The sequence below is a fragment of the Pipistrellus kuhlii genome, unplaced genomic scaffold (assembly GCF_014108245.1).
Source record: "Pipistrellus kuhlii isolate mPipKuh1 unplaced genomic scaffold, mPipKuh1.p scaffold_m20_p_9, whole genome shotgun sequence".
Taxonomy (NCBI): Eukaryota; Metazoa; Chordata; class Mammalia; order Chiroptera; family Vespertilionidae; genus Pipistrellus; species Pipistrellus kuhlii.
In genome coordinates, this window is record NW_023425595.1 from 61,686,326 (window position 1) to 61,758,414 (window position 72,089).

Genomic DNA, 72,089 nt, shown 5'->3' on the forward strand with positions numbered 1-72,089 from the left:
GTGTCCACATGGGGGCAGCTATCTTCGACCACATGGGAGTGGCCATGGAAACATGGAACAGACTGACGAATCTCAGGGGGGAAAGGGGAGAAAGGAGAAAGAGGGGAGAGGTTAACCAAAGTTGTTATATGCATACTAGAGGCCTGGTGCATTGATTTAGCCTGGTCTATGAGGTTCGGGCAAAAACCGGCTCTTGGACATTCCCCAAGCAAAAGGGTGCAGGCCAGGCCAAGGGACCCTGCACCAGGACTCTAGTAATACATAAAATTAAAACAAAATTACTTAAAAAGATATTGTAGCCGAAACCAGTTTGTCTCAGTGGACAGAGCGTAAGGTCCCGGTTTTGATTCCAGTCAAGGGCATGTACCTTGGTTGCGGGCACATCCCTGTTGTGGGGTGTGCAGGAGGCAGCTGATAAATGTTTCTAACTCTCCTTCCTCTCTGTAAAAAATCAATAAAATATATATTTAAAAATAAATAAATAAATAAATGATATTGTAATCCTGATAACATCCTACCTAGTCAAGAATGATAAATATAGTGCAGGATATGGGTCCATAATTAAAAGCAAGGGAAAGGGCTTGTGCTTGCTACTCAATACAAGGGCAAGAAAACAAAGGGTAGCTTTTCCTTTTAAGCCCTGGTTCTTGCTAAGCAACAAAGAAGGGAGGTAACCCTGGGCCACAGTTGAGCAGACAGAAGAGGAGTTGTCTTGGATGGGATAGGCAATGGAGCTGCCATCTTTGAAAAATACAACCTCCCCACACCTCTCAGGTAGATACCAATGCCCCCATACAGATGGCGAGAATGAGCCTGACAGGTGTGAAGTGCCTTATCCCACAGCCACGTGGTGAATAAGGGACAGGGAAGGGATTTGGGGGAAAGGAGCCTGGAGGATGGGAGGAAGGTTATTCTTTCCAAAAATCAGGACTTTTTTAAAACATCACGGGATGCGGGACAAATTGTTAAAAATTGGGACTGGGGACATCTGGTCACCTTAGAGGTGAGAAGATCACACACACACACACACACACACACACACACATACTTGTCAACTTAAAACACTTTGAGGTTCCAAGTTCTCCTAGAATAAACACAAAACCTAGCAAGAATCACCAGATCTTTTGTGTCTGGCCCTGCTTTTCTCTCCAGCCCATTTGTTACATGCGCACACGTGCGCGCGCGCACACACACACGCACACACACACACACTTATGGGGGCGCACCAGCAGTCTGGCCTTACCACTTACCCTGTGGCACACGCATCAGTATGTGTCATTAATGGACTTTTATGTTCGCAACCAGCCCTTCACCAGGACCAGAGAAACAGAACTTCCTGTCCACCAACTGCCCTGAATGCCTGGGGAGGGGACTTGAGGAAGGCGCTGACATTCATTAACTGGGCAGCTGCGGTGTGCCAGATCCCTTCTAAGCCCACTGTGGAAATAAGTGGATTTAGTTCATTTTGTTCTGTCAAATAAGGTGGTAGAAAGGGCGATTAACTCCCTCTTCCAAATTAGCACCAGAGAAAGTATTGGATGAGTGAGAGGCCTGGGCTCCAGGGTGTAATCACAGAAGCTAGACCCCACAGAGACTTGGGAGGGTGTTGAGTGTATGCAGCACTGGAGGAGGTGGGCACTGAAGAAAGACGAGCTTTTCATGCCTGCTCTTTCCTCTCCTGGCACAGCCCTGCACACTGGTCCCCAGGCCCTCTGGGCAGAAATCAGCCCTGGCCCCACGGTCAGGGAACAGGATGGGAGGTACTCAGGGATGCAGGGGCAGGCCAGTGCACCCGGAACCCCCTCATGCTCCTCATACCCCCAGACTGGGGGCTTCAGCTGGGAGTCCCTTCTCCTGCCACCCCTGGCGCTTCTCTCCAGGAGCTGAGGAGATAGTGGTCCAGGCAGGTGGGCAGTGACCAGAGCTCTCCACACTGAAGCTCAACAGCCTCCAGGGCTCCCATCTCAGCTTGTGAAATACTTATTGTTAGATCAAGGCAGGGGGGAAGCCCAGAGCCCATGCAAGCATCTGCAAGGTGGATGGTGACAAAGAGAGCTGGCTAGCTGGTGCCTTCCTAGGGCCTTCCTAGACCCCTGACCTGAGGCAGGAATTCCATACCTCTCATACCCTCCACCCTCCCCTCCCTAAACAGCTCTATAAAAGAAGTACCTATGCCACTTTTTGACACGAACTTCCCTGGCCCACCCTCGGACCAGCGAGCTTTGCCCGGGAGCACAGATTAAAACCTCCCCCCTTTTTAATCGCCTGGACTCTGTGTCTTGCTTCTGCGTCGCAAACCGCTCAACTCGAACCTCACACTTATTCCCAGAAAGGTGTGGGCACGGTGGTTTCCTCCTGGGGCTGCAAGAGAAAATCAGTCCAGGTCTCTCCCAGCTTCTTGTGGCAGCCAGCTAGCCTTGGTTCCTTGACTTGGAGACCCATTCCCCCCCCCCCCCCCCCATTGCTGAATCCCAGTCACATGGCCAGTGAAACAGTCCAAATTCCCTCTCACAAAAACACCTGTCATTGCAGGTAGGGCCCACTCCACCCAAACCGCCTCTGAACTTGATTACATCTGCAGAGGCCCTATTCCCAAACAAGGTCACAGTCACTATTTCCCATGGGCCTGGGAATCTCAACCTCAGAGTGACACCTCCATCTTGTCCCAGTTCAGATTCCTTCCTGACTTAATCAGAGACTGAGTGCTCCGCCTCCTCTGCCCTTTGTACCTTTCTCAGAGGTGGATTATGTTCTTTTCCTTAAAGAGTCCTTACCTTCCACCAACTGTATAAATCTTGGACCTATAACATATGGGTCCATCTCCCATCTACCTCCAAAATAGCAACAATTATATTTTCCTGGGATTCTTAACTCACATATTTTGGATTTCCAGCCTAGCACAGTATAGTATAATAGTTGCTCAATCCTATATAATAAAAGGCTAACATGCAAATTGTCCCCTCATGTGGGAGTTTGACTGCTCGTTATGATGTGCGCTGCCCACTAGGGGGCAGTGCGAAACATGGTAGGCGTTGATGACTCAGCACTGGCAATAAGTGGCAGTTGAGGCACTGCCAGCCCCATGGTCCCCAATGAAAGCAGGACCACAGCGGCATGGTGGAGCAGGTGAGCGGGCAGCACCAGGCCAAGGTGGGGTGCCAGGCTAGAGCTGCGGGTCTGCGAGGCTGGGGGCAAGAGCTGGGACCCGATCTCTGCAGGACACCCTGAGGGACCCCACCCATACATGAATTCTGTGCACTGGGCCTCTAGGAAATATATAATACACGTTTTCAGGAATTTTGTCTGCAGGTCCTTCTTTCTCACTAGGAATTTATTATTATCAGTATTTATAATTTAAGGTGAGGCTGACGTCTCCCAAACAGAAGTTAATTTGGTTTTCAGAAGAGGAACTTCCTAGGATGTCATGACTGTGCTTGGTGCCTCCTGCATCAATCCCAGTTTCATCTCCTTTGCTCATGTCACAGGAAGCTGCCCTTGCCTCACTAGGATGAACAGATCGCTCCACAGACACTTAAATTTGACAAGGCCCTTCCTTGACTGTGTCGCTCAGCGGTTGAGCATGACTTATGAACCAGGAGGTCACGGTTTGATTCCCAGTCAGGACACAGGCCTGGGTTTTGGGCTTGATCCCCAGTGTGGAGTGTGCAGGAGGCAGCTATCAATGATTCTCTCTCATCATTGATGTTTCTATCTCTCTCCCTCTCTGAAATCAATAAAAAAAATTATATGTGTGTGTGTGATTATGTATGTATGTATGTATGTATTGACAAGGTCCTTAATATCAGCATCTTTTTGGGGTTGAAGACAATTTAAAAAAAATTAAAGATAACATTTTAATTAAAGCAGTGAATGTTTTTTGCAGTAAAACAGAAGAACGTGGAAAGAGAATAAATACCATAAGTCCACCACTTAGAATTAATAATTTGGAATACATCTTTTACCTCTATATATGTATCTATGTCTCTTTAATTTTATAAAAACTAATCATACTGTTCATATATTATTAACTTATTTTAGTATGTAACATATTTAAATAATGAAATAACTTTTAAAAGCTTTTTATAAAATTTATTGTATTATCTGATAAAATGTGATGAGTATCTTGTTCTAGTCCACACAGACCTAGGTAATATAACGGTAATGTGTTTGCAGATGTAATATATGTATATGTACAAAAATGTAATATACATGTTTGTATGTATATTAATGTATAATAATATAAACTACGCAACTAGACGGACTTTTATTTAAAGGAGATGACTCCACTTCTCCACACAACTCTAGAGGGCACCATTCATTGATGGTCAGTGAATATTTAACGAAAAAAGTTCAAAATGGGTTTGTCGGGTCTTCTAGCCAGGCAAATTTCACAGGTAAGCGTTTGAAATGAAGAAAAGTTTAGTTAAAAGTGGTTAGTATATAAAAACATTTTATTTATTTCTTCTAGTGAAAGACCATCGGGAAAACGCAAGTTTTGAAATGTACAGAAAAAACCCGCGTCTACTAAGTTTGTCACCTACGAGACGCCGTGGAAATTTCCATGCTAGGCGAGTTGCGGTGCCTACTGGGAGTTGTAGTGCTGCCGCCGTCTTCTTCGCAGCAGTCAGGGCCCCGCGAGACTTCATTTCCCAGTAGGCTGCGCGCCCTGGCTACTGGCGGGACTGGCGCTGCCGCGCTGGCTGCGGAAAGTGACTTTGTGAGCGTCTGTCCCTGTCGCGGGGATGGCTTCGTTCGTGACGGAAGTTCTGGCGCACTCGGGGAGCCTGGAGAAGGAGGATCTGGGCACTCGGATCAGCCACCTGACCCGGCGGGTGGAGGAGATCAAGGTGCAGGCGGGGAAGCCGTTGGCTGGCAGACTGAAAAGGGACGCGGGATCCCTGGGGGACGGGACGGAGGGGAGAGGGGCTAAGGGCGGACAGCGTGGGTGCGGCCGAGTCCGGTGTGGGGCTGGGTGGGGAGGAAGAGGGGCAAGAAGGCTGGAAGACTGTGGGTTGGAGGGGAGCCCAGGTAAGGGTTGGGGCCGAGGCGGCCTGGGTCGGCGGGGAGGGAGCGGCGATACCGGGGAGTCGGGACCCGGAGGGGGACGGAGGAGACCGGGGTCGGCGGCCGCGATGGGCCGGGAGGAGCGTGTGGGAGGGAGAGACGCGGAGACAGGACGCCTCTCCGGCTGGGAGCGCCCGTTTCCTGCACCCACTCTGTACGGGGTGTTGTCGAAGAGAACAGAACTGCACCATCCTCCGCGCCGAAACTTTCCTTGTGGACACCCATCCCCGTGTTTATCTCTTCTCCATCCCCGCGCCCTTGAGGCTGTGCCGAGTGTTGAAAACACGCGGGTGGCTCTTCTGCGGACCCTGCTGTTTGATCTTGCGATGGAGACGGACGAAAGGATGGAAGGCGCGAGCCGCACGCACTTGCCCTCGGGGCTGCCGGGGTGTCGGGGTGGCGCGGGCCACACCTCTGCTGCCCGCCTGGACGCACCTGGACGGAAGGCAGCAAGCGTGGCGTGGAGCCAGGAAGGCACACACAGGCTTTTAAAAAGGACCCAGATATGCTTTCCTAACGTTAACGATCCATGTCTCTGGCATCTCTTCTTTGCTAAGGGGTAGATTTCTTCAGCACCTTTATCTGCTGGACTGAGGACAGAGGAGGAAGCCACCCTCGCGGGGCTCCTGTCTGTGTGCCCGGGGCCCGACTCACCCATCCTCGCAGGGGTTTCTTTCCCCACTTGAACCTTCAGCCGGTTGAGAAGTGCTTTCTATATTCCAGACAGGCCCATTCACACCCCCCCCCCCCCCCCCCAGTTCGTTAATTTTGCTTATCAATATGTTGCCATTTCTCCTTCTTTTAGGTGTGTTTTGACCCATGTTTTAAGTTCCATCTCAGATGTACTTTTCCGTGGGAGAAGGATCCCCTCAGGGGACTGGAACGCTGTCCCTGTATTGCATTTCTCTGTTCTGATTGCTTTACTTACTTATTTATTTACTTATTATATATTTTATTGATATTTTACAGAGAGGAAGGGAGAGGGAGAGCGAGTCAGAAACAATCAGCTGCCTCCTGCACACACACACCCTCCCCCCACTCCCCTCACTGGGGATGTGCCCACAACCAAGGTACATGCCCTTGACTGGAATTGAACTTGGGACCCTTGAGTTCGCAGGCTGACAGCTCTATCCACCAAGCCAAACCGGTTAGGGCTGTTCTAGTTGCTTTAGTGTGTACTATATTTCCTACTAAACAGAACATATGTGTGGGCAAGCATAATTTATTCTGTATCTCCCAAAGCCTTGAGTAATTTAGTGCAGAAAGTATTCAAGATGTTCATTAAGTTATTTGAATGAAAAGAGACGATGGAACTCATCATCTTAGGGTTAAACTAGGCCTTACATTTTATAAGTGAGAAGCTAGAAATTCATAAATTGATTGAGATATAGATTATGGATTTAATTTTTCCATTTAATTTCTTTTCAGTTAGATGTATGCTTGAAATTGGTGGCTATCCTCTGCGCTGATAATTGTTCAACATGAGCACTTCCAGCCTTTCTTTCTCTTTTCTGGCATTTGTACATAATTCTTGGGCACTGTTGAGATTCGGTGGCCATTGTCTTTTTGCACCGCAATAATGTTACCGGTCCTTTAACAGTGGGAGAAATGTGTTTTTCAAAGAAACCCATTGATTTGGAAGGAAAGTGAATGGGTGTGTGAACTGGCAAGAAGTCTCCAACATGGAAGACATACATATTTATTTTTAACATATTGCTCATCATATTGGAATGTTTCTTACAGGGTGAAGTATGTAACATGATTAGCAAGAAGTACAGTGAATTCCTGCCTAGCATGCAAAGTGCACAGGACCTGATTACCCAAGTGGATAAGCTGTCTGATGATATTGACCTGCTGAAATCCAGAATAGAGAGTGAGGTAAGAAGAATTTGTTATATTGAGTAGGGAGATAGTTTAGCATCCTGATTCCTGAGACAATTCAGTTCTATACAACTTTTCAAGGCCTCACTTTCCTTGCTGGTAGATGGAAGTTGAATTGGATTATTTTATCTACATATTTATTTATTTATTAGTCTTTACCCAAGGATATTTTTTCTATTGACATTTAGAGAGAGAGTGGAAAGGGGAATGGGTGAGAGAAACACAGATGTGAAAGAGACACATTGGTTGCCTATTGCACTCACCTCGACGAGGGGCAAGGATTGAACCTGCAATCCAGGTATGTGCCCTTGATCAAGAATCGAACCTGTGGTGAGTGGCCCTATGCTCTAATCACTGAGTGACACTGGCCAGGGCCAAATACTTGAATCGCTGATGGCTATCAGTCTCTTATATCTGCAGCTGGCCTTAACACATTCACACTTCAGCACCGTCTTTGTCTCTTGGCTTCTCTGGCAGGTTGGCCTGGTTTGCCAGACAACACTCTGCTTCGTGTAGAAAGCTACTTTCCCTGGACACACAGAATACTTGCTCATCTGGTACTATGTCACTTTGGGACTAGTGCTTGCTAAAGTTCTTATCAAGAGTCTGGCAGGTTTTAAGAATGTTTACTATGTTCGCCAGAGTGATGTCATCACAATGAGAAGCAAGCTGGTCTGGAAACAGAAATATCTGCTTTGTAATTTTAAAATACATTTTCCCCTTACATTATCTCACCAATATTTTTCCTATTCAGTTTCCTCATAGGAAAAACAGGCAGTTGAAAGAAATAATCAGTTTGATGTCTTCAGCATCTATTTCTAAATTATCATTCAGGGCTCATTGGTATCCAAAATCAGGATGTTGAGGTATTCTAAAGGACCTTAAGAACAACACCAAATCTCTTCTCTTTGTGATAGTTACTAAAGAATGAACATGAACAGATGTGTTTTCAAATTCTCTATAAAACTTGCATCATAAGGGGGAAAAAACCATTAGTTTACCTGGAAAACTCTGTTTAATAGCTAGTATACCATTTGTTCTCATTGAATTTTTAAAAAAATATATTTTATTGATTTTTTTTACAGAGAGGAAGGGAGAGAGATAGAGTTAGAAACATCAATGAGAGAGAAGCATCAATCATCTGCCTCTGCACATCCTCTACTGGGGATGTGCCTGCAACCAAGGTACATGCTCTTGACGGGAATCGAACCTGGGACCCTTTAGTTCCCAGGCTATCGCTCTATCCAGTGAGCCAAACCGGCTAGGCCTCATTGAAGTTTTAATAAAAATAAATCTGTTTCTCTACAAATTTGGCACAGTTCAACTAATATTTCCCATATGTATTTGTTTGATTAATGAAGTCAATATTGCAATCTTGGGCTGTACGTTCAGAAATGAAGTGTCTGGAACAGGAGCTTAAAGGGCTTTGTACCTCTTGCTGGCCAGATTATGGCTGGTGAAATTTATTTAGTTCTGGTTGTATTATTTTGAAAGATGGCTGGTCTAAATGAGAAGGTCCAGGCCTGAACACCACACCATCTGAAGAACAGTGAAAGAAGCTGAGGTGTTTGGCTTTAGTAAGAAACTTTCAAGATTTGTTAGCCCTATTGTACAAGAGAAAGATTCAAATGTATGACTAGAGAAGAGGAATTAGATTGAATAGGTAGATATTATAAAGGGGTTTATCCAGTTATTTGGTATATTTGTTTAATATCTATAAGGTGCCAGGACACTGATAGTTGCAGTACTAAAGTTTTTTATTTTAAAATGTGAATCTTATGCCTGCTATAAATGAATAAAATAACATGGTACATACTAAATTGTAATAATGAAGTTAGAGAGAGGAGATGTAGCTCTGGATGGCTTTCTCCAGGATATAGTGTCCAAACCAAAATCTGAAGTGATAGATAATTAGACAGAAGAGTTAGGAAGAGTGTTGTAGTTTTATAGAGGGGCAGCATTGCAGAAGCATGGGAGTAATGGGGAGATGTCACTTTGGAGAGTTGCAAATATTCTATATAACTGTTTAGAGGGTTTGGTGGGAAGGGACGTAAGATGAGATTAGAAAGGTAAGCAAGGACCTTGTATAGCAGTGTAGGTTAGGGGTGGGGAACCTTTTTTCTGCCAAGGGCCATTTGGATATTTATAACATCATTCACAGGCCATATAAAATTATCAACTTAAAAATTAGCCTGCTATATTTGGTCAAACATTTAATTAACTTACTCGTAATGCCTTGGTAGGACTAGACCAAATGACTTTGCGGGTCTATACAGCCTGCAGACCAGACATTCTGTAGGCAGTATGGATGTTGTCTCAATGCTACTGTGGAAACAATGGAGGATTTTAAGCAAGGAGTGACATCAGATTTGAATTTTAGGAATCCCATTTTGCTTGCAGTTTGAAGAAAGGACACCAGGAAATTGAGAGATGGAAATGAGAAGGCAGTTAAAGTAATCAGGCAAGAAAACAGTATGATGTTTCCTCAAAAAATTAAAATCGCATCTCCCATTTGACTCAGTAATCCCACTCCTATGAATATATCCCAAGAAATCAGAAACACCAATCAAAAAGAATATATGCACCCCTATGTTCATAGCAGCACAATTTACAATAACCAAGATTTGAAAACAGCATAAGTGCCCATCAGCAGATGACTGGATTAAAAATCTATGGTGCATCTACAATGGAATACTACACTGCTGTAAAAAAGAAAGAACTATTACCATTTGCAATAGCTTGGATGGACCTGGAGAGCATTATGCTAAGCGAAATAAGCCAGCCAGAGAAAGATAAATATCACATGACCACACTCATTTGTGGAATATAATGAACAACATAATCTGATGAACAATAATAGATCTAGAGACATAGAAGCATTGAACAGACTGTTAAAACTTGCGGAAAAGCAGGGAGAATGGGAAGGGATGGTAAGTGATCAACCAAAGGACTTGTATGCATGCATATAAGCATAACCAATAGATACAGGCAGTAGGGGGGCAGCAAAGGCAAGTGCTGTGGAGTGGGAGCTGGCAGGGAAAGGTCAGTGGAGGAAAAGGAGACATATATAATACTTTCAACAATAAAGAATTTAAATTAAAAAAAAAAAAGCTGGGAAATGTGAAAAAAAATATCATGCAAGACAAGCTGGTGACCTCTGAAGTCAGTGGCAGTGGGGATGGAGAAAATGGACCAATCCTATTGACATTGAAGAGAATAGGATCTTTTGGACTTGTTGATGTAGGGAGTGAAAGATAGAGGAGTCAAGGATAATTGGGAAACTTGATCATTGATGCCATTTATTAAAATAGAGAACCTAGGGAAGGGATAGGTTTTTGTAAGGGAAATGAGTTTGAACAAAAGGTTTCTAAGGGGTATCCAAATGGAGTTGCACAGTTGAATTGTATTAAGATAAAGAGAGCCAAAAACTGGTTTGGCTCAGTGGATAGAGCTTCGGTCTTCAGACTCAAGGGTCCCAAGTTCGATTCAGGTCAAGGGCATGTACCTTGGTTGCAGGCATATCCCCAGTAGCGGGGTGTGCAGGAGGCAGCTAATTGATGTTTTTCTCTCATCGATGTTTCTAACTCGCTATCCCTCCCGCTTCCTCTCTGTAAAAAAATCATTAAAATATATATATATTTTTCAAAAAAAAAATATATATAAAGAAAGGAAGAAAGAGAGACTGAGAAATCAAGGTGAGTGAACTTGAAATGCAATGGCTCAAACAAGATACATATTTTTTATTTGTAGTAATCTAGGCTAGCAGTCTAATTCTACAACCTAGGGCCTAGTTACTCTAGTAGTCTGTGTCAGGAACTGTGGAAGAGATCTGAAGTTTAAACTTTTTTAAAAAATATATTTTATTGATTTTTACAGAGAGGAAGAGAGAGAGATAGAGATTTAGAAACATCGATGAGAGAGAATCATCAATCAGCTGCCTCTTGCACGCTCCCTACTGGGGATGTGCCTGCAACCAAGGTACATGCCCTTGACCGGAATCGAACCTGGGACCTTTCAGTCCACAGGCTGATGCTCTATCCACTGAGCCAAACCGGTTTCGGCAGATCTGAGGTTTTAACCATTTGCAAGTCAGTATTAGTCTGCCACTGTTTCATGGATGCTATTAGAATACATGGGTCTCCTTGAGTGTGAGATGAAGATTAGTTTATTATTCACAGCAGTAGCCACGGTGTGAGCATTTTTGCAGTGTCCCAAGCCCCAGTTCCTAAAGGGCAGTGTGCAGTGGATGTATTATAGAAGAGCACTCAGTTTAGGAAACCTGGGTAGTATGCATGCCTACTTTTTGCTTTGGAGGGAAACACCATCTCTTATTTTCTAAGTTGCTTAATATAGAAACATCCTTGAAAAAATAGCCTAGAACTAAAGACTAGTTATTGCTTCATTTCCAAGATAGTGTAGAAATGTGAGAGTTCCCTAAATAATTGTTTTCCAGCAGTGTGTAGAGAAGCAGAATTGGCAGCTTTTAGTGGCTTGTTGGAAACTGAGGCACTCAGGCCCATCCCTGACCTACTGAATTAGAATCTGCACTTTAATACAGTTCACCAAGTGTTATATATATATTTTATAGTTTGAGAGCATGACTCTATGACTTTGTGGTTGTTTGCAGGGTTGAAGTTGTTCTTTTCCCCATGTGCAGATTATAGCTGGAGGTTAAAGGCAAAGAGAATGCATAGAGAAGGCACACCTATTTTTTTAAGATTCAGACTTGGAAATGGTGCACGTCACTTCTGCTTATATTCCACTAGAGGCCCGGTGCACGAAATTTGTGCACGGGTAGGGTCCCTAGGCCTGGTCGGTGACCAGGGTGGATCTGTGGATCGGGGCCCTCACTGGCATCCTTGGCTGTCCTGGGACCTGTGGGCTGGGGGAAGCTCCTGCATTGAGCATCTGCCCCCTGGTGGTCAGTGCACATTATAGCTACCAGTCCTTCCACTGGTGGTTCCTCTGTTCAGTTGATTTGCATATTTGCTTTTATTATATAGTATTGGTAAGCTCTTAGACCCATGGTCATAGTCAATTGTGAGGGACACTAGAACATTTAATCTAGTTGGGTAGTGATGTATTGCTACTGTGGGAGAGTGGGAAAATGGATTATAATGAACAGCTTGCACATCACTCCATCCATGTCCATGTTTGGGTAAGGAAAATGATGTGGACTTGAGATAACAGCACTTGAAATGTGAAGTCATGGGAATGAATGAGGTTGCCCAGAGAGAGTGTATAGCATAGTGTTTCTCAACACAGACACTGTTGATACTTGGGGCTGGGTAATTCTTTGTTGTGGAAGTTATCCTGTTCATTGTAAGATGTTTAGCAATATCCCTGATCTCTACTCACTAGATGCCAGAACTCCTGTGACAAGTCAGAATGTCTCCAGTCATTGCTGGATAGAAATAAAGGGGAAAAAAAGTTTATATTTTGGGAACCACTGGTTCAGAGTAGGAAGGCTAGGGAGAAAGGAATATCAATATGTATGAGTGGTCAGAGGGGGAATGAAGCTCCCAAAAGGAAATGAGAAGAAATGGCTAAAGAAAAGGGAGAAAATCAGAGAATGGTGTCACAGAACTGAGGGAAGGAAAGTAGCTGTACTGATAAATGTGTAGTCTAAATTGATGACACATGCTTTGGATTTAGCAACAAGGAGTTGATTGGCACCAATTGTTTTGGAATAGTTTTAGGGGAATGGTGATCTAGTAGAAACTAGATTAATGTGTTATAGAGTGAATGAGAGGTGAGAAAGTAAGGACAATGAATATGGGTCACTCTTGCAAGGAACTTGTAAGTGATAGGATAGAAAGAAATAATGTAGCTGCTAAGCAATAGCATGATTGCTGCAGTGGAGGAAATTTTTTCTTAAAAATGGGAAAATTTAACATACATAAATCTGATAGGAGGAACCATGCTTTAGTAGGTATTTCATGAATGAAGGGTGAAATAGTGAGAGATAAAGATATAACAAGGAAAGAAAATAATTGATATTAAAAAGTTCCTGAAAAGGTGGGACAAAATGGGAGGTGGATTCTGACTCAACATAAGAAAATCTTTCTAAGAGCTGTCCTCCTGTAGAATGAATTGGCAATGGGGATACCATTCTAGTAATCTAGGTGAATGAGCTCTGATGGGATAACAGCTTAAACTAAGAATAGATGGTGACCCGAGGATATTTTGTTGGTGGGGATGGGCATTCCTGAATATAAGGATTTGGACTAAGTGGACCGCTTAAGGTCTCTTCCTATAACATCCCAATCTAATTAGCATTTAAATTTCAACATGGGTAATATTCACCTAATAAGGCTTATTGATTAGGTATGGATGCTTTATTTCTTAGATATAGTATAGCTTTAAATATACTTGTCTTTGATGTGTGAATTAGGTCCGCCGGGATCTTCACGTATCAACTGCTGAATTTACAGACTTGAAGCAACAGTTGGAAAAAGACTCAGTAGTCCTAAGTTTGCTTAAACAGCTACAAGAGGTCAGTAACTTCAAATTGAAGTTTAGTGTTTTGGTGGGGAGAAAGTAATTTTTTTTTCTTGGTCTTATTAAATGTCTGTCATTCTATGATATTTTCATAATTTAAAAATAAGCAGCCAGGCTTGAAATCATGGGTATATAAAATAAAATACCTAATAACTACTATCTTTTCAGTTTTCTACAGCTATTGAAGAATATAATAGTGCATTAGCAGAGAAGAAGTATGTCACTGCTGCTTTGCGTCTAGAAGAGGTATCAAATTCTTTCTCTAAAGCATGAACAGCCCTAGTAAGTTTGGCTCCGTGGGTAGTGCGTCTGTGGACTGAAGGGTCCCAGGTTTGATTCCAGTCGGGGACACATGCCTGGGTTGCAGGCTTGGTCTTCAGTAGGGGGGTGTGCAAGAGGCAGCGGATCAGTGAGTCATATTGATGTTTCTATCTCTTCCTCTCCCTTCCTTTCTGAAATCAGTAAAAATATATATTTTTAAAATAATAAAAATAAAGCATGAACAATTACTACTATTCTAGTTTTTAGCCAAGTTTGTTCTATTTATTCCTTATCATATAAATAGAGGCCCGGTGCATGGATTTGTGTACCAGTGGGGTCCCTTGGCCTGGCCTATGGTGATAGGGCTGAAACCAGCTCTCTGACATCCCTCGAGGGGTCCTAGATTGGGAGTGGGCACAGGCCAGGCCAAGGGACCCCACCGGTCCACAGTCACGGCCAGGGAGGGACCGCAGGAGGGCTCCAGAGCGTGTCCAGCCCATCTCTCCCAGTCCCAATAGCTGGACCCCAGCAGCAAGCTAACCTACCAGTTGGAGCGCCTGCTCCCTGGTGGTCAGTGTGCATCATAGTGACTGCTCGAATGGTTGGATACTTAGCATATTAGGCTTTTTATTATATAGGATATTCCAATTGCCCTAAATCCAGATGGAATGTTTAACAATGATTCCATTTCACTTCTAGGCACAGAAATGCTTGAAGTTATTAAAATCCAGAAAATGCTTTGATTTAAAAATGTTGAAATCTCTCAGCATGGAGCTCACCGTACAGAAACAGAACATACTCTATCACCTTGGCGAAGAGTGGCAGAAGCTGATTGTGTGGAAGTTCCCACCATCAAAAGGTGCTGCTGACCTCAGGTGGACTGCTTTGCTTAATCTGCCTGGACCAGTTTGGCCTCTGAATATATGCTAAATATCTTCTATTGGTAGATGAGAGATATCTACCTTGCAAGTCTATACTGAGTTCTCATATTAGTCCAAATGTTTGTTAGGGTGAATTCATTTGGGTCTCTAAAGCGTCTTCACTTTATTTTCTTTACATCTCTCTGTCTGTCCCTTTCAGTAGGAAGGAGCAGAGAAGAGAGAAGCTTATTGGGTGGGTGGGGTCCATGTGGTGAAGGTATGAAGACCACACAAAGCTTCCGTTGCATAGTAGGATGATCTTGTTTCCCACAAGCCCTAATCCTAACAGTCTGTCTTGGCTAGAGAGCTTAAAGAAGCTGTTCAGCTATTCTCTCTTGCTGAGGAAAGAAGACTGGGATCAATGAGACAGGGATTTGATTCAATTTTTCTCTGTCTTTGAGGGAAAATAGTGATAAAATCATGAGATGGGGTGCTTTGCCAGTTGAAGAAATAGTATAACTCTGGCCCTGGCATTTATTTGTATAACTTAGGGGTGTCGAACTCAATCAGAGAAGGGGCCAAAATCTAAAATCCAGCCTAAATCGCGGGCCGAATGGTTTACTGAACAGTCATAAACTGTCATTGTGATGGAAACGCAGCGGAGTGCAGTGATGACAGCGCGGTGCAGGCCACATTGCAAGGCCTGGCGGGATGGATTTGGCCCGCGGGCCTTGTGTTTGACACATGTGGAACTATTCTCAGCCCCTCTGCCCACCTCTGGATGCAAGACCCCTTCAATTTGTCTTATTTACACAAAAATGAAACCTTTCAGGGTATACTAGTATGTAAAGGACATGGCATTAAACCTGATATATTTTTTTCAACACTACTCTTAAAATTTAGTCTGTTTCAGGGGATACCTCACAGTCTCTTCTTGTTCCCTTTCCCATATTCACTTTGGCCTCCATACACACACACACACACACACACACACACACACACACACACGTATTTTAGGTATCTATTTAAAAGGAAAGAATCTGGAAATTTTTAGATTTCTAAGCAAACTGTAAAATTATGAAAAGATAGCAGGTTTTTTTTTTTTTTTTTTTTTTTTAACACTTGTTTGAAACACTTAGTAAGAAAGAACAAAAAAGAGGAGGTCTTACGTGAAAGTAGGGTCTCACTTTCATTCCTTGCTTTCATTTAGTCATTCAGTACATATTTAACAGCATATATTGTAGGCGCATCATCTGTTTTTGCACTTAGTTTGATTATTTGAACATACTAAAAATGCAACTTTCTGTTTTAAAATGATGCCAAGGACATATATGTAATAACATTTGGTTGCATTGGAAGCGTATTGTAGTACAACTACATATTTAGGACCTGTGTAGAGAATGGGCCCTGAGGAATAGAAGTAGGAATATCTTGCATTGCTGAGACAGCTGATATTTTTCCCTTTTTCTTAGATACCAGCAACTTGGAATCCTGCTTACAAACAGAACTTCACTTATGCACTGAACAATCTCAAAATGAAGAGAAACCTCCTATGCCACCAACCAGTACTGTCCTTTTGGCATTTTCTATTCTTGGAGAGCTATATATCAAGCTTAAATCATTTGGTAAGGGACACTACTTTGTTCCATTTACATGAACTCTCAGGTCCAGTATTAAAAGAATGACAGAAAATATAAAATACTAGAGGCGTGATACACAGAAATTTGTGCACTTGTGAGTGACGGGGGAGATCCCAAAGCCTAGCCTGTACCCTCTCGTAGTCCAGGACCTCTCGGGGGATGTCCATTTATGAGGGACAGGCCTAAGCTGGCAGTCAGACATCCCTCTGGCAGCCCGGGAGCCCTCTGGGGATGTCCAGCTTAGGCAAGGCGTCAGTTGGACATTCTTAGTGCTGCCACAGAGGCAGGAGAGGCTCCTGCCACCACTGCTGCACTTGCCAGCCATGAGCCCGGCTTCTGGCTGAGTGGCGTTTCCCCCTGTAGGAGCGCATTGACCACCAGTGGGCAGCTCCTGCATTCTCCTGCATTGAGTATCTGTCCCCTGGTGGTCAGTGCACATCATAGCAACCAGTTATTTTTGGTTTTTCCGCCATTAGGGTCAATTTGCATATTACACGTTTATTATATAGGATTCTCTGGATGACATTGATGATATATCGTAGGGTTTGGCCTCATGATTTATCAAATGGAATTGTCATAAGTATTAGCCTTTAAGGGCTTTATTACTTTTCTTTGTTTTATTTTTTAAACTAGCTTAAATAAAATAACTTAAATAAAAATGTGTAGATAATCTGGGAAACTTCAGTGGGAAAACCTTCAGTGCATAATGTATGGTGTGTAATGTCATATTTTTTTTACTGTTAAACTCAAATATTTTTTTTTAACATACTTTTATATAAAAGTTTATTCTAGTGATTTTTCATGAGTGTTCATATAATTTTTCAGGGCAGATGCTGCTGAAGTACATCCTTAGGCCTCTGATATCTTGCCCCTCCCTTTCTGCTGTGGTAGAGAGCCAGCCTAACCTCATCATCATTCGTTTTGAATCTGTGATGACTGACTTGGAGCATCCGTCACCATCTGAAGTTTTTGCAAAGGTCAGGCTGGTACTGGAAGTGCTGCAGAAACATCTTCTAGGTATGTATCTCCAAGGGTTTTTTTATATTTTGGAAAAGTCATTATGGTTTTTTAAAGTAAATACTATTTCAAAATAGATAAAATAACCACAATCTGAGTAGAAGATTAGAGATGAGGATATGCCATGGAATAAAAGTAGTTACCTTCTTATTTCTTGTTCTACTTTGTATTTCTTCTCTGCCCTATATTAACAGGTAAGGTTATCATTGTTACCCCAGATTCTATGATTGTAATGCTTAGTTGAATTCTAGGATGCCCTTGACTTCTAGTAACTTCATATTTTGGAACTCTTGCTTTTATTATAGGAGAAACAGAAATGAACCAAGTACTGGATTACATATTTTGGTGGGAAAGTCCTTTCATGTGACATAAACAAACTAGGGTTAATGTAGGAAATGAATGACATCCAACTGAAACTATTGTTTAGGTCTTTATATATTCACATATGAAATAACCAGTTTCTGTATTGCTTAAATCATTTTTTGGTTGTCATACTAATAAAAGTAAAGTTTCTTCTGGTGTTTTAATATTTTTTGTGTTGGTTTGTTTTTTGTTTAGTCAGTTTGACATACCTTTTTTTTCTTTTCTCAGTTGTCTTATTGAACGTTTAAATCAAGCATTCTTGCTGTGGAGAGACTAAAACAGAAATTCTACTATAGTTTATATGTCTTCTTGGCAGTCATATACTAGTACATAAGGAATAAATATGCAAGGAATTCTTTCTAATTTTGATAGTAGATAATAAAAAAATCTCAAGGCTTGTATAAATTAGCAAAATCCCAGGTAGTTTTCTTGTTCCTTCATTTAGGGAGGTAATAAATACACGTTTATTTTTATTAGATATAAGCAGTGTTTTAAACAAAATATCCAAGGATTGAAAGAAACCAGAATCTGAATATCTCCTCTATAACACTTCCATCAATTGACCATAAAACCAAACTGAGCACCTTTAATGAGAGGATCATTTTCTCTTGAGGCATTGCATTTTACTTTTGGGCAACTCTGAAGTTTTTTATTTTTCCAAAAATCTTATCTCCTTTCTATATTAAATACTATTATCCCAAACACCCATATTTCACATTAAATCTTTAGGGTAGTGGTTTAAAAAAATGTATTTGAAATACACTGCCTTGTAATGTCTGCTTTATTGATGCTGTTTCTATTAAATGGAGCTACATAGAACAAGTCTAATTCCTATTACACATGATGGACTTTAAAATTCTTTATAGGAGCTGTTATTCCCCTACATTTTATCACCGCTATAAACATCCTTAGGGTTTGTTTGGTTTTTTTTTGAATGACATAGTCTTAAGTTTCCTTTCATCTTTATTGATAATGTAAATATATTCCATTTCTTCTATAGTCCTCTTACTAAGGTATAGTGTTCAAAACAGAATGAGTATTTTAGGTGTAGTCTGAACCAATTCAGAATACTGTGGGAGCATTTATGCTCTCCTTCTCAGTTCCATGGTTCTTACAGTATAGCCAAAGACTGCTATTGCACAGTTAACTCATTGAGCTTAAAGTAAATGTAAGTCATATGTCATACTCAATGTAAATTGCTACTTTTTTTATCTATCACTTGCACTTGATTTTTTAAAAATGCACCTTAATCTTTGTTAAATTTTTCTTGATACAATTTTATAGTGTTTACTATTCCTTCTTTATCTGAGTGCATAATTGTTAGCCATGTTTTCTTATAGTTCGAGGCCCAGTGTGTGAAATTTGTGCACATGTGTTTTTGTGTTTGTTTGTTTTTGTTTGTTTGCGTGTGTGTGTGTGTGTGTGTGTGTGTGTGTGTGTGTATCCCTCAGCCCAGCCAGCACTCTCTCCAATCTGGGATCCCTCAAAGGATGTCCGACTGCCCATTCAGACCTGATCCCATTGGACATTCCTCTCACAATTCAGGACTGTAGGCTCTCAACCGTTCGTCTCCTGCCTGCCTGATTGCCCCTAACCCCTTCTGCCTGCCAGCCTGATCACCCCCTAACCACTCCCCTGCCAGTCTGATCGATACCTAACTGCTCTCCTGCTAGCCCAATTGCCCCTAATTGTCCTCCCCTGCATGCCTGGTCACCCCCAACTGCCCTCCCTGCAGGCCTGGTCACTCCTAACTGTCCTCTCCTGCAGGCCCGGTCACCCTCAACTGCCCTCCCTGCAGGCCTGGTCACTCCTAACTGTCCTCCCCTGCATGCCTTGTCACCCCCAACTGCCCTTCACTGCAGGCCTGGTCCCTCTTCAGCTGCTGTACCCTGCAGCCCTGATTGCCCCCAACTGCCCTTCTTGCAGGCCAGGTCGCTCCAAACTGCACTCCCATGCAGGCCTGATCACTCACAACTGCCCACCCCTGCCGGCTATCTTGTGGTGCCCATCTTGTGTCCAGATGGGTCAGCCATCTTTGATCACTTGGGGGCGGCCATCTTGTGTGTTGGAGTGATGGTCAATTTGCATATTATCTCTTTATTAGATAGTATCTAAGTCAGTAATGATACTGTTGCCTGAAATACGGCCAGAGCGGGTGGGTGTTCTGAGGAATTTCAGTAGAAACCACTTGACAGTTTGACCCTTTTTCATTAAATTAATTAGTATTTAACCTGTTGTTTTGCTTTTGTTTTTTATTGAATTCAGAGAGGAAGGGAGAGGGAGAGAGAGATAGAAACATCAGTGATGAGAGAACCATTGACTAACTGCCTCCTGCACACCACCTCCTGGGGATTGAGCCTGCAACCCAGGCATGTGCCTTTGATCAAAATCGAACTTAGGAGGCTGGCGCTCCATCTACTGAGCTAAATCAGCTAAGACTTATTTTTCTATTTGTAACTTTTCTTAGTACCTAGGATATTCAGAGCAGAAGACAACTTAGTATTGGCAGGTGCTTTTCAAATATCATTATGCATTTTAGGCTTTAGTTTCTCTTTTACCATTCATTCTTTCCTTTCTGGCTCAGAGACCATCAAATCGTATTTAGACTTCTTTTTTTTTTTTTTTTGAATCCTCTACTTTCTTTGGGGTTTTACTTATTCTGAAACTTCATAAAGCCTTTTGCCCTTTCTTTTATATTTGAATATATATATTTTTCTCTCATATTTTCTTTATTATTAAGCATGATTATACCAATAACAAAGAAGCTTTTAAAAGAGGAGAATGAAAATTCTTTTGGATAGAATTGGCAAATGGGTTAAAAGCCTTAAGATGTTTATATCCTTTAAAGTAGGATTTCAACTTCTAGGATTCGGCTCTAAAGAAATAATCAGTCCAACTTCTAGGATTCGGCTATAAAGAAATGTGTGTGTGTGTGTGTGTGTGTGTGTGTGCGTGCGTGCACCCACACGCACACGTGTACATGTACATGTATTGAATATATGTGTACATGCATGCATATTTTGAAATTAATATATATATATATTTTTGTATGAGTTTGAGGGAGGAAAAATATCAACCAAATTTAAAATGTGTCACAGACAAGAAAAGAAAACAGATAAGCTGTGGGTATGGAGAGGGTAAATTTGGGTTTTTTTTTTATAAACCTTAGTACTGTTAGTTTTGTGACAGCAAGCATAGTTTGCTCTTATCATGATTTTCTATAAACTATAAATTACTAAAATGTATGAAGAAGCAGAAACTCAGAGTATACAAGTAATTATAGAAGAAATTTGAAAGTTTGTTAAAGACTTGGCACTAAAAAGGTCACCATTAGGCACCAAAGATTTATGGCTAAATTTTGTGTGTTCTTCAAATTACAGATAATCCCTTTTTAAATTAAGCTCTTTGGTCAATAGAAAAAGAGGAGAAGTGCCCTAATAATTTTTTAAAAAAACCAGCCTAGCCTTGCTGACATGGCTCAGTGGTTGAGTGTTGACCTATGTACTAGGAGGACACTGTTAGTTTCCCGGTCTGGGCATATGCCCAGGTTGCAGGCTTGATCCCCAGTGTGGGGTGTGCAGGAGGCAGCCGATCAGTGATTCTCATCATTGATGTTTCTGCTCTCTCCCTCTCCCTTTCTCTCTGAAATCAATAAGTATATATTTTTAAAAAAAACTTCATAAATTTAATACCAAAATGTAATAAGGGTTGCTTACTCACAGATAAAAAAATATGGAATGATTTTACTTTTGATTTGTAAATGCAAACATTAAGAAAAATTAAATAGTGCCTTTAAAAAGGACACATTCTGACCAAGGGTTTATTTTAGGAGTACAAAAGATGGTTCAGCATAAGAAAGCTACCAAGCAGTTCATTATGTCAACATGTCATTGCATCATTAGATATGGAAAATATGCCAACATTTAGTGCAATTTTCCAATAAAAAAAACTAAGCAAAATAGGCATATCATCATATTTAATAGTTTGGTGAATGTTTATGATATGATCTTAAGGCTGGGGAAAGGTACAAAATGGTTTATATAGTGTGAGCCAAACTTTCTTCTCTGGTATGTTTGCATATATCCATTCAACAGATATTTATAGAGGAAGGCAATGTACTAGCTGCTTATATTACTTGGTAAAAGCATTTAGGTGCTGCAGTCTAGGTCAGCATTGTTTAATAGAAGTAAAATGCAAGCTACATATGTAATTTAAAATTTCTAGTGGCCACATAAAAAAGTTAAATGAAATGTAAACTTCCAATTTAATAATATATTTTATTTATCCCAATATATCCAAAATATTTAAATATATAATCAATATAAAAATTATTAATAAGTTATTTTACATTTTTATATGAACTTTTCCAAATCTGGTGAGTTTTTTATACTTTAAGTGCATTTCAATTTGGATGTAAATTTTCCCTAGAAATACTTGGTCTGTATTTAGATTCATAAAATTTACAGTTGAAAAAGTAAGTTCCATGTCTAAGTTGTTCCAAACATAGTGAAAATTTAGTTGAAAAGGTAGGTTCTCTGCCGAAACTGGTTTGGCTAAGTGAACAGAGCGTCGGCTGTGGACTGAAAGGTACCAGGTTCGATTGCGGTCAAGGGCATGCACGTGGGTTGTGGGCACATTCCTGGTCGGTTTCTCCCTCATCGATATTTCTAACTCTCTATACCTTTCTCTTCCTCTCTGTAAAAAAATCAATAAAATATATTTTTAAAAAGAAAAATAAAAAGTAGGTTCTATAGCAAAGTTGTTCCAGGTATACGAAAAAATTTTCAATAGCTGTGTTGACTACCAAAATAATCATTTTTCTATAATATTTTCACCCACATCAACAAATTTAATTCATCCCTTTTCTTTCCTTTTTTTTTTTTTTTTTTTTTTTTTAGTTTACCCCTTTTAAATGAATTGTTTTGACTTTAAAGCAAAAGCATATTAGTTTTAAAACTGTGGCTGAGTTAAGGAAATTCACTAACTCATGTACCAATTTACTATTCTTAACATAGAATTCAAAGTAGTTTTGCATAAAATTTTAAAAAGTTCTAAATTTATCAATATCAGAAAAGCATTCTTTAAGTTCTTTTGGTTTTAGTTTTTTTTTAAATGCTGGGGAGTGCATTTTAAAAATATATATATATTTTATTGATATTTACAGAGAGGAAGGGAAAGAGATAGAGAGCTAGAAACGTCAATGAGAGAAAAACATAGACCAGCTGCCTCTTGCACACCCCCTACCCAGGATGTGCCCGCAACCAACATACATGCCCTTGACCGGAATCGAACCTGGGACCTTTCAGTCTGCAGACCGATGCTCTACCACTGAGCCAAACGGGTTTCGGCTCTTTGGGTATTTTTGACAACCAGTTTACAATTAAAATCTTATGCATTTTGAATTTTGTTAGAAAAATGATAATATTATTATTGATATGTACTGTGAAAAGGTTTAATTTCAATATCAATTCTTTTTTTATTATTTTTTAAATCTTTATTGTTCAGATTATTACAAATGTGTTCCTCTTCCCCCCCCCCCCCCAATTGTTCCCCTCCACCAGGTTCCCACCCCACCCTCTGTGCTTTCCCCATTCCCCATTGTCCTCATCCATAGGTGCACTGTTTTTGTTCAGTCTCTTCCCGCACCCCCACTCCCCTTTTCCCCGAGAATTGTCAGTCCACTCCCTCTGATTCTATTATATTCACCAGTTAATATTGTTTATCAGATTTTTTAATTCCCTTGGTTTTTAGATTCACTTGTTGATAGTTACATATTTATTGTTCATAATTTTTATCTTTATCTTCTTCCTCTTCCTTAATAACCCCTTCAGCAATTCATATAATTCTGGTTTGACGGTGATGAACTCTTTTAGCTTTTTTTTTAATTTGTGAAGCTTTTTATCTGGCCTTTGATTCTGAGTGATAGCTTTGCTGGGTAGGGTATTTTTGGCTGTAGGTTCTTGCTATTCATCACCTTGAATATTTCTTGCCATTCCCGTCTGGCCTGCATGGTTTCTGTTGAGAAATCAGCTGACAATCGTATGGGTGCTCCTTTATAGGTGCTGCTTTTAATATTCTCTGTCTTTTGCTCTTGGAATTTTAATTATGATGTGTCTTGGTGTGGTCCTCCTTGAATTCCTTTTGTTTGGGGTTCTGTGGGCTTCCTGGACTTGTAAGTCTATGTCTTTCCCCAGGTGGGGGAAGTTTACTGTCACTATTTCTTCCAGTATTTTTTTGATATCTTGCTCTCTCTCTTCTGGGATGCCCATAATTCTGATGTTGGTTTGCTTGAAGTTGTCCCAGAGGTTTCTTACACTATCTTCAACTTTCTGGATTCTCTTATCTTCTTGCTTCTGTGGAGGAGTGTCCTCTGGCTCTTTATGTTCTAAATCTTTGTCTTAATTCTTGCGATCTTCAATTCTGTTTTTAGGACTTTGTGTAGTATTTTTTTATTTCAGACAATGTTTTCTTCATTTCTAGTTGATCCCTTATTATTTCTAGTTGCTCCCTTTTCATATCCTCATAGGTCTCATTTATTTTACTGGCCTTTTTAAAGATATTCTTGAATAACCTTATAACTGTAGTTTTGAACTCAATGTCCAGTCTTTTCTTTTCCTCCATCTCCTTCCATTCTGTCCTGCCACTTGTCTGCATTTTAGTTGTTTCCCTGATTTGATGGAATAGTTTTGTGTGCTAGGTGTTCTGGTAGAGCCCAATAGCACAGCCTTCCCAGTTACCTGCGGTGGACAGTCTTGGTGTAGCCCTTTGTGGGCTGTGTGCAGTCTTGTTGTTAAGCCTTGCTTATTGTTGGTATCACTGGGAAGCGTTGATCTCCAAGCCAATTGGCTGTGAGGATCAGCAGTGTCTCAGCTAGGGAGGGCTTCTGTACTCCGCTTGGATGGGGCAGAGTCTTGGGGTGGCACAGTCAATCTTTGGTTCCCTGTCAGTCTTGCCTTAGAAAAGTACTATTTGCGGTGAGTTTCGGAAGATTGGTTGCAGGCGTGGGCATCTCTTTGGTAAAGTCGCAGACAAACTTTGGATTCTGGCCAGTCCCTTCTTAGAGAAAGCCAGTGTCTGGGAGAGCTTCTGTGCTCAGCTTGGATGGGGTGGAGTCTCAAGTTGGTGCGGAGTCTCAGGTTGGTGCAGACAAGCTTTGTTTTCCCTTCAGCTCCTCCCCGAGTCCTGAAGGAATGGCCTCTGGCTTCACACACCTCCGAGAGATCTCTGCCCACTGCCTGACAGTCTGGCCTCTCCCTGACTGGGGCTGTCTATCAGAGCAATAGGGTGATTGTGTTTTCCTCTTGAACAAGAAAGCCAGCTGAGTGTTAGCTGTCCGCCCTCTCCACGCTCCGGGAGTCCACCTGCAGCAATCTTGGTCCGGCCCTCCCTCTCTGCTTGCTGGGATTAAGCCAGCGCCTTTTCGGGCGCACAGTTCTCCATACCTTCACAGTTCCTGAGGTTCAGCGTGCCTTCTCCTTCCCAGATGGCTAGCCTCCTCTCAGCTAGCCGTCTGGTGCTTCAGGGCAATGCCTCCCCTGTTTTCCAGTTTTAAATTCAAATTTGTTGTGGTAGGCTGCATTCGGGTGTCTACCCTATGCCGCCATCTTGGTTTCTTCTCAATATCAATTCTTATGAGGTCACAAAGTTCTTTCCATGGAACTTCATATTTAATTTGTTCATATGCAGTGTGATCTAAATGGAAAATATTGCCATTTTTTATCTCTGATGATTGAATATTTGGCCAGCATTTTGTCCCAAGAAAATCTTGAAGATAAGTATTAATAGAAAAGTCTATTCTAAATATAATTCCCTCAAAATGTGTTGGAAAAAAACCATCATACAAAGTATACTATAGAAAAGGTATTGAAGTATTATGTTTACTAGACTAGATATGCAATAATGTAATGTGTTTATTGGTATTTTACTTAGGATAAAAACTCATTTCCTTTGCAGAGATGAAAAAAAAGTATCTACTATTAAAAAATAGGGATTTCATTCTGAATTAGTTTCAACTTTATATGTAGAATTTCTGAGTACTTTTCATAGAGTCAGATCAGTACATTAGCAGTAGATGATTATCATGTAGATGGCTTAATACCTTATTGTTATAGAATACAGGCAGTAATACTGTGCAGATGGTTCATTTGAGCAGTGAAAGATAAAATGATTGTATGCCATGTTTTACCCCCATGCAATCGAGATATAGAATTATATGTGCCGTTTTCTTCCCCATCATCTTAAAACTAAAGAATTCTAGAGCACTAGGGAACTTGAGAATAATCCAGACTGTGAATGGTTTCTCATTTAAAACCTTTTCTTTTGAATTCAGATTTGCCTCTTGATACTGATCTAGAAAATGAAAAAACATCTAAGATCATACTGGCTGAGATGCTTGGTGACATGATCTGGGAGGACTTGTCTGAGTGCCTCATTAAAAACTGTTTGGTTTATTCTATCCCAACAAATAGCAGCAAGTTACAGCAATATGAGGAGGTAAGAGCAGAGATATCACAGGAAGTTTTAAGAGGTTAGGTTCTTACTGGTGTCAGGGTTTCTTTTTTGTTTGATCGGGTTTTTTTTTAGATCTTTAGTTCTTTACTGACAAAATCATTAATTAGGAATAGAAGAAAATTCCTCATAACTTCTTTTTCTCTTGGCTTTCTACCATTTGATTGGGAAGCACCTTCTTACTAAGTGTATTTTCTTTAGTAAGATACTTTTGAAAAACAATTATCCTTGTATTTATACTTGTATCAGTTATAGTAGTTATTATGTGACACCGCTTTCTCATTTCTTTTTAGTCTTTCCTTGAATACTAAAATAAGTATATTTATTTTAAAGGTCTTTGTACCTTAACCAAATAGAATCAGAAATTTCTATTGAAGATACTTTTCCTAATTAATTTAAGGCAGGGAAAAAAAATGTATAATAATTTTATTCCTAGTAATTGATGATTTGTTCTAAAACTTAAATGACCAGCTGGTCCTGTTCTTTTCATTGGACTTGAAATTTTAATATTGAAATGGAATATATGTATATATAATTATATATAATTATTGTTTTTTTCTTGTATTTGTCAGATCATACAATCCACTGAAGACTTTGAAAATGCCTTGAAGGAGATGAGGTTTTTAAAGGGAGATACTACTGATTTGCTAAAATATGCCCGTAACATCAATTCTCATTTTGCTAATAAGAAGTGTCAGGATGTGATTGTGGCGGCTAGAAACCTAATGACTTCTGAAATTCACAACACTGTGAAGGTATTTGGGTTATGGTATATTACACAGTGTTCAGGAAGCAGCCCCTTTTTGAGATGAATATGGTAGACTGGAAGAAGGCATGACAATTGCTGAGCTCATAGTGGGAGTTATTAATCTTCTGAATGTTCATTTTCTTACCTTTAAAGTGGTCCTAATACTCTTTCATAGGGTATTGTGAAATTCAAATAAAGTAATGTACATGAAAGCATTATATAAATTGAAAAAGTCTACATATTTATGTCCAGAGATTACATTCTATTGTGAAAATGTTAACTTCATCTTTTAGGCACTAGTTTTGAAGTTAAGATAATAAAAAGATGTGAACTATGTAAAGTATAAACAAATTATCTGCAAAGTTAATGGACTGATTAATTTGTATTGAGGATGAGTTACTCCTTTCATCTTAGATATTTCTGGGTGTTCACTTCTGTTTTATTTTCTCTTCATACCTTACAAATATAAAGTAATATTTGGTAAATGTGAGGTATTATTAGTTTAAAACAACACATTGACTAAGGTAATCTCTTAATAGAAAATTGCTCAGCTATTTTTCTTCTATAACTGCAGGAACTCTACTCTTTTTTCCTCTATCCCTTCTGCCATATTTCATCGACCTTGGGAGTAACCTGTTATTGTGTCCACTTTAGCTAGCCATTTGAGGGTACAGATAGTAGTAACATATTTTGAGGTAATTTTATATTGTTAAAGGAGTTGAAATCTATTTATTACCAGGAATTGTGCTGCGGGTTTTTCTAACATAAATATCACTTGGTTATGTCACTCTTTTGCATAAAACCAGTGGCTTCCCATCTTATGTGAAGAAAGACTCAGTAACCTTAGAGTAGCTATAAGGCCTTACATGATCTGTGTCCCCATTGCCTCTCTAATCCTAGGTGCTATTGTATTGGGCTTCCATCATTGCTGTTCCCTGAATTTGCTAGAACCACTGGTTGCAGAACCTCTCTTGTTCCCTCTGCTAGTAACATTTTTACCACAAGTCATGCTTCATGTCTTGCTCCCTTTTCTAACCATGCTTTAATATTGTGACCTCTGCCCTGGCCAGTGGGGCTCAGTTAAAAAGCGTTGTCCCATGCACCAAAGGGTCATGGGTTCAGTTCCTAGTTAGGGCACATACCCATTTTGCAGGTTCAGTCTCCAGTCTGGATGGGCATAGGAGGCAACCAATCAATGTTTCTTTCTCCCTCTCCCTTTCTCTCTAAAATCAATAAAAACATATCCTTCAGTAAGGGTTAAAAAAAATAATCCTCCTACTCAAAAAAAATAAGATCCGTTAAGGGGAGGGTTTTTTCCTTACTGTGTATGTCCAGCACCAAGAAAAGACCTGGTGCACACCACTATATACATAGAATTCAGTAAGGGTTTGGTAAATGAATTAATATATATCTCACTTGCCTCTGTCATAACTCTTTGATGTAAATAGGATTGTTATTGTTTTGCTCTGTGACTCTGAACTAAATATTTTAACCTTGTTGGACCTCATTTCTCTTTTCAGTAACATGACAAAATTGAACTAGATAATGTGTAAGCTCTTATTCAACTAATTCTTACTTTCTATAAAACTACATTTTTTTCTCCTGAGTGCTCAAATCCTAATATGTAGCTTCTTCTAGATAAGGGTTTCTTAACATGGCACTGTTGATATTTGGGGCCAGATAATTCTTTGCTGTCCAGGGTTGGCCTGTAGGAAGTTTAGTGGCATCTCTAATCTCTGTTCACAGATGCCACTAGCAACTTTCCTATAGTGATAACTAAAAATGTCTCCAGGCATTGCCAGATGTTCCCTGGAAGGCAACATTGTTCTTAGTTAAGAACATCTGCTGCAGATTCTAACCTGGTTCTTTTTCTTGGCATGAAGGCCCTGGAATTAGATACTTTAAACTGCCCAGCTTTGAAAAGCTCATCTTCCTTTTCTCATAAGTCATATTAATTTAATTTGCCTTTCATACTCTTCATCTAAATTTTCTCTAAAACAACTCCCTATGTGTACCCACTATTTTTGTAAAACATCTGAAGCTGTGTTTTGTTGTTGTTTTGTTTTTACATTTTAACCTGGCAGGCATCATATTAGATGTTATATTCTTCCATCTAGAGGTTCCCTCACCCTCTTCATGAAGTCACTGTTCTGAGTTGTGTATTCTGGGTCCACTAGTTTTCAGACAAACATTAGCATTTTTCTAATCGTCTCTATAATTTTATTTTTTCTTCTGCATTCTAATGTTAGCCATAATTTTATTAATAGGTCCCTGACATTTATTTTCTTATATGAACTTCATAAAAGCACTATGAAGTAGATACTATTATACCCTTTTACAGATTTGGAAGGCAAGTCTGGAGACGTACACATTTTTATCAGACTGAACTTTTCTGTCATACATTTTCTGTAGAGGGTCAGTATATGAAGAATAGAGCTGCTGCTCTTGCAGTGGGATTAAGGAACCTGTTGCTTCTACATGCTTAATCTCTCCTTTTTTTGACCTCTTCGGCAGTGGTTGGCAAACTATAGCTCTCGAGCCACATGCGGTTCTTTGGCCTCTTGAATGTGGCTCTTCCACAAAATACCATGTGCGGGCACACACATACAGTGAGATTGAAACTTCGTGGTTGATATTTGGCTCTGTTGACTGATGATTTGTCAACCACTGCCCTAGGACATCTTTAAGCAGCAAGGTTTGAAAATCATATTGCAGTACAATTTTTCTTTCTTGTACAATTGAAGTCCAGAGATGTTAAATTGACTTTGTCAAAAGTTAGGGTAAAAAATATCACTGATGTGTCCAGAATAACAGCCTAGTATTCTTCCCTTTAGTCTTGAACTAAGTCTGGGAATTTTCATTTGTATAAGTGTTAGAGAGGCTTCATTTGGTTTTGTATTTTCACCAAATTAGTGCACAGAAGAATTAGAAGAATTGTAGTAAATAGTAAAAAGAATTGCTTATTTCTGGTGACATGCTCTCAACTTAAGATTGAACAGTCATTAAAATACTGCCATGTAGAAGAAGGAAGAGAAGAGAGAGTGAGAAACAAAGGTGTGAGAGAGAAACATCAATCAATTGCCTCCTGCACATGCCCAACTGGGCATCAAACCTGAAACCTAGGTATATGCCCTGATCAGGAATTGAACCCTCAACCTTTTGGTGCATAGGACAACATTCAGTCAACTGAACCACCTAGCCAGGGCTATACTCAAATTTTTCCATTACCCTACAAGGCCTTAGCTTTATCGTCATATCTTATTCTTCACTGTATGCTTACATTTGAATTATTCTGAGGATAGTGCTTTTTCTGTTTCTATGTTGAATCTTAGATTATCCCTGACTCTAAGATAACTGTGCCTGATTTACCCACCCCTGATGAGGATGACAAGCTACAAATACAGAAAATGTCCACAACTCAGTACAATGAAATGGTGAATTTACAGCCTGAAAATACATTGGACCAACATTCCTTTTCTTTGCCCACTTGTCGCGTTAGTGAATCTGTGAAGAAATTAATGGAACTTGCCTATCAGACTTTATTAGAGGCAACAACCAGTAGTGATCAATGGTAAGAGTTCTGAATTATGTGAACATGGCAATGACTTTGTTAAATGTGTATCTAAACTGATATTTATTAAGAAAATTAGATTGAATCTTATGAGTTTTCTTTCTTTTTTTTTTTTTTTATCAGCTGAGGATATTTTTTCCATTGTTTTTTTGTTTTTTTGTTTTGTTTTTTTAGAGAGTGGAAAGGAGGCAGGAATGGGGGAGAAACAGAGAGAGACAGACAGACAGACAGACATTGATTGGTCACTTCACGAATGCACCTCAACTCAGCAGGGGATTGCACCTGCACCTGAGGTATATGAACCCACAGGCCAACTGAGCATAACTGGCCAGGACTCTTGGATTTTCGTATCCCATTAGTTAATTAATATATTTTTTCTAAAAAATAGTGCAGCACACAGATGTATATTAAAAATTAATTTGTCTTTTCAATAACATCTTATAACAAGGTATAAGAATAGAAACATATATGGATCACCTAATGGGTTTCCTTGATGTTAAAGATTGTTAATTATTTTTAATAGAAAGCTCCTTAATTTTATTTAATTTTAATTTTTTTTATTTGAATTGAATGATATTACATCAGAAAGCATGTGTAAGGAATTTAGAAAGCTACCTGGAAAATTATTAATATGCAAATGTTTATTTTTATTGGTAGCAGTGGTAATAGTGATATCATCTATTCCTGCCTGCTCTAGCCCCTTAGCTTAACATTTATGTTACCTTTTGAAATCTAGGCCCTAATTAATTTACATTTAAAATGTTTATTTTCTAAAGTGATAATAGTTTGTTGGGTGCCCAAAGAAAGAAAAGAATGGAATATATCAAAAATCACCCTTTCAGGATGATTTCTTCTAATGTGCATTGTATACAGGGTACCCCAGACTCTGTTCCACATATATTGTATCTTTTTTGTAAGCTGTTTCTTATTCCTAGACAAAATTGAAGAGAAAATGATAGACTGTAGCCCAAGTTGATTGCAGAACAGAATTACAAAAGCCTCTTCAGTTTGTATCTCTATACTAGCAGTTTTTTACTTCTGGTCTTCATAGAAAACACCTTTATTAGTTAGGGCTGGACTTAATCATACTGCATCTTCAGATTGGCTTTCAGAGTTTCAGTTTTTACCTCCACATTCAAACAAACCCCTTTATTCTATACTGCTCTAGAAAGAACACGTTTACCAAGATACTTCCATGACTTCAATGAATCATTATATTCACTAGTCCTTCCAGTTTTAATTATAAGTAGGAAGAAAAATACATGTAAAAGGAAGTATATTCCTTTGGCAAAATAAATATGTGAGAATACAGAACACCGAACTATGCAGATATGTGTGTGTGTGTGTGTGTGTGTGTGTGTGTGTGTGTGTGTGTATTTAAAAATATTTTTATTGATTTCAGAGAAGAAGGGAGAAGGAGAGAGATAGAAACATCAATGATGAGAATCATTGATCAGCTGCCTCCTGCATGCCTCTTACTGAGGATCAAGCTTGCAACTTGGGCGTGAACCCTTGACTGGAATTGAACCCAGGCCGATGCTCTGTCCACTGAGCCAAACTAGCTAGGGCGACCCAACAATATTTTTGTATACTAAATGTCTATGACCATTCTTTCACTAAAAGAAATAGTTTTTGACAGGACAAATAAAATCACAACTACACTGCAATAACTCACTTCTCTGTTATTAAATCTCAAAGAACATATGAAATTAAAATAAAATAAAATAATTAGATATTATAGTAATCAAGTAGCAACAGTATTTGGGGGTATAATAACCATAACTTATTTTTCTAAACATTTGTGGCATTCCTGTGACTTATTCAAGGTACATAGTTTAAAATACTCTTACATAGAAGTTAAGTGCAGAAACCTTATATTTGCCCTTTCTGAGTGCATTTTAATAATAATATTTAGGAATTCTAAGGCCAGATATAAAGGGCAAAAAAAAAGCACCTTAAGGTTAGATTCTATTCTAGAAATGTTGATTCATCTCTTTGCATTGGGGTAAGAAGAAGAAAAGGTGAAAGCTGAAAGTCAGACTGATTCTAAAAGAACCAAGTGAATGCCTTATTGATGTCTTGCCCTTTGCAGAGTGCATCGGTGAGTAGGTAACATTTGCTTGAGGCTTAGCTCCATTTGTTACTGAAGGGATACTCTGGGTCCTGGCAGAAAACAAACAAACTGGTAAATGGAAAAAGGCTTTGGGTTGAATGCTGCAGTTCTTTTTTTTTTTTTTTTTTTTTTTTTTAATTAAATATATATTTTATTGATTTTGTACAGAGAGGAAGGGAGAGAGATAGAGAGTTAGAAACATCGATGAGAGAGAGGCATCGATCAGCTGCCTCTTGCACACCCCCTACTGGGGATATGCCCGCAACCAAGGTACATGCCCTTGACCGGAATCGAACCCGGGACCCTTCAGTCCCCAAGCTGACGCTCTATCCATTGAGCCAAACCGGTCTCGGCTGAATGCTGCAGTTCTTAACATTACTAAGAAATCCAAGTTTTTAGGACTGCAGTCTACTTAGCAAATACTGGCTGAGAGTGTATTTCCATCTAGATAAGTGGTTTCAGCAGTGACCAAGGCAGATATTTGCTCAAGTTGTTGTTTTTGCTGATGACTCTCACTTAAGGTACATTTAGTTTGATTTTTTTTCTATTTCCAATATATCCTTACGCATTTCTATTTAAACTGTTTTCCTCTTAGTGCTGTTCAACTTTTCTACTCAGTGAGGAATATCTTCCATTTGTTTCATGATGTTGTACCAACATATCATAAGTAAGTACCACTGCATCTCATTTCTGTATAGTATTGTATGTCTAAAATGTTTGTAAGTCAGTTAAAACCAATAATCTTATTTCCCACCAGAGATATTTTGGTTACTAAAAATTTTACAGTGAAACGCAGTAAACCATTTAAAATACACGTTTACAGGCCATTTATTAATAAGTTAATTAGGGTACTGTAATCTTGCAATAAAATGGGTGATGCAAATTTTAAACTCGAAAAAACTTTACCCTGTTTTTGATGGTTGATAAGAACTGCCTCACTTTACTTGATTACAAAACAAAAGGCCATCACTCTACCTTACTATCTAGTAAACTTGCTACATTTTCTCTTGGCTTTGTAGACTTAATACCACAAGGGATTGCCACTTAACTGTCAAATATGGTCAGCTATTATACTCTTTCTAGCTATTTTAGGCTATATTTACTTAATGTGGTAGATTTTTGAAGTTTCTTTTAATATTAATCTGAAAAGTTATTCATAATTTTAAGCCTCCAAGAGCTGTCTCTGTTATCCACATTAAGTGTTTTGCATATCTTTTATGAAAGTTTTAAATATTATGTCAACACAGTTATTCATTAGTTGAGGACTCCTGGTTTCAAAGAAAATTAGTTTATTATTTGTAGTATTTTTAGTTCAGATTTTTGAATATTGAGATGTTTTTAAGTAGGTACACCTGCTGTTTTGTTATAAAAGAAAACATTGTGAACCTTATTATTTTTAGTTATATTTTCTTTGCTGTGTTTTAAAATTTTTATTTCACTGTCTACTTAGTGAAGTAAAGAAAAAGAGAAAACATCTCTGGGTCAGCTGATAGCCATGTTTTTTGAGTTTCAGAGACAGTTGGTTTAGGAGTCCATGCTTAGAAACATTTTGCACACTACCGTGATTTACTTCTGTATGATCTTGGAACTTTGTGCGGGACCTATGGTTTATAAATTTGAGTGTGCATCAGATTTGCACACTCTGATATAATATAGATTTCTAGATCCCGTGCTCAAGATTTCTTGATTCAGTAGGACTGAAATAAGGGCTGGAATTTTAAATGAATTTCCACATCATGCTGATGTTGCTTGTCAGGGGGACCACACTTTGAGAACCACTGTTTTAGGTGAGGGTTCTCAGCTTTGGCAGTATTTAAAAAAAGAAAAAAAGAAAAAAGAAAAAAAAAAGAAAAAAAAAAATATATATATATTATTGATTTTTTACAGAGAAGAAGGGAGAAGGATAGAAAGTTGGAAACATCAATGAGAGAGAGACATCGATCAGCTGCCTCCTGCACACCTCCCAATGGGATGTGCCTGCAACCAAGGCACATGCCCTTGACTGGAATCAAACCTGGGACCTTTCAGTCCGCAGGCTGATGCTCTATCCACTGAGCCAAACCGGTTTTGGCAGCTTTGGCAATATTTTAGAATCACTTATGAAACTTTAAGAATATGTATATTTGCCTAGGTCCTATCCCAAGAGATTTTGATTCATAGGTCTGGTTTAAAACTCACACATCTGTGTTTTTTTAAAGCCCTATAAATTATTCTGATGTGTAGCCTAAAATGAGGACAACTGTCTTAGATTGTTAGTTTCTGACTTTATATAATTAGCCTGACATTATTAAAATCAGCAAACTAGTAAGTGTTAGTTGAGAGACTGCTGAAGGATCGATAGCAGAAATACAAGACAATATCTCTTCCCAGGCTGGGTAGGAAGACTATTAGAGCAGTGGTTTTTGATTTTGTATGAAAATTAAGATAACCTGGGAAGGTTTAAAACATAAATGCCCTAGCTTCATTCAGAGACTGTAATTTAATTTGGGATTGAAGCCTATATATATTTATATGCTTAGAAACAAAAGTTGACACAGGGAAACATCCTAATTCCCCTACTCTTTCTTGTTTGTTATTCACTGGGATAGTTTTGTAGGATAAGGTCACACTCAGGCAGAATACCTTTTCTCTGATTGTAAGTGGAATGATGAGATTATATCTTATGTTCAGCATTTATACAGCAGACAATATTAAAACCTAGAAAGTGTTAAAAGAGTCATAACTTCATCAACCCACACTTCAATAACAGGTGATTTTTTTTTTTTTTTCTACCCTCTCTCCTTAACTAGAGAGAACCTTCAAAAACTTCCCCAGTTGGCTGCCATTCATCATAACAACTGTATGTATATTGCTCATCACTTGCTGACCCTCGGGCATCAGTTCAGATTACGTCTTGCTCCCATTCTTTGCGATGGCACTACTACTTTTGTGGATCTTGTACCTGGCTTCAGGAGACTTGGTAACTGATACCTTAAATTCATTAAAGCACATTGATTATGCAGCTCCTCAGCCTGGTATCTTTGTAATTATGAATGAGGCAGTTAGAAATTAGGTGGTGGTCCTGAGCTATGTTAGAAAGTAGGGGGGCATTTAATTTGCAAATATTCCTAGTTATTTAATTTTATAAAGTGAATGTACCCTTTGTGGAAGCATTACTTTTTCTTGACATGATTTCATGATACATTAGAGTTCCAAACTGCATTGCTAATGTGCAGTGAATTCACCAAATCAGAGTTTTGTCAGTAAAATGACAAATAATAAGATTTGTATTGTGACAGTTCCGTTAGCATTGTTGGGAAGAGCTCACTAATGTCAGTGCTTGTTATTTTGCAAAACCTTAAGATAGCTCCCTCTTCTTCTAACTCCTTTAGCTTTACTTGGAATTATTAAAAAAAAAAATCAAAAGAAATGAAATGTGGGATAAATCAATAGTTTTGCTATAATGACAGCCTAAGAAAAGCAGAGACTCTGTATTATTCACTTAGCTTTTCAATTCCTGACATTTTTTTTTTTGGTGGTATAGATCTTCAGAAAATAAATCGCTGCTTCTATTGTAAGTTATTTTTATCATCTGACTTCGGACAAGCTATTGGGAAAGACTTATTATCCTGAGAATGGGTTTGGAGGAGCTGACTAATGTATTAGAAATGACTATCTTTAGTAACCTTAGGGCAGCTTTATGCTTGTTTGCTAGATAACAAGCAAGTGTTTTCAAGTAAGCAGAACAGATCCATGGTGCATGCTTCTCTCCTCTTGCACCCTAGTTTTGCAGTGTGGAATTGAACAACTGTTAGAATTCTTTATTCTCATTTCTCATTATAGGGACAGAATGTTTTTTGGCCCAAATGCGGGCACAGAAAGGAGAACTTCTTGAAAGATTATCAAGTGCTAGAAACTTTTCAAACATGGATGATGAAGAGAACTATAATGCAGCAAGTAAAGCAGTCCGTCAGGTGGGAGGCTGTTGTTAGCTCTGGAACTTGTTTTCTATCTTTAGATGTCTCCTTGTTTTTAAACACCAAAAACTATGTCACGGATAGCTCAGCTGATTCCACATAGCCCTCATTGGACAATCTGGACACCTTTTACACTCACATTTATGATCGTTCCTTCTGCTGCTCCCCCCACCCAAGTCAACAGTAAGCTACCTTCCCATCAAGTCATCGTGTGACAAGTTTTGAGTCTGTCAAAGCAAATATTTAACCCATGAACTTGGGTTTGGGAAATTTGAAATATTAGTTTTCATCTTAATACCCCTCTTTCCTGCGTGATTTATTTTTTAGTATCATTTCCTGTCCTCAAGATAAGTGTTTTTCATCTAGCAGGCATATCACTAAGGTTTAATATTCAAGAAGCACATATTCTTGGTTACTTTACCTCACCTTTATGTGCTGCCTCTTCTCTCATAAACATACAAATGATAAATGTAAATCTGGAAAGCATCAATCTCTCTTTTATGTAAATAGCTGTATTCTTCTGACAGGTACTGCACCAACTAAAGAGACTTGGAATTGTGTGGCAGGATGTCCTGCCAGTGAACATATATTGCAAGGCTATGGGGACTTTACTCAACACAGCAATTTCTGAGATTATTGGCAGAATCACTGCCTTGGAGGTAAGAGCTGTTAGATGCCCCACCAGACTTAATATGCACTTCTTTGTCCTTGATTGTCACTTTACTAGGACTGTGTTATTGAAGTCTCATTTTTAGTCAACACAGATGGTAGAAGAAATTGTTCATATTTTATGTCTAATTCATAGTTGTGTGTTTTTTTGTTGTTGTTGGTGTTGTTTTGCTCCAGAGACTTGCTAATCTCTCCCTTTTGTAGCCATATATGAAGGTAGGATTACACTAATTTTCCATCTAGCATCAGCGTAAATTATGAATGAGAAGGTTGAAAATAGTAGTCCCGAGATGGGCTGTAAAGTATGAAGTCATGTATAATTTGCAAATAAATTAAATAATTTAATTTAGTAAAGTGAGATGCAATTGAGATTATATGTATGACCCTACAAAAGTTGCCTGGACTCTGCTATCTCATGCCTCTAAAGCATAAATTGGCTAAAATCTTGTTTGTAATAACATTCCCTGCTTTACAGCAATCTGTGCCACCTTCTACTGGAGAAATGGGCTTTTTCATGCAGGCAAACTAAATTACTAACAATCTGTTGAAACATATTTTATGTCACTCTAGCTGTAGGAGTATTGTCAAAGAACTGATAAAATCTAGTGTGCAGTAAGAGGTGCTAAATTGGTTGGAAAACATTGCTGTTAGTTGACTGCCTGGACAACATGCACCAAAGATCTTCTCTTTCCTTTCTACTAAGCTGGCCCAATTCTATTTTGTTGTTTTCCATTTGTGCAAAACCAGGACATCTCTACTGAAGATGGTGATAGATTGTATTCCTTGTGCAAAACAGTGATGGATGAAGGACCCCAAGTATTTGCACCTCTCTCTGAAGAAAGTGAGAACAAGAAATATCAAGAAGAAGTTCCAGTCTATGTGCCAAAATGGATGCCATTCAAAGAACTTATGATGATGTTACAGGCCAGCCTGCAAGAAATTGGGGATCGGTGGGTAGAATGATCTTTTCACAATCTCAAGGAGTTATAATGCCATTGAGAGCAGTCCTTCCTTCCCCTTCCTTCCTCTCTTCTTCCCTTCTTCCCTTCCTCCCTTCCTCCTTTCCTTCATCATCCCTCCCCCCCTCCTCTCTCTTTTTCTTCCTTTCTTTGCATGGGAAGATTATTTTATGTATTTAAGGTTTGTTTTTTTCCCATTTCTGTTGACATACAGTATTATATTAGTTTCATGTGTACAACATAGTAAAAGTTACAAAGTGATCTTTCCAATAAGCCTAGTACCCATCTGATACCATATTATAGTTATTATAATACTAGAGGCCTGGTGCATGAAATTCATGTACTGAGGGGTCGGGGTTGTCCCTCAGCCTGGCCTGCGCCCTCTCCCAGTCTGTGACCCCTTGCTCCTTACTGCCCACCTGCTCACTGTTCCTTAGTGCTGCAGTGGAGGTGGGAGAGCCTCCCTCCACTGTCGCTATGCTCACTAGCCGAGAGCCCGGCTTCTGGCCGAGTGGCGCTCCCCCTGTGGGAGCACACTGACCACCAGGGGGCAGCTTCTGCATTGAGCACCTGTCCACTGGTGGTCAGTGTGTGTCATAGCGACCAATCATTCTGCCAGTCATTCTGCTGTTCAGTTGATTTGCATATTAGGCTTTTATTAGGAAGGATTCTCTTTTTTTTAAAAATATATTTTTATTGATTTTTTTATAGAGAGGAAGGGAGGATAGAGAGTTAGAAACATCGATGAGAGAGAATCATTGATCAGCTGCCTCCTGCACACCCCCTACTGGGGATGTGCCCGCAACCAAGGTACATGCCCTTGACTGGAATTGAACCTGGGACCTTCGAGTCCGCAGGCTGATGCTCTATCCACTGAGCTAAACCGGTTTCGGCTGTTCTCTATTTCTTAATGTTACCCCGGAAAGGACTTCCTATTGAGCAGCAGTAATTGGGACCTTTGCATTATTTATCATAGTGTGGATCTCATTACCACTTTTTCATATTTATTAGCATAAAGACTTCTGTTTCATATAATTGTGGTCTTGAACATGTTGCTTTGGAATGCTATACAGATGATCTTGGATTTGTAAGAAGTACACCTTCTCACACCTACATGGAAATTGTTGCCCATTTTAACCAACAGTGAATGCATTTTAACATTGGCTTTGGCACTTTAACAGAGAAGTGACTTTTATTTGTATTCAACCTCAAACCATTATTTAATTGACCAGCTGTTTTTCTGCAGGAAGTACAGTAGGGTTAGAGGTCAAGCACTGTACACATAGAAAAGATTCACTTTTTCTTAATATAGTAGATGATGTTTCCTCTCACCACCATCAGTTAGCATTGCTGCCCCAGTGTTTGTATGCTGACTATATCATATTACACTAATAGGTGTGGGTTACTACACATCCATGGATGCTTTTATTATTGACTTGGTAGATGATTAACCAATATGCATACCTTGCTCAGGGAGCTCCCTGAATAGCCTTGAAAGTCCATCTCCATAGCTACTTGTTTATCTGTTTTGGCTTTGTTTATTACAGATCCCTAATCATATTAGACCTAGATGGGTTTGGATTGTTCTCAGCAAATATTGTCTTTTCTAAAACAATGTAAATGAGATTTCTATTTGTAAAAATCACATCAAAATACTTCTAACTTATATTTAGTACATTTGTTTTATTTATTTGTTATTTACAAGTCCTTAGTGGGTAATAAATATCTTTAGGTAAAGACTCCAGAGGGCAGTGTATAAGAATTTTTCTTTTGCTGTTCAAGGGCCCTCTTATAGCTTAAGAATGATCATTAATTCCTTGTTCTGAAAAAAATTATAATACTTTGACATCTTAGCTTCCTTTTCTTTCTGCCTAGGAAGGTTTTTTTTTCTTTCAAAGATTTCAGTAAATATATGAATAATATCTAATTGAGAAATTTTTTAACCTTCTGTTGTATAGTTTAAACATTTTAGAATTCTAAAATATACATATGAAAGAGTACAGAATATATAACATATACTCATAGTTTAAAGAAAAGGAGTAAAATAAATGTTCAAAGTACCTATTACCCAACTTAAGGAAAATATTACTAGTGCCTTTGAAGACCCCTTTGTTCCTTTCCAAGTGCTTCCCACCAGAGGTTACCACTATCTTGAATTTTGTGTAATTTCCTGGCCTTTCTTTATAGTTTTACCACATTTGCACATATCCCTAAAAAAATATATATATATATATATATATATATATATTTTTCCACATTTGCATATATCCCTAAACAATATATAGTTTTCTACATTTGCACATATCCCTAAACAATATGAAGTTTAGAACTTTCTATATATGGAATCTCCTATAACTTGCTTCTTTATATTTTTAAAATTTATTCACAGTGGTATACATAGCTGCAGTTCCTTTTCACTGCTGAATCATATTCCATTATACAGATATTTTGTAATTTATTTATTTTGTTACTTCACATTTTCATCAGTATTTGGTATTATCAGACTTTAAAAATTGTTTCTAATTGGTGTGAATTTTGCTCATTGTAATTTACATTTTCTTAAATTCTAATGATGTTGAGCATCTTTTTATTGATCATTCATGTTTTTTCTATTGTAAAATGCCTGTTCATTATTTTTTGCCTTTATTCTAATGGGTTGTTTGTGGTTTCATTATTGACTTATGGGAGTCCTCTATGTATTTTTTTTTAAAATATATTTTATTGATTTTGTACAGAGAGGAAGGGAGAGAGATAGAGAGTTAGAAACATCGATGAGAGAGAGTCATCAATCAGCTGCCTCTTGCACACCCCCTACTGGGGATATGCCCGCAACCAAGGTACATGCCCTTGACCGGAATTGAACCTGGGACCCTTCAGTCCCCAAGCCGACGCTCTATCCATTGAGCCAAACTGGTCTCGGCTCTATGTATTTTTTTATACCATTTCTTTCTAAGTTAAAATTGGTTGCCTGTGATTCACTTTTTAAAGTAGTTACAGATCCTAATACTCTATATAAACATATGAGGATGTGGTCATAACTGTCAAGTTTCAACAGGGCTTAATTAGGATAGAATAAGGGAGAATAGTCTTATCTTCCTAACTTGGTCTTTTTATCTGTCTGTGCTGATACTAAAATGCAGCCAAGAAGCCAAAGAGGCCAAAGAGAGTGAGTGGTAGATCCATAAAGAAGGGGCAAGGATGCCAGGATTTGTTTTATTTTTATTAAAACAAGCATTTGTGACCAAATAAGTATTTTTTAAATCTTGCTTATACTTCAGAGACATAATAGGAAAAATAATTTTTATCTTTTATTTTGCAGGTGGGCAGATGGAAAAGGACCCTTGGCAGCTGCATTCTCTTCCAGTGAAGTAAAAGCTTTAATCCGTGCCTTGTTCCAGAATACAGAAAGAAGAGCAGCTGCTCTTGCTAAGATTAAATAAGCACCATTCCTAAGAAAGCCATGACTTGACTGTGTGGATTCCTCTCTTGGCATAATTACTTCTTTAAAGACTTCGTGGAACACCCATTGGTTTTGGTGAACCAATATGTAATGGAAGAACCTGGCCTCCGATCAGGGAATCCAGGAGATTCCAAGGGTCAGGGCACAGAATTTGTGAGCAAATGGGAGATGTATTTTGGGAGGTAGGGGAACATATTTGGCCTTGTAGGAATTAAGAAGACTTCCTTTAAAATTTCTTTCCAATAAATAATGCTTTGAAGGGGAGTGTCTTTAATAACATGGGAACTTTGACAAAAGAGACCAAATTTTCTTATATTTTCTGCTATTCTTTTCTTGACATTTATGATCCTCACAGAGGGCTCACTGACTTTTTAAAAAAATATATACATTTTATTGATTTTTTTTTTATAGAGAGGAAGGGAGAGGAATAGAGAGTTAGAAACATTGATGAGAGAGAAGCATCTATCAGCTGCCTCCTGAATACCTCATACTGGGGATGTGTCCTTGACCAGAATCGAACCTTCAATCTACAGGCCGACGCTCTACCCACTGAGCCAAACCGGTTAGGGCGCTCACTGACTTTTTATTCTCTTTCTTGGTAACACTATCTGATAATTTCTCAGAATCCCTAGGACTCCTAGGACTTTTAGTATAAATTTTTGCTATTTTAACTAAATTCTATTTTATAGATATTTTTTATTTGACAATTAGAGTTGACATTCGATATTCTATTAGCTTTAGGAGAACAACACGGTAATTAGACATTTACGTGTCTTACAAAGTAATTCTCCCTATAGGCTTAGTACCCGTCTGACTCTGTACATCATTATTGACAGTATTTTCCCTATGCCGTACTTTATATCTTCTTGTCTAATTTTATAACTGGCACTTACTTCTGAACCCATCTCCCCAACCTCCCTTTCATCTGGCAATCATCAATTAGTTCTCTGTATCTATTGGTTTGTTTCTGTTTTGTTGATACATTTATTGTGTGTTTTTCATATTTCACATGTAAGTGAAATTACATTGTATTTGTCTTTGTCTTTCTGACTTACGTCACTTAGCATAATACCCTCTAGGTCTATCCATGATGTAAATGGCAAGATTTAATTCTTTATGGTTGAGTAATGTTCCATTGTACAAATATACTACAGCTTCTTTATTCTCCTATCGATGGCTACCTAAGGTGCTTCCCTATCTTGGCACATGTAAATAATGCTGCAGTGAGCATGATGCGTATGTCTTTGAAATAAATTAATGTTGTGGGTTTCTTTGGAGAAATACTCAGAAGTAGAATTTCTGGGTCATATGGTCATTCTGTTTTTAAATTTTTTGAGAAATCTCCATACTGTTTCATAGTGGCTGCACCAATCTCCATTCCCACCAACAGGGGGATTTCCTTTTCTCCACAGTCTTACCAGCACTTGTTTGGTGATTTATTGATGATAGCCATTCTGATAGGTGTGAGGTGATATCTCATTGTGGCTATAATTTGCATTTTTCTGATGATTAGTTTGTTGAGCATCTTTTTATGTCTATCCTTTTTAAAGAAATGTCTATTCAGGCCCACTGTCCATTTTTTAATTGGAGTGTTTGTTTATTTGTTTGTGTTAAGTTGTATGAGTTCCTTATGTATTTTGGATATTAACCACTTATCAGGTATGTCATTGACAAATATCTTTTCCAGTTCAGTAGGTTAATCTTTTCATTTTGATGGTTTCCTTTACTTTTTATTGCAAAAACTTTTTAGTTTGACATAGTCCCATTTGTTTATTTTTTTCTTTTGTTTCCAATGTCCAAGGAGACATATCCAAAAACATATTACTAAGAGCAATGTTAAAGAACTTTCTGCCTATGTTTTCCTCTAGGAGCTTTGTGGTTTCAGGTCTTACATTTCAGTCTTTAAACCATGTTGAGTTATTCTTGTATATGGTGTAAGAAAGTGATCTAATTTCATTGTTTTGCATGTGGCTGTCCAGTTTTTCTAACACCATGTATTGAAGAGATTGTCTGTACCCCATGGTATATTCTTGTTTTTATTGCCATAAATTTGTTGACCACATAGGTATAGGTTTATTTCCATACTCTGTATTCTGTTCCATTGGTCTATGTGTGTGTGTTTATGCCAATATTATGCTGTTTTGATTACTATAGCCTTGTAGTATAGTTTGATATCAGGTAATGTGAGGCCTCCTATTTTGTTATTCTTTCTCAAGATTGCTTTGGCTATTTGGGGTCTTTTATGGTTCTATATAAATTTTATGATTATTTGCTCTATTTCTGAGAAAATTGCCATTGGTGTTTTGATAGGGATTGCATTAAATTTATAGAGTGCTTTGGGTAACGTGTACATTTTAATGATGTTGATTTCTTTCACGAGCGTGGTATGTCCTTTTATTTATTTGTATATTCTTCATTTTCTTTCTTCAATGTCTTACTGTTTCCTAAGTACAGTTCTTTTCCATTCATGGTTAAATTTATTCCTAGGTGTGTTTTTTTCAATGCAATTGTAAATGGGATTGTTTTTCTTAATTTCTCTTTTTGATAGTTCATTATTGATGTATAAAATACAATTAATTTCTGAATATAAATTTTGTATCCTGCTACTTTACTGAATTCATTATTGTCCATCTCCTGTTATGTCTGTCATTATTTGCTTTATATATTTAGGTTTGCCTGTATTAGGTGCATTCATGTTAACAAGGGTTATTTTTTCCTGTTTTATTGATTCCCTTATCATTAAGAAATGTAATTTTTTGTGTCTGATTATAGCTTTTGTTTTAAAGTCTATTTTGTCTGGCAAATATTTTGCTACTTTGGCATTTTGTTGTTTTCATTTGCATGAAATATCCTTTTCCATCCTATTACTTTCAGTATGTGTTTCTTTCAATTTAATGTGTGTCTCTTGTAGACAGTGTTTTTATGGGTCTTGTTATTTATTCAGTTTTTCTATATTTTTGAATTGGAGCATTGAATTTATTTACATTTAAAGTGGTTATTGATAGAGATGTAGTTATTGCCATTTTATTATTCATATTTATCCCTTTCTTCTTAAAGAATCCCCATGGACATTTCTTGTATTGCTGCTTTGATGGTGATGAATTCTTATAGTTTTTTCTTGTCTCTCTGATTTTAAATTATAGCCTTACTGGGTAATCTTGATTGTATGTCCTTGCCTTTCGTAACTTTGAATATTTTGTGCCAATTTCTTCTGGGGTGGTGACAGTAGCACAAAGTTTCTCTTAAGAAACCAACTGACTGCCAAAACTGGTTTGGCTCAGTGGATAGAGTTTCAGCCTGCAGACTGAAGGGTCCCAAGTTCGATTCTGGTCTGGGGCATGTACCTTGGTTGTGAGTGCATCCCCAGTGGGGGGTGTACAGGAGGCAGCTGATTGATGTTTCTCTCTCATCGATGTTTCTAGCTTTCTATCCCTCTTCCTTCCTCTCTGTAAAAAAATCAATAAAATATTAAAAAAAAGAAAAAAAAAAGAAAAAGAAAAGAAAGAAACCAACTGTCTGACTCATGGCAGCTTCCTTATAGGTAACTGTTTTTCTCTTACTGCTTTTAAAATTCTCTGGTCTGGCTGGGTGGTTCAGTTGGTTGGAGTGTTATCCCATGCACCAAAAGGTTGCATATTCAATCACTAGTCAGAACGCTTACATGAGGCACCAGTGGATGCTTCTCTCTGCCTTCTTCTCTTACTTAAAAAACAAACAAACAAACAAACAAAAAACCTCACATATTCTCTCTCTATTTTTAACCTGTCATGTTAATTATATTATGTCTTGGCATGGGACTGTTTTTTTGGGTTAATCTTTTGGGGACTTTGTGTGCTTCCTGGATTTATATGTCTATTTTTTTTTTTCCAAGTTAGTGAAGTTTTCCATCATTATTTCTTCAAATAAGTTTTCAGTTCCTTGTCCTCTCTTCTGTATCCCTATGATGTGAATGCTGGTATGTTCAATGTCATCCCAGAGGTTGCTTAAACTATCCTCATTTTTAAAATTCCTTTTTCCTTTTTGCTTTTTTGTTTGGATGTTTTTTGCTACTTTGCCTTCCAAATCACTGATTTAATCTTCTCTTCACCTAATCTGTTGATTCCCTTTAATGTATTATTCATTTCAATTAGTGTATTCATTTCTAACTGATTCTTTTTCATGGTTTCTCTCTCTATTTTTAAAAATATATATTTTATTGATTTTTTACAGAGAGGAAGGGAGAGAGATAGAGAGCTAGAAACGTCGATGAGAGAGAAACATCCATCAGCTGCACACCCCCCACCGGAGACGTGCCCGCAACCAACGTATATGCTCATGACCGGAATCAAACCTGGGACCTTTCAGTCCGCAGACTGACACTCTACCACTGAGCCAAACTGGCTTCTGCTCTCTCTCTATTTTTATCTTTTCTCTCTCTTTGTGAAAGTTTTCACTGAGTTAATCTACTCTTCTAAGTTTGTTAAGCACTTTTGCAACCAGTGCTTTGAACACTATATGATAGATTGCTTGTCTCCATCTCATTTAGCTCTTTTTCCCCCTTTTTGACCTGTTCTTCCATTTGGGATATGTTTCTTTGTCTCCTCATTTGGGCCATCTCCCTATGTTTGTGTCTGTGTATTAAGTAGATCTGTTACATCTCCTGGTAGAGTGCCCTTCAGTGTCCTGTGGGGCCCAAAGGCACCGTCTCCCTGGTCACCTGAGCTGGTTGCTCCAGCAGTGTTCCTGTGTAGGTTGTGTGTGCCCTACTGTTTTAGTTGAACCTTGATTGCTGTTGGCATGTCAGTGAGAGGGATTGACCCTCAGACTGACTGGCTCTGAGGGATGGTGGTGATTACAGCTGACAAGCTTGTGCAGGGAGTGACCTCAGGGAAGTTTTCCTTTAGCAGGGCTCTGGTGCTTGTTTTCCATTTGGGTGTTTCGTTTCTGGAGGTGGTTGGGTGGTGGTCTTAAGCTGGACAAGGGGCATGTTGGCTCTGGAGCCTCTTCGATGGGCTCCAGTGCAGACCAACGTTAGCTGCTCCCCGTGCCTGGCTTAGAGCCACCTGACAGGAGTACAACATGATCTGCAAGTGTTTGCCTTCTTCGTTGAGCTTGAAGGCTCCAGGGAAAGGCTAAGCTGAAATTCTAGGCCAGATGCCAATCCTGCTGGGCTGTGGCCACCCAGCCAGAGGTACTGGGCATTTTGAGGTCATACACTTCTTGTTTGGGGTTTGTGAATCTGAGAGATTTTAGAAAGTCCTCAGTGTGACCTGAGACAGGCCATTTGTGTAGAACTACTGGAAGAAGTTTGGGCCAGGTGCTGGACTTGGGAAGAGTGGGCATCCTAGAGAATCCCCAGGGTGAGAGGATGAGCAGTGTTAGCCGGCTGGATGGAGACTCAGACTTGGTGCCCATTGCACCTGCCAATTGGTTTGGGGGAGGGCTTAACAAATAACAGCAGCACTTGCCAGCATTTCTGACCCCAGAGTGAGATGCCCTGACATCTGCCCCTCCAGCCCTCACCCTGATGCTAGTCAGTTCAGTTCTCTATGTCTCAGCACTTTTCAAGCTGCTGCTCAGAGTGAGTGAGGCTTCAAGCAAATATGTCTGTGCCCAGACCTTTGAAGAGGAGCACCTGGGACTTCAGCAGCCCTCTTTCTCGTTCAGCAGCCCTCCCTCCTGCCTCTCACAGCTAGAAGTTATGGGGACTTCTTGACACTGGGGTCCTGGGCTGGGGAACCCATGGTGGGGCTCCTCAAGGGGGACCTCCACAGCTGAGATCTCCCTTTTGTTTCTTAATAATTGTAGGTGTGGGGCCTGCCCATTCTCGTCTCCATTCCCCTATCAGTTTCTTCATGGCCTCTTTATAAAATCTCTTTGTGGCTACTTTATTATCCTTTGTTATAGGACTTCTGGTCAGCTAGATTTCAGGTGGTTCTGAATGATGGTTGTTCTGTAATTTAGTTGTGGTCATGGAAGGAAGTGAGCACAGCGTTTACCTACTTTGTCTTTTGTTGTTATTAATCCTCAAGGATATTTTCCCATTGATTTTTTGAGTGGAAGGGTGGGGAGAGAGAGAGAGAGAGAAACATGATATGAGAGACACATTGATTGGTTGCCTCCCACATGTGCCCCAATCAGGGCCAGGGATTGAGCCTGCAACTGAGGTAAATGCCCTAGACCAGAATCAAACCCATGACTCTTTAGTCCACGAGCCTACACTCTATCCACTGAGATAAACTGGCTAGGACCCTACTTTACCATTTTGACACTTCTGTACATTTCTTTTTTTTTTGGTTGTTTTTTTTTTGTTTTGTTTTGTTTTGCCTTCTCTAGCTCCACTGTTTCCGTACATTATCAAATGATAAAGATTTTTTTAATTCATTTTGGAAAGCGGGTGGGAGAGAGGAACAAACATCAGTTTGTTCTTCCACTTAGTTATGCATTCATTGGTTGACTCTTGTGTGTGCCTGACTGGGGATCAAATCTGGAACCCTGGCCTATCAGAACGATGCTCTAACCAACTGAGCTACCTGGCCAGGGCAAGTGGCACAGGCTTAAGCTTGCCAGGGTTCTTTCAGCATGTATGTGCCATGAGACACTAACTTCAGGCTCTGTAGCCTGTTCCTTTACTTGGTGGACACAGGTCATCTAGCAATTTATTGTGTGTTTGACTCTTTGCAGCTGTTGGAGGTATTATTACTTTAAGGTTGTCCTGGACCTTTATAGTGCTTGGATGTGTCTTTTTTTTTTTTTTTACTGAAATACGGTTTCTTCCTACAAAAAGAGGTTGAGGGTGTGCTTGCTCTTCATGTGCTTTTGAGGAACATGCTGTCTGGAGGAAAATTTTAATACAGTGAGCATGGCCAAAGCCGGTTTGGCTCAGTGGCTAGACGAGCGTCGGCCTGCAGACTAGAAGGTCCCGGGTTCGATTCCGGTCAAGGGCATGTACCTTGGTTGTGGGCACATCCCCGGTAGGGGGTGTGCAGGAGGCAGCTGATCGATGATTCTCTCTTATCGATGTTTCTAACTCTCTAATCCCTCTCTTTTCCTCTCTGTGAAAAATCAATAAAGTATATATTTTTTTAAAAATACAGTGAGCATGGTTCCTTAGGTCCAGTGCACACATCGCAAATTGTTTATCCTCCTGGAAGTGTTCTGCCTTTGCCCCTTTCATTCTTAGTTGTGGCTCAGCCTGTAGTCATTGTGGTTGCTTAGTTTTTCTTTTACCTATTTAGGGGTCATAGGACAAACAAGAAGGGGAAGATTGGTTTTCTTTGTGTAGCAGAACTCGGCTGTGGTTAATGACAAGCTATTTGTCTACGTATACTCAGCATGTCCTACTGAGGACTCACTGAAAAAAAAAAAAAATTTCCTGAAGCAACTTTAGTTTTTTTTAGAACAAAAAAGCTCTTTCTTGAGAGGAGGAATGGGCCATTTTTACAGGTAAAGAAAGTATTTGTGCCGAAACCGGTTTGGCTCAATGGATAGAGCATCGGCCTGCAGACTGTAAGGTCCCGGGTTCGATTCCGGTCAAAAGGCATGTACCTTGGTTGCGGGCACATCCCCAGTAGGGGGTGTGCAAGAGGCAACTGATCGATGATTCTCTCTCATTGATGTTTCTAGCTCTCTATCTCTCTCTCTTCCTCTCTAAAAAAATCAATAAAATATATATATTTTTAAAAAGTATTTGTTTTTGAAAATTCACACAATTTCAGGTAACATTCTTTTCTCAGCAATTGAGAGAATAGGGAACTAAGGACAGAACTAAAATAAATGCATCACAAGACTATCAAACAGAATGGCAGATTCCTTTTGTTCACAGAAGCTATTCTTGTTGCTTGACAGGTATAGCAATTTGGGCTTGGGATTTCTTATAATTGAAAAGCTCACTCCTCACTCCTTCCCTCCCTATAGTAGCACAGAAAACTGCATTACAATTCTTTTGAGGCTGTAGACTGTCCCCTGGGATACTTCCCCTAATGAACAGTTTGAACTCTGTGGCAGACAGAATGGAGACACTCCATCCTTTTCCCTGCCAAAGCAATGGCGATGAGTAAGTGGATGCCCAATCTGGTTAGGAATGAACCACCTGATTGCGCACGTGGAAGCTGGGTCTGACAGTCTCATAGGGACTTTGAAGATACCTATTCTGACTAGAACTTGAGCTGAAATGGAAGTAGAACCCCATCCCTATAGAAAGAGCTTATAAGTTATGGGAGGAAGGGAACTTGAAGAGACTACTCATTTAGTGGAGCTCGGCCAATGGAGAAACATCTTTCCAAATAACAATCAGAACTACACAAATGACTGAGAAATGAAGTTCAAGAAAGGTTCCTCAAGATTTTGTAAAATGGGCCGAAACCGGTTTGGCTCAGTGGTAGAGCGTCGGTCTGTGGACTGAAAGGTCCCGGGTTCGATTCCGGTCAAGGGCATGTACGTTGGCTGTGGGCACATCCCCAATAGGGGTTGTGCAGGAGGCGGCTGGTCGATGTTTCTCTCTCATTGACGTTTCTGGCTCTCTATCTCTCTCCCTTCCTGTCTGTAAAAAATCAATAAAATATATTTTTAAAAAAAGATTTTGTAAAATGGGAAGTTTTGGTCAAAAAGCAAGACTGTATACTACTTAAATCCATAAGGTGACTTGAAAGTGGCTTCTGCTGTTATGGGGATGCTGAATGTTTGGTGACAAGTTTAGTGGTCTCTCTAAAATGTAGGTCCTCCAGGTGGCACCCTTTCCTCAGGCCTGGGAGCCGCACCTGACATGAAGGCCTGTCTGTGGAAGTGGAAGCCAGGGAGCGTGGCCATTTTACCCTGGCCTTGGTCGCCCTGTCTTTCAGTTTGAACAGAGGGATTGTTTGAATGAGAGGGGCTAACAATCTTGGCGTTTAATGGCCAGGTACTTCTCATAAATTGTGGAAGGCCACAGCAGAGGAAAAGAAAGGCCTTTTTTTTCTGTCCTTACAGTTCCTTTGCAAAATGTCTCATTGTCATCAGCATTCAGTAGATGGTCAGAATTTACATTGCAACTATCCCTAGTTGCTGAGCGGCCATATGCAACCTGGATCTGAACAAATCAAAGCTGTGTTTTCACAGTTAATCCTAAGCACACGCTTGTGAAGAAGATATTATTGTCCCTATTTGACAGATGAGGAATCGAGGTTAAGTGTCTTGTCCAAGGACACACAATGGGTAATACAAAGCCAGGGCCCCAACTCAGGTTTGTTTGACCCCGGAGGTCTTTCTGCCTGTATGTCTTCAGATGTGTTAGTTGGCCAGGGCTACCATAGCAGAGTGCCAGTCACTGGGTGGCTTAAAGACCAGGTGCATCACCTCATAGTCCGGAGGCTAGACATCCAAAGTCAAGGTGTTGGCAGGATCGGTACCCTATGAGGGAAGGATCTGTTCCCTGGCTTATAGATGGCCATCTTCTCTCTGTCTCTCTAGGTCATCTTCCCTCTGTGTGTGTCTCTCTGTCCAAGTTCCCCCTTTTTAAAGGACACAGGTCATCTTGAATTAGGGCCCATCCTAACAAGCTTTTCTTTTTATTTTATTTTTTAAAATATATTGATTTTTTTTTTTTTTTTTTTTTTTTTTTTTTTACAGAGAGGAAGGGAGAGAGATAGTTAGAAACATCCATCAGAGAGAAACATCTGTCAGCTGCCTCCTGCACACCCCCTACTGGGGATGTGCCCGCAACCAAGGTACATGCCCTTGACAGGACTTGAACCTGGGACCCTTCAGTCTGCAGGCTGACGCTCTGTCCATTGAGCCAAACCGGTTTCGGCCTGATGAGCTTCTTTTAACTTGATTACTTCTGCAATGACCCTCCAAATATGGTCACACTCTGAGGCACTGGGGTTAGGAGTTCAACATATAAACTGGGAGGGGAGGGGGAGCAATTCAACCTATAACATTAGATAAATCTCTAAGGTCACACACAACAGCTGTGCTGTAGACACTTGGTTTACAGTGACAGGACTTTTCCTGTTGTCCATAATCGTTGTCTATTTTATTTAATCTGTTAACAGCCATGAACACAGCTACCTTCCCAGGGGCGTGCTCAGTGGAGGAGCTTCAGGTCAATAAAGCATTCAGTGGGCTCGAGTTTGATGAACCAGTTACTGCCACAGCTTCTCAGTGATCTGGTTCCTGGGCTGGCAGAGCTTATCTCCTCCCTGCCTGTCCCCTCCTCTAAACAAGAAATACTCCTTTCTTGGGCTCGCTAGGTACTCTTGCCTCTGAGTTCCCAACATCAGTCTTCTCGCAAAGCTGCTCTATAACATGACACGGTGAAGGACTCTTCACTGAGCCTTTAGAGCCCAAAGCCAGCATTCTCACCCCTTTAATGCTCTGAAAACTGCTCTGACCTCAGGCCTTCTCTCACATACACCCTTTTCCCAAAGAACAACTTGCTTTTCTGCAAGACTACAAGCACTTGCTTAACAGTCTGGCTACTATCAGAAGCTGACCTCATTACCACCCAGACCTTAGCATGTTCTCTCCAGGTAAAAATGTGGCAGTTTTCAATCCAAGCAGCTAGAGGCCTAGGAACAGGCTGCTGGGCCTACTCCCTCCTACTCCCCTGCCTTTTCTCCAACCTCACATGCTGATACATAATTTTCCAAAGTCTTTTGCAACTTAAAAACTTTGAAACATTGCTGGATTAAATAAACATCTATATGCTTCAGTAAGTTTCAGGTTCACCTAATTTTAGTTTTTTTTTTTTTATAGAAAACCTATAAAATAAATTTAGAACTGTTAATATAATTTCTTGTGTTTTGTTAAAGATATATTTCTTAAAAGCGAGAATGTCCATAAATGTCAATCTAAGAAATGCTGGCTGTTTACTTTTTTGATTATCATTGGAAAGTTAAGGTTTAGAAAATGTATGGTTTTAATAATAGGACATAAGGCATGGATGTGCATTTTTAAAGGAAAAAGAAAGTGAGTTAAAGATGCAATAAGATTTGTGAACATTAAAGAAGGTTTGTAGGGAGAAATGTTAAAAGGAAATTATATAAATAACACAGGCCAGTAAGCCAGAACAAGCAAAATAGGAAAACAGATAGTAAAAGAGCAGTCCACAGCCATCTAGTAAATCCTATCTTCCCTAAACCAAGGATACTTAAGAATAAACAAAAAAGTTGTTCCTGTATTTCTTTCACACATATTATATATGGGTACAACTGTTGTTCAAGAGTACGGCTTCTAAATTGACTTAAATAGACACTGAGTGGCCAGATTATTATGATCCCCAAATGCATAATAATCTGGCCACGCAGTGTATATCCTATACAATAAAAGGTTAATATGCAAATTGTCCCCTCAACCAGAAGTTTGACCAGCAGTCTGGCTGGCCAACTTCCCATGTCCCCTCCCCCTGGCCAGGCTGGCCAGACTCCACCCATGCACGAGTTCATGCACCGGGCCTCTCAAATACATTGAGTGGCCAGGTTATTATGTGTTCAGAGATCATAGATCAGAATAATCTGGCCATTCAGTGTATTTGAGAGGAGAACTTTAAGTTCCTATCTGACCGGAGACCCAATGACACTTCCAGGGACTAGATTGCCACAAAGCACACGGAGTGAAACGGCACCGTGCTCCAGCTCCAGCCCGGGGCTGCCTGCAGAATCGCTGGCCGGGTCTGCTCCCCCGTTTCAGGGGAGGCTGACGGGGATCGAGAGAGGCACGGAGGGGCGTGAGTCTTTCTCCTGGACGTGGCTGGAGGGACTGAAGGAGAACGGGAAGGGAACTACTCTCCCCAGGTGACTGAGGTTAGTTAATGGCATGCCTGCATTCTACCTAAGAACATGTGTGCGCTTCACCTGTCGGGCATTTTGGGAACAATGCCCCAGGAAGGCCAAACACCCTGGGGAAATCCCAAATGAGTTCACATTCGGACAAGCTGGGTACCAGCACCCAGGGGAATTTGTGTTGCTCCTCCGTGTCCAGGTGGGGGGGTGTGCAGCCTGCACTCAGCCCTAGAGGGCGCCAGGTCACTGCACTCCACACGCCGGCCTTGGTGTGAGTAGGGCCCTGGAGATGGTACAATGCACAACCCCCACAGCCCCCAGGAGGCCGGGCTGGTGGAGACCAAGAGCCAGGACTGTTTGAGGAGGGGAGGAGGACCTGCCAGCCCCGGCAGCCTCCCCTGTGTGGGTCTCTCTGAGAGAATAACCCCTGGCTTTCCCCAAACGCAGGCCCTTTAGTTATTTTTGCTCTCCTCGTTCCAGCAGTGCACCAGCCTCAGTGTTCAGGGTGTGTGTGTGTGTGAGGGAGGTCTACTCCTCCTCTTTACTCCCAGCCCCCACGTCTTAGGGACACTGTGCTCCGAGGCCGCTGTGTTTCTGGGACTTACTTTATACCCCGTGGCCTCGCTCTGTGCCCTTCGTCTTCATCTGCCTCCTGCAGCCCACACTGGGACACACTGGGACACGCTGCAGGACGTGGTAGTGCTGCTGCTCACGCCCAGCTCTGCAACAGCTCCCGCGGGTATAGCCGGGGCCCTCACCCCATGCTGTGTGCCAGCTACCTGGGCAGGAGGGCTGGTGCTGCCAGCTGTGGCAGCAAAGGGGCCAAGGAGGAAAGTGGGGGCAGGGTCTTGCTGTGGCTGGGTCCCTGGTCTGAGCAGCCTGTCCAGGAGGCTGAGGCTGAAGCCGGAGGGGCCAGAATGGCGTGTCTGCTCCCTGGGAAGGCCTGGTGCCCTTCACCTGGAGGACTGACTGCCTGTTTCTCTGGTCTCTGTGCTCGGACCCCTCAGAGATGGGGTGATGGTGGTGGTGGAGTGGGGACTGATGTGCCCAGATGGGGGTATGTGATGCCTTGCACAGAGCCCAAGCGCCCAAGTCTATGCCAAGGCTGCTGAGCTTTTGGACGGGGTCCATGACCTGAGGTGGGTGAGTGCGGGGGGCCAGGATCTGGGAGGGGAGGTTGTAAAGGACCTGTCCCTCAGAAACTGTGACCCTTACCCTTTGGGCCTGGGCCTGGCTGGGGGTGGGGCGGGAGCAAAGGAATGTTCCCAGAGTAAGAGGAAAAGGAAATGATGCATAGAACGCTGAATCCAGTGGATTTCTACCCACTTAGCACTGGCTGGGGAAAGCAGACCGAGTTAATATTATAGCCCTGACCTGCCACTGACTGGGTGACCTTCGGCAAGCTTCTAACTTGGTAAACCTCTGTTGCCGGGGAATAGCCATTGTGGCGCCCTCGCATGCTAGTGTGAGGACTGAATATGGCGAGAGCTGCACACGGCCTGCTGAGTCGGAGTCCTAGTTGGAGCGAGTGAGCCTGGGGGTCCCTGTGGACGTCTTGATGACCATCACCACCCCTGGATTCTAAGGCGGTTACTAGGGGCCTGCATCCCCTGTGCCGGGGGCAGAGCTCAGTGGTTAGCAGTTTGGGTTTGGCAACTAATTCTTTTTTTTTTTTTTTTAATAAATTTTTATTGTTCATATTATTACAAATGTTCCTTTCCTCCCCACCCCATCCATTGCGCTCCTCCACCAGGTTCCCACCCCACCCTCTGCCCTTTCTCCACCCCCCATTGTCCTCATCCGTAGGTGCACAGTTTATGTTCAGTCTCTTCCCACATCCCCTTCTCTCCTTTTCCCCAAGAATCGTCAGTTCACTCCCCTTCCATACCTCTGATTCTATTATGTTCAACAGTTAATATTGTTCATCAGATTTTTTTTTTAATTTCCTTGGTTTTTAGATTCACTTGTTGATAGTTACGTATTTGTTGTTCATAATTTTTATCTTTATTTACTTTCTCTTCTGAAAGAATCTCCTTCAGCAATTCATATAATTCTGGTTTGGTGGTGATGAACTCCTTTAGCTTTTTTTTATTAGTGAAGCTCTTTATCTGACCTTCGATTCTGAGTGATAGCTTTGCTGGATAGATTATCTTTGGCTGAGTTCTGTGCGCTTCCTGGACTTGTAAGTCTAATTCTTTCACCAGGTGGGGGAAGTTTTCTGTCACTATTTCTTTCAGTATGTTTTCGATATCTTGCTCTCTCTCATCTTCTGGGACCCCCATAATTCTGATGTTGGTTCGCTTGAAGTTGTCCCAGAGGTTTCTTATATTATCTTCAATTTTCTGGATTCTCTTGCCTTCTAGCTTCTGCGGAGGAGTGTCTTCTGGCTCTTTATGTTTCAAATCTTTGACTTGATTCTTGCGATCTTCCATTCTGTTTTTAGGACTCTGTATAATATTTTTTATTTCAGACAATGTATTCTTTATTTCTTGTTGATCCCTTATCATTTCTTGTTGATTCTTTATTAATTCTAGTTGATCCCTTTTCATATCCTCATAGGTCTTATCAATCTTTTCCAGGAAATTCTTGAAAAACCTTATAAGCGTAGATTTGAACTCTATATCCAGTCGCTGTTTGTCCTCCATTTCTTTCGTTTGTGATCTATTTCGTCTCGGCATTTTCACAGCTTCCCTGATGGGGTGGCGTTTCAGGGTGGAGCCTACAGCCTTGGCTTCCGTCAGCCCTGCCGTATGCGGCTCCTGAGTCTCAGGGTCCTTCAGTACTCATTGCAAGCGACTCTGAGAGAAAGGTGCCCTCGATTTTCGCCTGCTACCAAACAGTCTAGGCTCTCCCCAATGAGCCCAGTATTGGGGTTCAGTTCAGTTGGAAGTGGAGTTGGAGGTGGCGTTCAGAGCAGTCTGGAGCCCCTGACTCCTTCCCACCAGGGCAATCCCGTGGCACAACCAACCGTCCTTTCTCTGCGCGCAATGTGCGCGCCGCCGGGACCTCCTTTTGCCACTCCCCTGGGGTTCCGCCTTACAACCCAGCTCCCTATGGATGAGCCTGGGTCCCCAGGGTCTGGCCTAGAACTGGGGTTCAGTGCTGTCGGATCTGGGGTTCAGCACAGTCGGAGCTTTTATCTTCTTCCCGCTAGGGAACGCCAGCCAGGCACTCAGCCTCCCTCCTCTCTGGCTCAGTCCTCTCCGCGCGCGCCGTGTGTCTCCGTACCTTAGGCTTTTACAGCTCCTCTACTCTTCCTTCTGGTTTTCTCCTTGCTTCTCATTGTAGAATTTCCAGTCAGTCGACTTTCCTGTAGTTCTGGGTAATGTCCATTTTATATTTTAGTTGTGTTTTATTGAAATTGTTGTGTGCGGCTGTGGCTAGGTGTTTACCTGTGCAGCCATCTTGGATTCTCTGGCAACTAATTCTTGTGTGACTTTGGGCAAGTCACCCGCATTCATCTGTTCCGAGGGAGGGCCTGGTGTGATAATGTATATAAAATGTGTATAAAAACAAGTTACTGGTGCCCTAACTGGTTTGGCTCAGTGGATAGAGCGTCAGCCTGTGGACTGAAAGGTCCCAGGTTCGATTCTGGTCAAGGGCATGTATCTTGGTTGTGGGCACATCCCCAGTAGGGGGTGTGCAGGAGGCAGCTGATTGGTTTCTCTCTCATCAATGTTTCTAACTATCTCTCTCCTTTCCTCTCTGTATAAAATCTATTAAAAAACAAAACAAAAAAACAAAAGTCACCTTTCAAAGGCAGGGCGTGGCCAGGGAAAACGCTGCCGGTCGGCCAGGGGGTGGATGGGGGAGGACAAGCTTTACGGGTTACGGGGTACACATGCCTCCGACTTGTCATTCAAACCTTACAAAACCCCAGAGAAGCGAGTATTGTTAGCCCATCTGATAGAAGTAGAAATGAGGGTTCTGAATGGCTAAGTGATTTATTAAAATAAAGGTTTACTCAGCTAGTGTGTGGATCCAGCTCCCTTCTCTGTCAGCTCAGGACTCCCTCCCCCAGCCCTCCCCTTTCCTCCTCCTCACTGCAGAGCCTCCTATCTGGGGGTTTCTGGCAGGTCCACAGATGGAGGAGAAGCAACCTTGATGCAGACAATGTGGATATAATCCTATTACTGCACATGACACAGTTGCCTCCCACTGGCCAGCCTCTGGGCGTAGGGCCTCTCCTGTTGGGCCCTGATTTCTAGACCCTCTGTCTCACCAGAGAGCCCCAGCGGCAAGAGGAAGGCTGATCAAGGCTGGGACCATTGGGGGGTGAGGGGGCCCATGGACGTGGGGGAGGAGCTGGAGAGGAAGAGGCTGCTGGAAGCAGCTGGGAGCTGCCATCTGCCCCCTCCCCTCCCAGCTCCTGTGCCCATCATGTGGGAGGGTGTTCAGGGATGCCCTGGGCCTGCTTCTCCCTGTGCGCTCAGGTGGGCGGTGGTGGGAGCAGTGCCCCCTTAGAGGGGCCCCTGGCTCTGGAGGCTCCTGGGAAGATGGGGTCAAGGGTGGACCAGTCCAGATTAAGCCCCTGGAGTCGGATCCTCCCCACTCTCCATGGTTGGTCTCACCTACTTCCTGTTTCTTACTTGACTCTGACTGGCCCTGCTGGGGCAGGAGTAGGAGTGGGGACACTGGAAGGACACTCTGGTTGGTGTTGGAATAGGGCATTGGTTTTAAATGACAATTCTGTGAACTGGCCCAAGGAGTTCTTTTATTAAAGTGAAGTGATGTCTGGTTATAGTTCATTCTCTCTCTCTCTCTCTCTCTCTCTCTCTCTCTCTCTCTCATTAGGGAGTAGAATTACCATTTTCCTTTCACACATGTTTCTTAAAGTTCTGGAACAGAGTCCTGCTCATCTCTCTGGACTTTAGGAATGTGCTTGTTTAATTCTTTACATTTGTGAAGTCTGGTGCAGAATGCTGCCCAGCCTCCTCGGCGCTGAGATGCTGCAAGTCTGAGAAACTCGCAAGTCACTGGTGTCTGGGAGTTCTGGCTTCCCCACAAGACCCATCTCTCCTTAGCATTTAGCTCCTGTTTCAGATGGAGCCTTGGGGCGTGGGGAGCTCTCCTTCTGCGGTGATGCTCAGCACTTTCCTGGTTAAGCTTCTCCTGGAGGCTCTCTTCTTGAGCAATTGAAATGCAATTGGCATCTTGTTTCTAAAAACTGCAATGGATTTTTTATGGTGCTTACCCAAGGAAGTGCAATTAGCATGTAGCAACAACCCAATTTCCCCAGGAGTTTATCAGCCTGTTTAAAGGGGCGGTAGGAATGAATATTCATTCCTGGAGGGCCTGTTTCCATTCGTGTGTTCTGAACCAGGGCCTCCTGCATTGTCCCTGGGATCCGGGAGGGGCTGCAGGTCTGCTGGGAGAGTGCTCTTCAACAGAACACAACCAAGAGCAAGTACAGGGTGCGCCCATAGAGCCTGTCACTCAGCTATTTGTGGGAGGCATTCAGGATCCGGGGACAGAAAAGGTCCTGGGCAGGAGCCCGCAGCCTGGGCTCTAACCTGGCCTCCATCATGAGTCAATGAACCCCGCTCTCACCGGAACCCCGCTGAGTTTATACTTTCTCCTCTACACAACGGAGTGGACAATAGATGTCCTGCTTAAGTTGCAGAGCAGGTGGGAAGACTAAGCACAGTCAAATAATGAGAAGGTTGTGAAGGCTGCACAGAGCGAGGCAGATGTAAAGGTTGTTTCTCACCTGCGTTATCCAATTTGTGAGTTCATGTTCACCCAGTTGAAGCTGGTTTGCTCCAGCCATGCCCATCCAAGCCTTGAGCACCCAGGACTGAGCACAATAGTTCTGCCTCCATGGTATGAGACACTAAAGACCAGCTATCTCTTTTACTTGACAAAAGAGCAAAAATGTGGGAGATTTTGAGTTTGCTATAATTACTTTACAACCATTTAGATCTTTGTTGCCAAGAAGGAACTGATGTGATAAAGGTAGGCATTTCCTACCTACTATCATTTTTTTTTTTTTTAAAGAAAACCAGTGGAGGCAAATGATGTGTTGATCATCACCTCAGCAGTATGGTTTCCATACCAACCTATTCTTACAGAATAAAAGGCCCAAGACGAAAAGCTGCCTCTAATTCACCATGTGGCTAGCCTTGGTTGAGTGGTCATTTAGAGAAAAAAACTGAGGCCCACTGAGGCCCACGCCACAGTGCCCAGCCAGAGTGTATGCGTGCCCACATACAGGCATACAGCACAGGAAGGTAACTCGCCTGGTGCCCTCCAAACCATCAGATCAGGCTCTCTCTGGAACCCTGGCCTGTCCTTTCATTCTCTGGGTCTCAGTTCCTCATCTGTACAATAGAATTCATACCGCCTCATAAGTTTTATTGTCAGGTAACTGAAATGAGATCAAAGGTATAATTATCTCAAAAGAGCAAGAACAGAGTAGTTGCACAGGCAGTCCAGAACATGGCTTAGTGAGGGGGCTTCTTCATGCTCCTGGGGGAGGCGGGGGGTGGCAAGTATGGCACGAGAGGCTGTGTCTAGTTTTGTGCCCACCTTGTCAGAACAGTCCCTAGAGGACCCAGCCTTTCAGCTCTGTCCTGCTGGCCTCGGACCACCCCGTCTTCCCTCCCTCCCCACGCCCTTCTCATCTCATGCCTTTCCTTCTCCCCTCTCCCTCCCCACCCTCCTTTCCTTCTGTGGAACCGAACACCACGTGTGCCGGATGTAAAGATAGATTTGATCGCAGTAGAAGCTCGCAGTCCTATGGAACGTAGAGACACACATCACCTTTCAGTACAGGGGTGGGAGCAAGGCCAGACTGGTTGAGGAGAGTCTGCTTAGTTGGGCCTTGACTGATGAATGTCAGAACTGAGCTGGGCAGCGGAGGGGTTGGGGTTGGGAGGGGACCAGAGAACAAGGGCGTTTTGGCCAAGGGAACAGCACGAAATGCCTAACATTTCCTGGAAAATAGCAAGGAGTTTTGTGTGGGTAGTTCTGATTGTTGACCCGGAGCAGGGTCTGACCCAGGGAGTGTATGGAGCCAAGCAAGAGAGTCTTTCCTCTGTGCCATGGGAGAGAGGGAGGAGCCACTGGAAGCGCCCAGCAGGAGGGAGTCACTGTCATGTTTACTGAGAGTGAGAAGGAAAACCCCTATTTTGTAAAAAACTGCTGTTTGGAATTTTCTGCTGTTTTTCTTAGATGGCCTCTTATTCTAAAAAAAAATGTTTGCTTTCTGGCCTGCTTTAGTCTGCTTGTAAAATGAGGATCATAAAATTAGCTGTCTGACCTTGCAGGTCAAGACTAGGTATGTCCATAAATTTAGCTGTGTTTGTTTCTGAAGACCACTAAATGCACAGAGGGCTGGCTCCTTAATAGAAAGGGAAGCTCTGCTTGTACCTTTGCTTAGAATTTGAATTCGTTTTCTCTAAGCCCACCGTGGTGAATAAAGTGAATCTCCAAACTCTCCCTGCATTGTTTGATTGTTCGGGAACTCTGTAACAAGAGTATCTGAGGGTGTAGTGGAGACGTTACTCTGAGAGAAGCATGCAGGTAGGCTGTGGGGCACTGGCATAGCATGGTGTAGGGTCGCAAAGTCCTTCTAAAGGTAAGGTCTTTATTTGGAACTCTTAAATATACGAGAGAAAAAGCAATGTTTTATTAGTATGCATTTATTTTATAATTTCAGATTGGTGATGCCTACTGGGTATAAAATCAATGTGCATGAGCATGTCATTCTGATGAGCAGAGGATGTTGAAGTCAGGGCTATGCATCAAATTTCGGAGTCACAGCAGCTGCAAGGCCCAGTTTATTTCCGGATTTTGGTTTTGGATGCAGAGCGCTAAGAAATCCGACAGAGTTGGTTAAGTAGTTGCTAATAGGTGTGGTTTCTCACAGCTTGACTTTTCGTTTCAGGACACTCTAATTAAAACGGGAAAAACGCCACTCCGAGGCCTGCGCAAGGATGATCTCATTTCCTAGTCTAAGTGTGTGGCTTGGTGGTCTCCATGCACCAACATCAGGCAGATAACTCATTTTTATTATGGTTTACATGGCTAGCATGGGTCTAGCTCAGCCACCATAACCAAATCCTGTAGAGGAGGTGCTTAAACAACAGGATGTAGCTTTCTCACAGTTCTGGAGGCTGGACAGTCCCAAGATCAAGGTCTGGCAGCTTTGTTTGCAGGGGAGACCTCTCTGCCTGGTTGGGTCCTTACATGGAGAGAATCTGGTCTCTTTTCCTCCTCTCACCAGGAACACCTGCATCCAAACCTAATTACGTTCCAAAGGCTCCATTTCCAAATAGCATCACATGGGGGGTTGGGCTTCCACATATGGATGCATGGGGAACACACTATTCAGTTCACAGCAGTTGAAGAGCACCAAGAAATCCCGATTTTTAGAGCGTAGTTGAAAATAATGATACATTTTCATAGCTTGACTTTAGTCTCAGGATAGTCTCTACTTAACAAGGAAAAAACTAGATTTAGGGGCCTTTATAAAATGTCATTTTGGCATCCCAAAGTAGATGTGCGGCAGTCTCTCTGGACCCTAGTTGACTATATAGCTCGTTCTCATTTGGTCTGGCCCTGCCAAGACATTAGGGGCGAGTTTATGAAATGTTTGACCAAATATAGCAGGCTAATTTTTTTAAAATATATATTTTATTGATTTTTTACAGAGAGAAAGGGAGAGGGATAGAGAGCTAGAAACATCAATGAGAGAGAGACATCGATCAGCTGCCTCCTGCACACCCCCTACTGGGGATGTGCCCGCAACCAATGTACATGCCCCTGACCGGAATCGAACCTGGGACCTTTCAGTCCGCAGGCGGATGCTCTAGCCACTGAGCCAAACTAGTTTCGGCAGCAGGCTAATTTTTAAGCTGATAATTTTGTATGGCTCATGAATGATGTTATAAATATCCAAATAGCCCTTGGCAGAAAAAAAAAAAAAAAAGTTCCCCACCCTTGGTAGAAGATTAAATAGATTTTAAACAAAATTTTATAAATGATTGAGAAACCCCAAGCCACATGTGGAAACTGAAAATAGACGAGCTTATTGCTAACTTGAAGGTGAAGGGGATTATGTAATTTATGTGTTGGTCACTCACTGGGGACAACAGGTGGCCCTCGCCATGGCCAAAGTGGGACGACTAGGGTTCATAGTACTCACTTTCTCAGTGTGCGTCTTGAGAGTTGCTTCTATCCAAACCAGCGGGAGTGGGGCTGGGCTGGCTACATGGGGCTCCCCTTTCCTACAGACTGCACATAGCATTTGTATAACCTTGGTACCCGTCTTATCTCTGATTGGTGGTCATTGTGGGAGAGCCCAAGCCAAAGGCGAGGACTTTGAGAGAACTCCCATCCACCTGGAAGCTCCTTCCTGCACATGCTCATGTGGTTTCCACAAAGTACAAAAGCCACCAAAGTGAAACTGTTAACGGCTTCTTTTACTGAGCACCTACTATGCGCTGGGCACTGTTTTATATACTCTATATATACCAACAACTTTTCATCTTCGCAGCAACCCTAAGACATGATTGCTATAATTATCTCCATTCTAATGATGAGGAAATTGAGACAAAGAAGGTTAAGCAACTTGCCCCAAATCACACAGCCAGGGAGCTGCAGAGCTGGGATTTGAATCCACAGCCTGACTCCCACTTCAGGACCTGCATGCCTGATCCCTGTGCTCTCTCGTGCCTCTTCAAGGTCAGAATTCATATTAGACCCCTGGGATCCAACATATTTTAATAGGGAATGAATGTAGCCCTTGCCCCTTTATAATAACACCCTCAGGGCTAGTCATGGAGCGTGTGTTCTGGTGATGCTCAGAACGGGGTTTCAGGGACAGTTGTGCAATGTGCTGTGCAGGTGTAGCTGTAGCTGTGTAGCTATGTAGATGTTAAATAAGTGAACATATATGTTCACTTATTTAAAATGTACTCTTTGGAGCTGGGCTTGAGCCATCCAGGGTCTGGATTCATGATCATGATGCTATCAGATATCCTGAAGTCAGTAAATTCTCCAAGGGATCTGTGAGACAGGAAGTACAAAGAGGGCGGGACAGACCTAGTGCAGAAAGGTTGGTGGGATGCTGAGACTGGGGTTCATGTTACCCTGGCTTCTGAACCTCTCAGACCCCACCACTTTTTGGCATTGGTCCTTCCAGATACAAGGGAGCGGCTCATTAAGTCTTCACCGAAGTTAGGAAGTTGAAATGTGGAGGAGGAGACTGGATGAAAGTGAATTGGCAACATGGCTAAATTGATAGCAAAGATCAGGGTGGGGACAATCACTGCAAACCAGCCTTTTAATGGAAGGTCCCAAGGGGCCAGGTGGGATTTTCCTAAGAACCAAATGCTGAGCCCAGCCCAGCGAGTAATGCAGATGCCTCAGTTCTGGCAGGAGCAGCACTTAGAGTCAGGTCATGGTTGAGGTGGCAGCTGACCTGTTTGCTGGGTCTGAGTGGCCACCCCCCCCCCCCCAAGTTGGAAAGAGTTTATTTCAGGATTAACAGCAGGAATCTCCTCCTAGGAGCAATTTTCCGGAGCTTAACTTTGGTATTCATAGCAGAGAATGAAAATATCAAGGACGTGTGCAAGGAGTTCTTGGAGAGGGAAGAGCAAAAGGGGAGTCGGGAGAGGCAGAGAAGCTGCCTGACCCCATGGGGTCACCACTGTGAAGCTCAGTGGCCTCCCTGACCCTTGGCCACCCAAGTGACCCTCCAGGCTTTCTGCTCCGGTTCCGCATGCTCCACTCATGCACCGTGCCTTATGCACCATGTCCCGAGACATGGAACCCCTTCCTTACAGCTTAGAAACCTCACACCACCAGCCACGGGGACCTTGCCCAGCTCAGGTCAGTCCATGAGCAGGGAGTTGCCCTGGCCCGACCAGGGGCCTGAGGATGAGTGTTGGATGGGGACTTCACATATGATCCCTACTCAACAGAGAAGGGAGGGAACCAGTGCTTGGGGACACTTCCTTTGTAGCAGGCACTGAGCCATGGGTATTAGCCATGTTGGTTCCCTGAGTCTTTACAAAAACCCTGCAAAGAAGTAGCCTGATTTCCTTTGTCTACAAGGGAAAACTGAGGCTCAGAGAGGTTAATATGCCAAGTTCACACAGCTAGTGAGGGCAGAGACAGCATGCAAGTACACATTTCTTCAGAGACAGCATGCATTCCACAGCCTGTGCTCTGCAGTCCCTCTGCCCCCTGCGCAGAAAGGAGTTCCAGCTCTTTCCCTGATGCAAGGAGCAGGTGCCAGTGTCTCCCAGGAGGACCCAGGCCCAAATGTCCCCTCTGCCCCGAGTTCTTGCCCTGACCTCAGGCAAGCTGTGTGAGCTTTCTGAGCCTCAGTTTCCTGCCTGGATAAACGAGGCCAGAGCACTCTCCTTCCCTTGTCAGGGCTGTGAATGTGAGATGAGAGCTGGTGTCAGAAGCTCTTGGTTTTTTAGAACAACCGACACTCACCTGCCAGTGAGTTCACTCCTTCTCCCATGAGCACCTGGGGCCTCTCTGGGAGAATATCGATCCCCAATCACTCTGGGCTTGAACTGATCAAGATCTCACTAGCCAGCCACGAGGAAAGTCATTCACAATTCCTTTCAGAGCCTGGTAGCTGTGGGAAGAATGGGGTGAAATCAGCCTAGGAGGCAAGACGTTTTTGTGTTTGTCAGCACAAGAAAGATAGGAAGTAATTTTATTTAAAATTGTTATTTTTTTAATTTTTAGTAAGCAATTTTTTAATTCAAGGCCTGGGCAGCCAGCCAAGCTCCAGGGAGGGATGGAAGGGGTGCCCAGGCTCAAGGGAGGGCAGGCATGAGTCAGTTACCTGGATGGGGACCGCTCTCCAGAATCCCAGGCCTTTCGAGTCATTTCACATCATTTCAGAATGGGGAAGGGAGGAGGTGGTGTTGGCAAGCTTGGGAGGCCACGATGGGTCTGAGCCCTGGGAAGGCGCCACCAAGGGGTTCAGCTCAGCACTGCAGCCTAGGTTGCCCGTGGCATTGGTCTCTCCAGGTTTCCCAGCTGTCCCATCTCTCTCCAGACAGAGGAAAGGTCATGCTGATATGACCCCGCTCTTAAAACAGTTCCTGCTATGAAGATCCTTCCTTCCTCTTCAGCCCGGCCCTTTCTGACTTCTTGCCCTTAGGCCTGTTCTCTGCCCTGAACAACATCTCCCTCTCCCTGTGCACTCTGTCTCCTCCAGCACCCGCTGTGGCCAGGCCTGTGCTGCAGGCAGGAGGAGGGCACTGGCTTTAATCATGTCTTTTCCTTTCTGATATCTCCACATCTGACCTTGCTGACCCAGTAGTTAAAGCCTTCTCTGATTGGTGGTGATAGTAGTGTCTGTGGCTTTAAAACTGTTGAGTGATAAAATGCATTATTTGAAAAATCTACATTAATCAGTAAACCAATATTTTCCCAGTGACACAAGACATGATGCAACATAATCATACATGGGTAAAACATCCAGTTAAAGTACCGATAGACTAAGAGTGTTGGTCCATGGACATAAGGATTGTGGGTTCAATTCCCTGTCAAGGACATGTAGGGAGAAGGAATGATCTCTGAAGTCCCCTCCTGCCTCCGGGGTCTTGGATTATAGGAGGAGCTTGTTTTAGACCCTGAGACTTTATGTGTTCTGCTTCCCTTCTGCACAAGCTGCAATTGCTTAGCAGGTCAGCATCCTCTCAGGAAGGATTCACTATTGCCCGAAAGATGAGAGACGAATGCTAGTAGTCTACATCTAATGCTTTATGTCCTATTTCTTGAAGGAAAATTTAAATGAAACATCATAAAGGCAACCTTTGGGCACTATCCAGTACTAGATTTCATGGCTAGTCTAAATTTGGGCCTGTGTTAATGCCCAAGCTTAAACTGATAACCCTCCAACCCAATGCCTCTATGTAAAGTAATATGGCCCACTATGGATAATCGCTGAAATGGTTCATTGTCGTTCATTAAGGAATTTAACTCCATTTGTCAAATACCTACTGAGCTCTTATCACAGGTAGAACCCTATCACAGACATTGTAGGCAACCGAGAGAACAGAGCCTTCACTTCCTTAAGGACATAATTTTATACAAAGTGTATTTTATACACTGATGATTCCAGAGAACAATCATAAGTTTGAGCATCTTAAGGTCCTAGTTCATTGCCTTTATTAAAATAGCACTGAAGCCGAAACCGGTTTGGCTCAGTGGATAGAGCGTCGACTTGGAGACTGAAGGGTCCCGGGTTTGATTCCGGTCAAGGGCATGTACCTTGGTTGCGGGCATATCCCCAGTAGGGGGTGTGCAAGAGGCAGCTAATCGATGACTCTCTCTCATTGATGTTTCTATCTCTCTCCCTTCCTCTCTGTACAAAATCAATAAAATATATTTTAAAAAAAAGTGATATAAAATTAAAAAATAAATTAAATTAAATAGCAATGAATAATCTTTTAGTTAATGCAAAATTGTGTATTCGTCATCACGCTAAGCATTTTGTAGGGATTTTATCAATTGACTTTCACAATAATCCTAGAGATATGGAAACTGAGTCCGAGAGACCTCAATTAATTTGTCAAAGTCATAGACCCAGTGATGACAGAATAGAGACTCAGACCAGGTCTGCCTGCCTCTAAACCCCTGAGTGTATCACAGAAGAGGTATGCTTTGAGAAAAGTTGACCATGCAGAAAGACTGGCTGAGAAACGGAGTGAGTGAAGAGTGAGCGCTTTAAAGATCAGATCAATTGAGGGACTTGGGAGCAGACTCTGAGTGGCTGCAGGGATTGTAGGCTGCCCCCTTTACCTCACTGAATGGGGCCTATAGCTGGGTAGGTAACTGCCCTTTGGGTCCCTTGCAGTTCTAGTCTGCCCCTTCTTATAGAACCCTACTCTCATTGCCAGCACATATTCACCCACATCTACTTTTTAATTTGAGTGGAGCCTCAGCTTTAAGTCCACCAGATCATTTCTCTTTATTTTGACTTCACTTCCACGTGTGCCCAGGCCTACCTCCAGGGAAGCCATTATGCCGTCCATTTCCTGTCTGAGATCTCAGATACCCTGGCATAGTCCTCAAAATCACTCACTTATCTTCTTTCCAGCCAGTGAAGCAGGGAGATAGCCAAGTTAGGGCCCTCAAGCCTCTGTTAGCACCTTCACCCACTCTCAGAGGCCCTGCCAGGCTGCGGAGAGACCCAGGATCTGGGAGGCACCAGGCAGTGACTGCCCTTACAATGGGCCATCCAATTCACAGCAGTGGGAGTGGAGAGCCCCGACAATTCTATGAAGGGAGGAATGCCTCCACAGGCTAACGAGGAAGTCTGGGGACTCATCTCAGGCCACGCAGCAAGAGTAAGGCCCAGCCTCGTCCTCTCTCCTTCGTGCTATCTTTGTGTTGGGAGCCCAGTTCTTTCTGACCTCTGCGGCTTCCTGCAGTCTCAGCCAGCTCAGGAAAGTTTGGAAGACGCATTTTCATTGAGATGGAATAAAGATATGAAGAGAGAACCGTAAACTGCTCAGCAGGGTGATGCTGTAGAGTGGGGAGGAATCAGGGCACATCTCTCAAGGATGAGTGGTGCCTCCTGAGGCCCTAGAATTGCATGTTGACTCTGGCAAGCCTTGTTCCCAATGCCAACCAAGAAGAGAAGGCAAGAGGGAATCTGACTCATTGAGAGCGCGCTACGGTGTGCCAGCGCTACACTAAGGCCTTTATTCAGGTCTATCCTTTGACCCTAACAATTATCTTCTGAGTTGGGTTTGACTACTCCCATCTTACAGATGAAGAAACTCAGAGAGGCTAAGTAACGGAACCATAGTCTCACAGCAAATGGTGGAGCTAGAATTTGAATCCAATGTCTCCTGCTTCTAAGCCCATGTGGCTTCTCCAGAGGGTGATCCACACCTGGGGCTTTTCATTCCCCTGTGGCCTGGCCCCTTCACTTCCCTCCTGCTTCCTGCTGCCTCCCTGCAGCTGGCTCAGACTGGTGCTTCTAGGATTGGGAGGTGAATCCCTTGTGGGTGCATGTGTGTGTATCTGTGTGTTTGCGCACACACACACTCACATACAGCATGCATGTAAGGTGTGGGAAGGATGGAGAGGAGAAGGAAGATTTCTGACCCTCAGATTTAGGGTCTCTGCACAAATGTGGGGTCTGTGGAGTCTGCAGAGATGCCGCCTCCCCACCACACCACCAGCTGTTGTTGCTGCCCAATGTCTCTCCTACTTGCCAAGTTCAGACTTCCAGACAGCAGTCCCCGGGCTGCCCCAGGGCCTTGGGGTGGAGTTTGCTGTCGGGTTACAGTTATCCCCACGGGGGTCATTTCAGACAGACCCACATGTGGAGCAGTAGCGAAACCAACTGTATTTTTCTCAATTCCTCCTTCTATGTGCTAAAAAGCTTTGGGGGGGAGAGGCGGAGGGCTCTTTCAGAAAATTACACCCCTGCTTCTCCCTTTCTGCTGCTCTTAGGAAGTAATTTAATATGGAAATTAGAACCCATTATTGCACATTTAATTGCCCACCAAAATGAATGACATATTTAATGAAAATGCAAAATCTTTCAACATGTGTAAGATTTCCAGTTCGTGCATTTCCAGACATGTTGCAAAATAATCCATTAACTAGAAATGTGTGCTGCTGAGACTGCCTCGGGGGGAAAGCCGGGCGAGGGAATGGGGCCAAGGATGTGGGAGCCAGTTAGTTCGTGCCTGCCCTGGGGACAGAGACAGCGCAGCATCTGCTCCAACGTGGTCTGAGGTGCAGGCCGCTCCTCACCAAGTGTGGGGCGCAGAGGCAGCAATGGTGCCAAGGGGCCAGGATGGACTGGTCCAAAGCTGATGGGGAGAAGGAGTGGGGCTACTCATCTCCAGCTCTCTCGCCACCCCTGGTTCCCATATGCCCCATATTGTAGCCCCAGGTAATATACAGAAGCAGCTGTAGGGAAGAGCTCTGAAAATAGTTCAGAAAAGAAAGCTGTCTCTGAGGTAGTTATTGGGATGCAGGCTTTATCACTCTCCCTCTCCCCAATGCTCTAGCTGTGTCCTCTCTGGCTTTGGCTCCAGGCTAGTATTGTATATTAGGGATATCTGTTCATTCACTCAACCAGTCAACGTTTGTGGACCATCTGCTGTTTGTTAATTCAGCCATGCAAACAACCAAGCTTCTTATTAAATGCCCATTATTAATTCATTTCCTTATTCACTCATTTGTTTTAAGCAATGAACCAGCCATTCAAAATATATTGAATACCTACTGTTCACTTATTCATGCCCAGTTCAATCACCCAGACCTAGTGGGAGAGACTTCTGAGATATGTAAGGCTTCTAAAATGTTATTTAACTTAAGGCACTGCTGTATTGTTACTAGTGTAAGCCACAGGTGTGTCTCTGAGGCAGCCAATCATAGAAATTTTCAGTGAGAAAATGTCTAAGCTGTGGCCGCTGCTACTTCTCTGAACCAATGAGACAGGTTTAAGCCACCTGGTGACCTTGGTGACAGTAACTGAGACTCTAGGCTTCCAAGAAAAAGTGAGGGAGAAGTCCCCCATTATCCCTTCAGGAGAGGCACAAAGACCTGTGCTGAGGACCCCTTTGTTTCCATGCCTCCCCCCACCAAAGCCAGCATTGGTTGAACAATGCTGCCAACATAGTCAAGCAAATTCTTCACATTAACACAGAGACATTTCAGAAGAAAGAAAAGAAAAGAAAAGAAAAAAAAAAAAAAAAGGACTTGTACTGTTCTTCAGGCTGAGTAATTGGAAGGATCTTGTAAAAGATTGCTAGCACCAGAGTCAAATCACAATTCAACCCTCATCTGATGAGTATACAGAGGAAATGCCTGCCACACACTCAGGTAAAGGGCTCCACTGACCTCCCTTCCAATCCCAACATTGATCTCCCCTCCTCTCTGATACCAACACTGTCACTGAGGGGGTGCACTGGGTTCCCTGAGGCCCCTCTCTGTCACTCAAGCCATGCTTCAAAACTCCTACTCCAGAGGCAGGGGCCAGGAGGGAAGGATGTGACCCACTTCCCAAGCACCTCTGAGATTTCTGAGGGCCACTGACTGAATCTGAAAGCAACTTACTTGAAAACCTCATTTAAAAAAATGATGTTGGGGGAAAAAAAATCAATCTGAGTATACAATGTTAAGAAATTCTCTCTGAGTCAGTCAGTTGGGAGAGGTCCCTCCTCTGGGACTTGGCGGTCAAGGGCCTTTAGTGCTGTTAGATAGGACACTGGTGTGTGTATGTTGATGGAAGTGACTAGAGCAGATACTAGAGCAGGTAAGAAGCGTTGGATGAATGAAGGGAACCTTTCTATGTCCCCCGGGATGAGCACACAGTGTGGAGAGGCACCGGGTCTCAGGTTTTAACTTCTGCTTTGCCAGCCCTGACCTCTGAAACAGGATGAGAAGCTCAACTAAACACCACAGCCTTGGTCAAGCCTAGATTGTAGTTTTGCTTCAGGCTCTGCTGTGATATTCAGGACCTTTCATTCATCATCACTCTGTCAATCCATCAATCTGCTCATCTTTTTATCTGTCTGGCCTTATACTTTTTCCAAATTAGTCAAAAATTTCATCTTCAATGGAGTCCAGACTTTGATGAAGCCAGTCCCTGTCTTCACTCCATCCTTGCTTCTTTTGACCTCTGTTCATGGTCCTTACCCTACTAAACTGGTCACACTCTCACCTCCAAGAGATGGCATGGGTTATCCCTCCTACTGCACACTTTCTTTACTTTGACTCCTTTACTACAGCCATCTTTCACTTATTCTTCAGGAAGCCTTCCTTAGATCCTCTCTATTGCCCATGTCTGAGTAAATGTCCCACTTATCCATGCTTTCTTACCGTCTTGAGTTACCCCATGAAGACACCTGTCACTCTATAAGGGGAGGCACGAGTGTCATTTCTGGTTGGACAGGTCTGTACATGGTCCATGCTCCTGGATTTTAGCCCAAGGGAAGGAAGCTGGTTGTGACCGAGGCTGCCTCTCTGCTTCCATATTGAGGCTGCTTGATCAGTAGATCTCCCCAAAAGAGGCAGCTTCTACCCATGAAAAAAACCAGATGTTTATCTGCGGTTGTTCCTGGGTATCATGCGGATTAGGGGGTTAGGACTATGTGGGCATGATGGTTAACTTTATGTATCTATATATTTGACTGGCTAAGGGATGCCCAGATAGCTGCTAAAGCATTATTTCTGGGTGATTGTGAGGGTATCTCTAGAAGAGATTCGCATTTGAATCAGTGGATGGAGTAAAGAAAATCACCCTCTCCTTTGGGTGGGCATATCCAATCGGCCAAGGCCTGAATAGGACAAAAGGCAGAGGAAGGTGACTTTGCTCTCCCTGCCTAAGCTGGGAGGTCCATCTTCCCCTGCCCTCTGACAGCAGTGCTCTTGGTTCTCAGGCTTTCATATTCAGACCAGATATACAGCATTGGCTGTGATTCTCAGGCCTTCAGATGCAGACTGGCAGAAGGTGGGACTAATTGCCTGATCCAGTTCCCCTAACAAGTTTCCTCATATATAACCTGGTTCTGTGGAGAATCCTGACTAACATGGGATGAGGTAATATATACCAGGTATTTTTCCTTCTATGTGTCACTTGAGTCTGGCACCATGGTCAATCGACTCCTCTTGGAGCTCTGCATTCAGGCAGGTGGGAGAGTTATCAGACAGCCCATATCCAGTCATTCCAAAAGTGGGGAGCCAGACGAGGTATTTGAGGTTGGCTTATAGAGGGGCGGCAGGCAATCCCACTGCCCAATGGCCTGTGTTTGCTGGTGAATGTGCTGTCTTATT

General features: G+C 41.9%; 1 protein-coding gene across 3 annotated transcripts; it reads left to right on the forward strand.

Moving 5' to 3' along the window:
- Positions 1 to 4,648: 4,648 nt before the first annotated feature.
- On the forward strand, positions 4,649 to 41,830 carry ZW10 (zw10 kinetochore protein). 3 transcript variants are annotated; one of them, XM_036428063.2, is made up of 16 exons: positions 4,649 to 4,847; positions 6,808 to 6,942; positions 13,340 to 13,441; positions 13,615 to 13,692; positions 14,407 to 14,566; positions 16,040 to 16,192; positions 17,033 to 17,224; positions 25,917 to 26,080; positions 26,668 to 26,850; positions 30,176 to 30,414; positions 33,123 to 33,194; positions 35,317 to 35,486; positions 36,350 to 36,480; positions 37,011 to 37,142; positions 37,900 to 38,102; positions 41,431 to 41,830. In XM_036428063.2, the coding sequence occupies exons 1-16, from the start codon at positions 4,743 to 4,745 to the stop codon at positions 41,549 to 41,551; spliced, it is 2,340 nt and encodes a 779-aa protein (XP_036283956.1). In that variant the 5' UTR covers positions 4,649 to 4,742; the 3' UTR covers positions 41,552 to 41,830. The 3 variants fall into 3 exon arrangements, with proteins under 3 accessions (XP_036283956.1, XP_036283957.1, XP_036283959.1); XM_036428066.2 differs by having other exon boundaries at positions 4,843 to 4,960; XM_036428064.2 differs by lacking the exon at positions 13,615 to 13,692.
- The last annotated feature ends 30,259 nt before the right edge of the window (positions 41,831 to 72,089 follow it).

What these genes read in the sequence shown, in the direction of transcription:
- ZW10 (XM_036428063.2), top strand. Translation starts at nt 4,743, where the DNA reads ATGGCTTCGTTCGTGACGGAAGTTCTGGCGCACTCGGGGAGCCTGGAG. An exon ending in ACCTGGCTTCAGGAGACTTG is followed by an intron (nt 35,487 to 36,349) that starts GTAACTGATACC and finishes TTCTCATTATAG; the next exon opens with GGACAGAATGTTTTTTGGCC. An exon ending in CTGCAAGAAATTGGGGATCG is followed by an intron (nt 38,103 to 41,430) that starts GTGGGTAGAATG and finishes TTTATTTTGCAG; the next exon opens with GTGGGCAGATGGAAAAGGAC.